We start from the raw sequence: 72,089 nt of genomic DNA on the forward strand, positions 1-72,089 counted from the left end.
GGGAGAATTACTTCAGAGGAAGTGTCACACAGGGCAGAGTTGAGGCAGATGAAAGCGAACAGCAGGGATGAAGATCACAGTAAATACCTGCTTCTATAAGTCTTACTCATTTCACGCACACACACACACACACACATACACACCAACAAGGTAGCATGTATGTCTTCAAAGAGCAAAACCTACCCTGTCATGCTTGCATTCACACACACACATACATAAATTCAATATATCGCAATACAAAACTGCGACAATATGCATCATGGGGCAGAAAAATGAATCGTGATATTAGCTCCATTTTATTCTGCTGTAGTAATGAGACAGCTTGACCATCACAATTTCATGAGTTCTCCTTCGAAATTTTATAATTTGCACTTTGTAATGACATTTTTATATTGTTGTTTACGTTCTAGCAAGCCAATGTCACCGCTAGAAAGATTTGTGGTTCAGAAATAAACAGAATTCTGCACAGTCAGACTTTGTTGTCATTGAAGCCATCCCTAGGTAACATGCATACACACACACATATGCAAGGACAAGCACACACACACAAACAGAATGCATGTACGGATGCTGACACATCTGAGGGCAAACACACACACACACACACACACACACACACACACACAGCCTGACAGTCTCCACCCACAGTTGCTCCGTGATTGGCCTACTTACAGGCAAGGGCAGCCCACTGGCAGATTTGAATACAGGGAAAGAGGGAGGGAGGGAGAGAGGAGGGGATGGACAGAAACGAGGAGGGGAGGAGAGACAGAGAGGGGGGCGGTGCACTCGTTCCTCCCTGTGCATGCTCTCTCTCTCTCTCTCTCTCTCTCTCTCTCTCTCTCTCTGTCTCTCTCTCTCTCTGAGGATGGAAAGGCTCACACAGGCAGAGGAGGAAGCATGTCATGAGAGGTGATGACACAGCCGGAGAGACCTATTCCCATTCACGCCAGACTCTCCCAAGTTTGCCGCTTACACCCGCTGCCTCCTCCGCTGCCGAGAGAGAGCCAAAGATAGCTCCGGCTTTCAGTCCTCCCTCCGTCCCCCACCTCTGTTTCTCTCTTTTTTCACTCTGTTTGTGGATGATGGGATTTTAATCATGTGGAAGGTAAGAGAGAGAGAGAAAAGGAGGAGAGGGGAGCTTGTTTTTGTTGTTGCTCAGCTAGTCTTATGCATACTGTATAAGGGTTCTGGTCTCTGTGTTTCTCTTAGTTTACTTAGTCTGGGAGTCTCTGGGGGATTCTCGCATGCTTTCACCCTGCCGCTTTACTTAGACATTATTCTCAGTGGGGATGAAGAGTGGAAGCGCTGAGTGCTAGCATTACTGGAATGATAATGATAGAGCAGTGGCTTAAGGGACTGAGCCAATGACTGTTGTGGAGCCATCTGTATCAAGGTCTAGCGTGGCTTCTGCAAGGCCAACTTCTGCACAAACAGTTGCTAAATTTACAGTATAATGGGAAGTCTCTTCGAACCATATTTTGGATATGAATGTCCCTGAATTGGGTGAATGTGTTATTCTCATGCTTTAAGTGCTGAGCAACTTCAGCTGTAAAGAGTTGGGTGTTAAATGCTTGATTGGAGTCTGGTCAGCTTCAGTAAATACAGAATTTCAAAGAGTAAAGTTGGATGACTTTGTGTTGAATTTAAACTCTGAACTGGATGTGTTTTTATGAAATTTGTATCACATACTGAGGCAGTATTGGAGAACAGAGGTATTGGATATAGAAAAACAACATGATAAGTTGTGTGTGTGTGGGGGGGTTATGTCTTGTTTAAGAGTCTGGTTCAAGTGACCCAATTTCAAGGAGCCAATGTGTTTTTGGTGATGCTTGAAGACCAACAGACATAAAGATGGGACGCAGCGCCTTGAGGGATGCTTAAAATACGTGTGTGTACTTGAGTGCTCCAAGTGTGTGTGTGTGTGTGTGTGTGTTTACGTGAGTGTGTGTGTGTGTGAGTGAGTTGAGAAGTCCCCATTGTTCGGCCTTTCTCACTGAAGTGTACAGGAAGTTTGACCCTGTTAATTTCACAGCTTGAGGGGAAATGATATTTCGCTGATATTAAATGATATTTAGATGACATTTAGCTGCATGGCACCTTCTCAAATCCGGAAAAGGAGATGATATTATTTACAGTGCAGTGTCTCTGACTTTGTCTGTAGAGTGTGTGTGCATGTGAATGCTACATACCTCTATAGGAACCTACATCATGTGTTACATATTCACGTGGGTGTGGCAGAGTGCATAGGCATAGAGTGTGTGTGTTGGCGTGTACGCTTTGCATTTCACGCTCTTTTTCTTGTGTGTGATAGTGTGTATTTGTGTGTGTGTGCCTACCAGAGCTCAGGTCATTCCATTTCGCAGCATCTCCTGTGCACTGAGGCATGTTTATATGTCTGCGTAGGTGTGTGTGTGTGTGTGTGTGTGTGTGTGTCCCCTGCGTGCTGAAGCGTGTGTGTAACAGCTGGCTGCCACAGGCTCGGTGCTACTACTGATACTTCTCACCTGTTATGGGTCAAAAGGATCAAGGAAACCCATATCCAGCGTTTGATCTGCAAGACCTTGGGAAACTGAAGGAAAGGAGGCTGCTGTAATTGTTGTGCACTGGAGTTTATAGCACTAGTTTAAGGAGTAATGAGCAGGAATGTTTCCAAAGCAAGGTGTGTAATAGGGTTAATCATGTAATGTGGATTAGCAGCAATTACTCCCTGATAGCACATGTGGCTCCTACGACAGCACAATGCATAACAGTGACCATAAGATACTGCCTTTTTTAGTGGTTTAGTCCTAAAATAAGAGACATCTTTGTACTTGCAGCACTAAAAAGTTAGTTGGTATTTTTATTTAATATGGGGAAAGTACCTGATTAAACCAGCAGTGAGTGTGGGAAACACATAAGATTTAAATTGTCTGTGATTTGGTTTTAAGAAAAGAAAAATACCCTCATTTATCAAACCATGATGAATTTTAATGTGAAGAAGTTAGTGGTCATATTGCTATTCCACATAAGTGATTTGACCGAGAGCGAGTGTGGGAACTACAAAGGAGGAATTATCTGCGGTTCGGTTTGCGGCGACAAATATAGCAACAATAGTATTGTTGCTGTTTCTTTTCCTGTTTCCCCCGACACGTCTCAGTCGCATTGTCAGCATGGGCGGGTTTTGAGAAAAGCATCTTAGCTCTGAGATCCTCTCTTTTTTTCCCAACCTGAAGATTGACTGTGGGAACTGTGTAGACAAATATAGCAGCAGTAGTATTGTCGTTCCTTTTCCTGTCCTCGACACGCGGTGAGGACACATTGTGTTTTCTGTCAGTTTGTTTAAAGGATACGGCTCTTTGTCTGATTGAGCTAACTCATTCATGTTATTCCATGATTTCTTAAAAGGATTTTAGCGGTTGTGTCACTAGTTTTCTGTGAACCAGATTAGATTAAAACCATGGAAACCAATGGAAATAACGTCCATCTAGACAACCTGAACAGCTGCCTGTATATCATATATAGTGCTGCAGTGCCTTTGCAGACCCAACCCTGATGTGTTAGGCAGTGAAACAGGAATACATTTTGTGCAACTTGTGCTGCTGCTTTAATCACCTAGGAATAAATTATGTTGTCAAAGTATTTCTCACTTTGTTGCCTGTTGCTGCCAGCGTTGCCCATCTACATTACCCAAAAAAATAGCCTGGTATCTCACCGGCGCGTAGTTTACATAATCAAGTGGGAGGTAACTCATGAGACTCTTATCTCCGCCTAATTGGTTAATTTGATCTTCAAAGCGTCAACAGTCGCCCACTTCAGAGGCTCGAGGGCCAATCTGCTAATTGCTATCTAAACATCCTTCAAAAGGATGAAGAAAGATTGGAAGACTTTTTTTTTTCTTTTTTTACCATCCTCCCTTTTTTCCACCCCAGTTCAGTTAATTTTTTTCACCCCAGTGCGTTCTTTAATCACCAAGCGAATAAGACGAGAGCGCAACGTTGCCATGGAGACTTCAGAAATCGTGACAATGAGCACAATCTGTTCAGTGAGATTTTTTGGCAGCTTGCACAGTCCTGTGGAGAGGATAAGTGGTCGCTCAAACTTTTTCACAGTTGTCCTGTGAGCCTCTACCGTTGGCTACTATACAAATCTCAAATGAGTAAAGTGAGATATATTAACATTTGAACTACACATATATTAATCATAGAAGTCCATTTCTGTGCTGCATGCTTGCTCCTCTACTACTGCATGGTCATTAAGAGACAGAGGCATTGAAATACACAGATTTTGTTCTCCTTGTTCTCCAAACCATTCAGGAGAGAATTCCCTTCAGCAGTACTAATACATACAGGATGTACAAATGCATTCTGGGGAGCATCAACAATGGCTCCCATTGTATGACTTGGAGTCCACGTAATTGATGTTTATACCGGATATTACGCTTTTGAGTACAGAATGGCTAAACAGTTGCATTCACATCAGGTGCTCTTGGTATTTTGGCATTTTGCTGCATCATGTTTCAAGTTATACCGTAGAAACCGGTCTTTCTTGATCTGCAGCATGCTGGCCTGTCTGTTGTACTGCTTATCCTTGACCAAAATCCCTGATCAGGTACTTCTTGATCCCTTTTGTCTTGTATAGTTTAATGGAGAGAGCACAGCACTAATGCAGCCTTGGTTAGGCGTTCGATTCCCACTAGGGTCACCCAGGCAAGAAATGTACGTACTTGTGGTTCTGTGAGGCATTGCACATAAAAGCGTCCACCCAATGACATGACATATGTTATTTATTAGAATCTGGGAAGCAAACTCCCTCACTCCTTCTGTGAAACCTTGATAAAACGTGTCCCTTTCCAGCTTTGCCTTCAGGAGGATAACAGTCCATTCTTCCTTGCGACTATTGCCCTACGAAGATCTTTTCACAGGTGCCAGACAGGACTCAATTTTCTCCCGATAGCATTTTATTTTCAATTCCTCGGCCACTTCTGGAGCAGTCTGAAGATATCTCATGGTCATTTGATATGCTTCAAGAGGCTTTGGCTAATCCACCCCAGAGAGCCAGATGTTAAAAAGTCAGATCGCATCGTTTTGGCATATCTCACCACTTGAGAGCGTTCTCGAAAGTTCAGTACCGTCAAGTTTTGTGACATTTTCCTCCCTGACTCAATATAAACACAGATCACTTCGAGTCTTCCTGTTATCACTTCACGAACGCTCTGTAATGTCAATGTCCATACTCAAAATCATGTGTAATTATAAACACATTCCGAGGCGGGCCATATGTTAGGTGTTATGACATGCGATGGGCTCCGAAAAGCGGGTCTAGGAAAGGTCATTTTAGGCATGTTAAGGTTAAGCTGAGGTCACGTGTGTAACGGAGCGGAGGTTTTACTCGCATGTGCAATCAGATGACTCCAAGCTAACCCCTCGATCACAGTTAATTTCAAGTGAGAGCTTTGCAGATGCGTTGCAGTGCGATGCAGATGATGTAGGTGTTGGATTTATCCCACTGTTCATGCATGCATAAACTAAACCGAGCGCTGTCCTGTCTCGTTTTTGCTCGCTCTCTGAGGGGGGCGCTTCCATGATGAAACCGTTCATTAGCCAATCAAAGTTGCGACGCTAAATTTACGTTGTAGTACTATAGCGAATAACCGCGCTTGATCACTCTCCATCTCGTAATGTTTCAGCCACTGGATTCTACACGCATGTTTTGCAGCGACATGAACGCATCGCGGAGTAATTGTGATCACGGCATGAGGCTGAGATGACTTTGTAGTGTCAAAAATAGACGCTATGGAAACCTTGCACACACACACACGCACGCATACACACTATCTGACTCATATGAGACCTTCAGCACTCGGTTAACTCCCCCGTCCCAAATAACATTCCTAGGACCCCAGGTAACACTCCGTCTCCCCCTCTTTTTCTCTCTGCTCCCCTCCTTTACTCCCCCGTCTCTCTGCTGACTGTATGTGCAGACCACAGCTGAGCTCAGTAACAATGCAACTCCCCTTCCTCCTCCTCTATTTTCCTACCCTGTCAATCTAACATGAGGTGGAGACCTGAGTAGGCATGTGAACGACAAAATAGTAGTGGGACGGGTTTTGCCAGAAAAGCAGCATAGCAGCTTTGAAGTAAATCCTGTATATCTTTCAGCGACTGACACTATAACTGTCACTCGGAACTGTTGCAATGCAGTAAATCTAACCAAATGTGGTGCTGCATGCAAGTTAAAACTTAATATTTGACCCACGTCTGGTCAGGTCTGTGTGTGTGTGTGTGTGTTGGTGGCTGGGTGGGTAGATCAAGCACCCTGATTAAATATGTCCTTGACAACAGCAGCTTTGCCTTGTTTTTGTCCCCTATAATCTCCGGCCCAAAACATCACATCTAATTTCACATGCGGCGCGACCCAATCTGGGTCACACAAGCAAGGCAGAGATCCCAGACAGACCCCTCAGATCAGCAAGATTGGCCGCCACACACACACACACACACACACACCAACATAGTCACTACACACTATCAGCCCCTGAATCCCACCCGTTTTCATAATCACTAATAGCCCTGGCATCCCAGACTATAACCAGCCAATCGTGTTAGGTGTGACTGACCGCTTCTGAACATGAAAGGCCGTGATTGGTCACAGCCAGTGTGGCAGGAAGCGGATTAGGGATAAACATGGCAGGGTGTCTGGATTTAGACAAAGATGTTATGTGTGTGCGTGCGTGTGTGTGTGTGTGCAGGAGACTCAATGTCGCAACGGTTACTGTTGTTAAGTTGTTAATGATCCAGGGAATGCGGTCTGCGGTTGGGCTTGTTGGGGGTGATTATGGGAAATGTGCACACAACAAGGGAGGGGGGGGGGGAGTTGAGAAGGAGAGAGGAGGAGAGGAGATGAAAGGAGGAGGGGGGGTGAGGAGAGTGGACAAGAGGGGATGTAAGGAGGGATGAAGAGAGAAGGGATGAGAGAGATATGAAATCTAATTCTCCTTCCACTTTAACATTTTCTACTTAAGCTCTCAGCTCTTTATCACAGTCTAAAAGTGGTGTTTGGAGCTCATTAGGTTCCTTACCAAAGTATACTTTTGCTTCTGCCCTAATTGGACCCAGCTACATTATTGAGTGGAGTTACCTTCACCTGTAGGCCCATAGGCTGCAGGCTGCAGTAGAAGCCAATATGAAGTTCCTCCAGCACTAGCACTGCGAGATTTTTCACATTCATCTTACAACAAAACCCAAGAAAGAGATTTTGCCTGGGAACACCATAAAATATGATCTTTCCTTGTGTGTCGTTTTATTGGTTATTGCTGCAAGCTCCAAATCCTTTGCTATCACCAATCACGCAACAGGACTTTCTTCATGGCCGCATCTGTGCAGCATATGAAAAATAATAAAACATTTTCTTTTTCAGAAGAAATTGGCCCTCACCACGAGGCGAAAAGCTTGGTCCTTGTGACGAAAAGACAACTTTGTCTCTGCAACTCCCGGAGGTCAAGGGTTAATCTCTCATAGTAGCATCCACTGCTGTTTGAAAGCAGATTATGCTTTTTCTGAATCGCAAATCCCATAAGCGGTCGGGGGATCTTTTAAAATTCTTAGACAGATAGAAGTAAACAAAAGTGTCAAAAAGCTTTAGCTGTCATCAGATGTAGACAAACAGAAAGGGGGAAAAAAAACTCACATGGAGGCAGAGTTTGTGCTCCATAATTCACCAAAAAATGTGAATTATTAATTTCGTTTTTCACAAAAAAAAATGTGAATTATTGAGTATTTTGTCTTTCTCTGTGTGTGCCCTTTCTGTGGAGGACAAGTTGAGGACATTTTTTGGGCATATGTGTCTCAGGTTTACACATGTGATAGCAGATGTGTTAACTTGGAACATATTCATATATTGGCATCAATTGGCTCTTTGAAAACTTACATTTCAGTGATACAATGCAAAAGCATGTATTATATTATGTGGCAAGCCATTAGAAAAATGATGTGGTCACCTTTTGTTATTAGGTCTAGAATGAATGTCAGAAAATGGAATTCATGTTTCATAATCATTTTAATCAGGCCGGGTTCTTGGTGCAAAAATGTGACAACGTGGGACGACAGGCGGATCATTATGTTTACGCTCAGATTCAGATGTTTGTTGTCCTCTTTCGCTCGCCTCCGATATCTCGCCGTGTATATCTGCTATTTTCTGCCCCGTGCGAGTCGAGGGGCGAATTGGAACGGCGCAATCACACAGTGACACACACAGTGTATGCTGATTATGTTAGCTAGGTCAATGGGTATGACCTACTTCTCGGTCGTGCTCCGCCGACTGCCACAGTCACTCACATCAACCCACCGGATGGACCGTCCACCCCCCCCCCCACTACCCCCCCCTCTCCATTTTGTTAAAGCAGCTTTCGGCTGGTTGCTGTATTTATTTAGATTTCGGAGTGATTTCGATTTCCCCTCTCTTCTTCTGGCAGAGCGGGAGGGTCGTTATGTGAGGTCTGGTTTTGCTGCGTTTGATCCGGCAGTGGAATCGCTCCCCCGGTGCCGCGGAGAAGAATAACTTTTTTGAATTGATTGAAATATTCATTCCGATGAAAAGTTAAACAGAAATAAAAAGACAGCGTCCCCGCGGCTTCGTTTTAAGAGCACGAAACAGTGTGTTTAACTCGAAAGCCGCTCTTCTTCTTTTGTTAAAAGCATCAATGGCTGTATCACTGCGGTTTGAGGGAGGCCAGCAATTATTTTATTAACTGTACATCAGCATTATGAGCGATGCATTATGTATAATCGCAGGAACCGCTCACATTCTTTTCCCCATTTCGGAAACCCCCCCCACACACACACAGAGTTTCTCTCTCTGTTTTTTTCCGACATTCTCCTCTTGTTGAATCAGTTTTTAGAAAATGGATAGAAAGAGTTCCTATGAAAAATTTAACAGATTAAACTACGAGCGGAAAAGAAAAGCCACAACCTCCTTGGACCCGAGTTCATGAATGATTTAGAAGTAGAACACAGACTAAATGGGGGGGGAGTCAGCCCAAATAGAAACAAAAAGAGAAAGAAAAAAAAGTTTAAAGAGATTTGGTTTTAGAACAGCTTAATTAGTTCTCATACATATTTGTTTTGTCAGCAAGGCACTACTGGATATGCTTCCAAACATTAAAAGTGAGGCTCATTTCTACTGCATAAAAGATGTTCATTTGGAAAAAAGAGAAGGATATATGGAGGGTTTTGTTTCAAAATTAGATATTGACCATATTGAGAGAGAGAGAGAGATGATATTGAGAGAGAGAGAGTATTGAGAGAGAGGATATTGAGAGAGAATATTGAGAGAGGATATTTAGAGAGAGAGAGGATATTGAGAGAGAATATTGAAAGAGATAATATTGAGAGAGAGAGAGAATAAACAGACAGACAGATAGATAGACAGATAGACAGATGATAGATAGATAGATAGATAGATAGATAGATAATGATGCTTTCTAATGGATAGTGCCTTAGGTATATAATGTCCCTGGTTTACAAAATGATAACTCTTTAATAACTTGGAGCTTCTATATATTGATTAACTTGATACACCCCACCCAAGAAATAAAAAAAATAAAAATGGTTGAATCAGATCAGGGTCAGACAGAGAGATGAAGGCAGTCAGGAACAGAAGCAGAGACAGAATAAGACGCTCACATGTCACAACAGTGCTGCAGGTCTTGCTGTGGACGCAGCTGAGAGTCTGGCCTGAACCCGCTCCTTCCTTCCGAGGGGCCGAGCACGTCTGAGCACAGCGGATCCTCTGAGGCCGAGCAGTTAGACCTGTCACCGCCGATCGCTTCAACCTGTCATTTCCCACACAAACAGACACGGTGACGGGACACGAATGCATGACCGCACCACACACAAACACACACACACACACACACACACACACACAGAGACCTAAGCATATAATACCTGTAGCTCAAATCTGTTTTTATTGAATATGGAAAGAGTCACAGTCATTTCAGCCACGCAGACCATTATAATCCAGTTAAGGTTACAGAACAACAGTTTTTAACAATCACAATTTTTGTCAAAGTATGCTTAATTTTATCAGAAAGGAAAATGGGAGCAATGCTGTAGAAGAGAATCATAGAGTTATTTGCTGTTTTACATAAGATAGAATTTGTTTTAGAATATCGCTCCTTTTCCTTTTCCTTTATATACCCACATATAACCCATATGCATTTGTTCAGAAAGGTCAGCTGCAATGCAATATATATCATTGTCTGTATGTTATACCAGCTACCCTCCGGTTGCCAGTTCACACTTAGAGTACGGCAATGTGTCAGAGATCAAACCTGCATCCTTGTTTTACCTCCAAGCCAAACTGCCCTATATGTGTTAGATCACAATGAAAACTTCAGGAGCCATGTTATTTTTGAAGGCAGTATTAATAATGCACTATAAAAGATGGTTACACTTTTAGTTTCAGTTACACTCTTCACTGAGAGGAGAGGGAAAGAATTAGGCCATTCCCAGGAATCAACATTATAACACTGACTTCTCTTGGTGGTCTGTATTCAAAAACCTCTGTACATTTCCCTAGTATATTTAGGATATATTTAAGAGTATATTTTAGCAGAAACATCCACTCGTTGCTCACATGCAAAAGATGCAGGAAACTGGGGAGAAGAAGGAGAAGGAGAAGGGGAGAGAGTGGAGGCTTCTTCCACTAAGCATCCGGCTTTAACTTGATTTCCGTGGCGCATCGCCCCCCACTGAAGACCAGCGGTACTGACGTTAGAGTAGTGCCGACACAGCAGACAAAGCTCCAACAGCCAGTGGCAGCTCCAGCAGTCATGAGGCACAAAATGACAGAGGAAAAAAAGAAACAACATTCGCCTGGATTTGACCAAATTCCCCCTCCAGTCTGAGCTCCCTTTTCTCCCCCCTCTCTTCCCATTTCTGTTCTCTCTCTCTCCATCCCTCTCTTCTCGCTCTCCTTCCCCAGCCTCCGTTCTCTCTGCTCTCCGTCTCCTGCTTCCTCACCTCGCTGCGTGGTTCAACAGTGTCACCTATGGTGAGCAGAGAGGCATTTCACTCTTGCCTCGCCTGCCGCCTTGCATTTGTGTGATGGCGTGGGCTTATGTGTACGCACAAATGTGTGTTTGTGTGCGTGTGTTCGTGTTTGTCAGGATGCTGTAGATTTATTTCCATGCACCCCCTCCTCCTCCTCCCTTGTCGCCTACAGGTTTCCCCCTGTCAAGCACTAACACCCTGTCAGAGCTCCATCAATTTCTTGGTATTGTCAGGAACTTTCTTTTTTTCCTGATGCATTTTCTAAGCTTCTGTGAAATACTGTCTACTGGCTACTTGGTTGACAGCTAAGTGTGTGCGCATGTGTGTCTGTGAGTGGGTGTGTCAGGGTCAGTGTGTGTGTGTGTGTGTGTGTGTGTGTGTGTGCAAAGTTTATGCTCACACTGTAAAATAAGAAGCTTGCTGTTTGTGTGTATGCTGTCCTCTGGGACTATCAGGCAAGCAAAGAAGGACTGGAGATGATCCATTCCATGTGGCTGAGAAAGAAAGAATAAGAAAGAAAGAGTACACCACGTTTTTGAGAGATTGGCCCGTTAGTCAATTTACCAGTTAAGTGATGAGAATACATATGAAAATCATCCATTGTTCCCAGTAGATCGTTTTCTCTGGTGCTCAATGCTAACTCTTTAGCAGACACTATTTTTGAGTGATAGTAGGCCACTAGCATTATCCAAAGTAAGAAGGCTCACCTTTTAGTAATAACAAAGTTATTGGCTTTTATTAAATGGCCTGCAGATTCATACATTTTTAAAATGAAATAGCTGTAATAGCTATAATATAATAATAAAGCTGATATAGCTTTAGAGCTGCTACAAGTTCACATTATTTCACTTTTGTGAATAATGCTAGTTACCTGCTATCACTCAACATAGTGAATGCTAAAGTGTTAGCATGGAGCACCGGAGCAAATTATCTACTAGGGACACATGGATGACTTTGGTGTCTATGTTCTCATCACTTCACAGGTAATAACCAACGGGCCATTCTCCCAAAATCTTTGTGTGTTCCTTTACAGGTCCTTTGGGCACCTAACCCAATATCTGACGAGAGGATTGGCACCAAAATCATCTCTGTCTCCAGTAGATAGTTCTGTCACTTTAGCATAAATTATGTAATCATAGGCGATTAGCATTATCCAAAGTATTAAGATTAAGATTAAGATTAGGATTAAGATTAAGTATTAAGATAACCTTATTGTAATCCAAAATTGGTATTGTTATTGTATTCTATGGTCTGTCGATTCATAACTTCTGAAAACAAAATCTCATTCGTCATCATTACTGAAGTCCATAACGAATCAACAGCGCAACAAACTTTGGCTAACTTGCTAACTTCCTGTACAAAACAAGTTACGCTCAAAGTCTCGGGGGAAGAGAAATCTTCTGCCATTGCAAATGTATTTCTTTTTGTCAAAGTTTATGTCTGTTTTACTAATCCCCTGAACAAGTCATTAAAATGAACTAACAATCCAGCCTTAGAGCTGCTACAACTTCTCATTTTCTCACTTTTAGGTAATGCTAAATGCCTATGATCACTCATGCTGTATGCTAAAGTGTTAGCATGCGCACCAGACAGAGCTATATAGACACAGAGATGATTTTGATGCCAATTCTCTCATCACATATTGGGTAAGGTGACCAATGGGTCCAATTCTCAAAACGTTGGTGTAGCCCTTTAATCAATCAGCTGCTAACCACCACTCTAGTGATATCAGAAGTTTTGCTATTTACTGGGCCATCAGCAAACTTCAGTCTCTGCTACACCACCAATGGGCCTCCCTCAGGTGCCTTGTTCTCCACAGACATGTTGTCAGCTAAGACTGAAGACTGGAGTTTGTGTGTTTGTGTGTGTGTATGCATGTATATATGATGTTCATGTATGTCTGTATGGGAGTGTGTGTGTTTGTGTTTGTGGATAAAATCCTTTGCTGTATTCAGCGGACTGTTACTAGAAGGATTTCGGTTGTAGTAGATTATTGAGCCTGACACCAAATAGGTATAGACAATGTATGTTTCTATGTTTGTGTGTGTGTGTGTGTATGATAGGGCTGAACAATTAATCAAAATTGTATCAAAACCGCAATATGGCCTACTGCAATTTTCAAATCGCAGGAGGCGCAATATTTGTTAAAGGCGAAATGTGTGTCAAAATACCATTTTCAATTAAATATTGTCGTGCTGCAGCGATGTCCTGGCCTACACATCATATTCTACAGACTTAAGAAAACATCTCTGTTTGGTACAGATCCCCGCAAAAATCACACCATAATCATTTTAATACGTTTTTCAATGAAAAAGAATAATGATGTAAAAATTATCATTCCCTCTAATATCGCAAATCATATCGCAATTGTAATATCAGTCAAAATAATCGCAATTAGATATTTTTTCAAAATCGTTCAGCCCTAGTGTTTGAACACTCCCCCCTAATCCAAATGCACACATATTTCATCTCATTCGAACTGTGTGATCTCGCACACTTCCACCCTCCCCACTCAATTTCTCTCTTTCCCTCTAGCTATTGCTCTCTCTCTCTCTTCCTCTCCTCCTTCCTCTTAAGCACTCTCTCTCTCTCTCTACTTCCCTATTTGTTACTCAGAAATTAAGAGATCAAGAGCGCGTGACTCACATTAGTTGTCCTCTAATAGCACATGCTGTGATGATGCAGCTTCTGACTCATCGCTCACATCCTGCACAGAAACTTGAAATGTGCATTTCAGACACTCACATCGTCCACAAAGAGCACAGAAACATAGAAGTTCAGCAACACTCACGCCAAATGTGTGATTTCTCCTCGTTCGGTAGGCTACATTAATACAGTGTGTCTCGCCATGTCAACTTCCATTCCCTGCTCTTCCGGCTCATCTGCACTGCAAATGAATGTTATCTGGCCTCAAATGTCACGCATGACAAAAGTGCTCGGAGCGCAAAGAGCGCGAGCGAGGATAACAGTTGTCTGCAGCACTTTTCCAGAGGGCAAAGGGAAAAAACGCACACGGTCGGATGGAGGACGATAGAGGAAAAGATGAAACAGAGAGGAAAAAGAGAGAGAGTGAGAAAGAAACAGAAAGGGGAGGACTAGGCGGTGTAAGTCAGAGAATTTTTGTAGCATCCGGTTAGACACAAAGCTCAGTAAACAGTGACATCTGCTGAAAATACCACACTCTGGATTCTGCCTTTCCTATAGTAGTCCTATAGTAGATTTAGCATTAGAATTAGTGTTTATATTAGTATTAATTTGCATTTCCACCACAATTAAGATGCTATTCTGTAGATTGTTTAAGTTTGAGGCATCTAAAATAGCTTTTATTCCAGTGTTTTCTAACCACACAAAGGCAGAAAAAACACAAATAGGAGTTATGTTTTTATCTTCAATATCTTGTCTTTGTTGTATTTTCTTCAATACATTATTTTCATTGCAATTACACACTGCATTATCTTCAATACATTGCATTTATTGTAATTATTTGTTGTATTATCTTCAGTACGTCCCGCATTGTATTTGTTCTATTCTTATCTGCATGCTTTTCTTTGCTGCTGCAGTGATCTGATTTCTTCAGCCTGCAATGATCCAGTTTCCCCGCGGGGATCATTTAAGTTTCATCTAATCTAAAAAAAGAGTTTCCGTGGCAAGAGTTTTTTTTTTTTTTATACTTTTGAAACCCACATTAGCTGCCACAAACTGACAGTTGTTTTATCAACAGCCCTGCGGCTAAATTCAGAAATGAAAGGAAAAAACGAACTTCCATGCAAAGTATAATTTTTTAACTTTGAGTCAGAGGCTCCGCTTTTATTTATTATTGTTTTGCGATGTTGATCTTTAGTCATGGACAGACCGATTAGAATTGATTTGGGTTGGAAAGAAAATTATGATAGATAGAAATTTGACTGGAATTGATGCAATCAAGATCCCAACCAGTCTTCCATCTTCATTTCTACATCTCCATACACCATTATGTCTTACTTAAAGAAAAAGCAGTGAGTGAAGCAGACAGTCACCCTGCAGCATCAATTTGATCCGACTTTTGTGTGTCTCACTTGCACCACTGGTGTGAGAGCCAGGATACTTTTTCGCTGAGTCTTGTCGCAAGGTATTGACTATTGGGTGTAGCTTTGGGTAGACACAAGTCATCTGTGTGTGTGTGTGTGTGAGGCATGAAGTATTTCTGTCCATTGCTGAATCAATGCTGGTGTGATTGTGTGAAGAGCTTCTACCTTTCTGAAAAGCACTTATCCTCTGACACAAAAGTTTGAATAAATTCACATTAGATTACTTAACAGTTTTGTAGAGTTTGCCTTTTTTAAAATCTGCTTTTTAGAACATTCCCTGCAAAAAAACATCCATTTTAACAGGCCGTTTAATCTGCTATCTACTATTAGCTGCTGAGAACTTCCGCAAGCAACTCTGGCCAGTTGATTAAAGCAGAAGTTTCACAGGCAGAATGTTGTCTGTTGTCAGTTTTAAAGATCTACATTTCTGACTTTAACTGGACGTTTGAAGTATTCTGCTTGTCAGGTTCTTTTCAGTTATCAATTTTCCCTCATTTTCAGTTTTCACACGGACATACAAAATCCAGCACTTCACACTCTGTCATTCTTTTAGTTCGCTGTGTATTTCTCCATAGTCTGCTCTATCGAGATATAAACCCTCCCGAGTAAGCAGTGAGAAGTAAGCCGTTTCACTCCATTTAATCGCAAATCCCTGTGGTTTCTTTCTCCTTTTCTCCCTCTCACTTTCTCTCCGTTCCTCTCTCCCTTTCTGTCTGTCTGTCTGACTGTCTCCGGCCTGTAGACGGCTGAGTGGCTCTCCTGGATTTCGCTGACGCCGCGCCTGGTCCCGCCTGGCCTCCTCTGAGCAGGATGGACACTCTGGAGTCGGAGCTGACCTGCCCAATCTGCCTGGAGCTCTTCGAAGACCCGCTGCTGCTCCCTTGCGCTCACAGCCTCTGCTTCGGCTGCGCCCACCGCATCCTCGTCTCCCACTGCGCCACCAACGAGTCCGTTCAGAGCATCGGTGCCTTCCAGTGCCCCACCTGTAGATATGTCATTTCCCTGAGCCCTCAGCGCGGACTAGACGGACTCAAGAGAAACGTGACCCTGCAGAACATTATCGACCGAGTACAGCGCGCCTCGTCTTCGGCCGGGCTACCGCTACCGCTGCCGCTGCCCGCGCCCCACAGCGGGCCCAACTCTCCCGGCGAGGAAGGGAGCAACCGCCTGGCGCTGGTCCCCGTCAGTGCCGCCATGTCTAGCCCGGGAACGCCTCCGGAGCCGGTCCAGTGCCAGTTCTGCGAGCAGGACCCGCCGCAGGACGCCGTCAAGACGTGCGTGACGTGCGAGGTGTCGTACTGCGAGGAGTGCCTCCGCGCCACGCACCCCAACAAGAAGCCGTTCACCGGCCACCGGCTCATCGAGCCCATGCCCGACTCCCACCTGCGGGGGCTCCAGTGCCTGGAGCACGAGGAGGAGAAGGTGAACATGTACTGCGTCACCGACGATCAGCTCATCTGCTCGCTGTGCAAACTGGTCGGCAGGCACAGAGACCACCAGGTGGCAGCGTTGAGCGACCGCTACGAAAAACTCAGGGTAAGAGGAGAGGTTGCATTTTTAATTTTGAGAATGCGTTGTTGTTGTGCCATTGTTGAGATCTGCTTTTATGTGAGTAATATGGGTATTATGGAGTGATTTGGGCTTTGTTGAACGTTGTGAATATTGTGTGCATTTCATATAAATGAGTTAAAAACTCTCCTGCTGCTATTTTGAGAGAAGGGTCTTGATTAATTCCAATAATGTTAGATATACCAAGCTTAAGGTTTGGCTCAGTTCTTTATCTTACACATATAGTGGTATAAAAGACTGATTTTATGGGGCGCCCCAGTGGATCAACTGGTAGAGCGCGTACCATTAAGGCTAAATCCTGTCTTTCTGTCTCTCTCTACTGCAACAGTCCAATAAAGCAGAAATGCCCAAAAAATAATTCCAACGTGCAGCATGAAATTTTCTATTATCCATATTGAGGTATCTAACTCGATTATCAAGTGAGATTTTATCACCTCATGCTGATTCATTATCTCTGCCGAATAATTAAGCAATTAGCATAATCACCACACCATCCTAGTGTGCCAGGAGGGTATTCAGAGGCGTGCACACTGTGTGAATATGGAAAGTGTCATTAGTGACGGGGCATGGCGTCTTCGATGAGGTTGCAGGTTAACGAGCGCCAATTGCCTGCTGGGCGTAGGTGTGGTTAATTGAGCACGGCTGTTAGAATGTACTAGTAATGCCCATAGGGGTGGTTCATCTGTGTGTGTGTGTGTGTCTCACATGTCACACTTGTGAGAGAGCATTTGGCTGAAAACAGGTTAAGATTCAGCCCCAATTAATCGATCCAACAAAACACTTTACGAGGCCATGGTGATTATCCCGCACATTAGTTAGACATTAGAGGTTTTCTTGCAGAACAATGAGCTACAAAATTTGCTAAACTTTACTAAAGATTCATTTACCCAGGGAAATTTTGCGAAGCGAGTGGCTTTTGCAGCAATACCCTGCTGCACACTCATTCGAATAGTGTTTATTCAGCCTCACTAAACGTCCTCGAGTGAAATGGCACGGCCCGACTCCTGTGAGGAAACTGTTCTTTCCTTTAACCGGAATTATGAAACACACACTCAAGTCTGAAGCAGTTTCTAATGTGTCCTCAGAGAGGCAGCTCGCCTGAAGTGATATAATGAAAAGCGTAAGAAACAGAAATCGCCAGAAGTTGAGATGGTTCCAAGAAGAAAAGGCATGGCAAACTGATGCCTGTCCCTCACTTGAGACTAGAGTTACTCAGTATGGAAATAGCAGTTCTGTAATGAAACAGTTCTCTTTGAAATGAGAAAGGCTTAAATAGTTCCTAGTTTCATGCTCCAGGGTATGTGGTATAGCAGAGGGACTCTCTCCTCTTTCCTCCAAATTGCACTTACATGTACAAAATATTAGGGACACTTTCATGAAATCCACTGATGAGGTGAATCCTGGTAAAACCCATTATACCTTATTAATTTCCCTCATTTAATCTATACCAATCACAAAGGAGGAGATGTAGATAAAGAGAAGCAGGCGAGTTAGAGAATGATTTTTTAAGCTTTGAGACAATAGAGGTGTGGATTGTACAAACGGGACTGTACATTTGTTTATTTTACTGGGGTCACTTTAACACTATAAATATGGAATGAGCTTTGTCCACTTATTATAATGCAGAGAAATTTAGAATCACAAACCAAAAAAACGATTATATATTGCAAAATATGACGAGGAGCTAAAATGTGAAAGGCAAAGTAATCAGATTTGCATCCAAAATCATGCTCTTTGCAAGCTAAATAGAAAATTTTAATTTGAAAAAGAGCAATTAAATTTGACATATTGATTGCTTCAGTCTCTCTCAGTAATTAAATGGCCTGCATCTAATGTAAGTGAAGACACGTGACCATGAGCACACTATAAGAGGGACACTTTAACTAGGTCAGATGGGACCCACTGCTACCCTCTAAGTCACAAGCCTAAAATCCTAAATTAGACATGGACATTAAAGATGAGACTATACAACAATCAGATATATTAAAAGGCCTCTTAGTAGTCAAGGCTCCTTCAGGGTCTGAGCTTGTAGCGCTGGTCCGAGACAACTAGGGAGAGTGCTGGACCACGGGAGCGCCCGACAGCGTACCGGGCACCACCACATACAACTGAGGAGCATCCATAAACCTGTTCCTGGAACATTCCCCCCCCCCCCCATACACACACACACTAATTACCTTCCCTGCTGGCAGCCAAGTCTTGTGGCTTGTAGCGAACACCGAGCACCACTCGCCACAAAAAACAACCGCCCCGCTCAATGCTCGGCTCTGACCTCAGTTCCCAGAGTCTCTGACAGCATCTGCACTTCAGAGCGGGTGAAGTTAATTAGTCCTTCATTGACACACATAAAGCTACCAGGGCAAAGCAGTCCTCTCCTCACTCACCTTTAACTACAATCAAGTGTTATTGTATATGATATGAGATTATAAAAGCTTACTTTTCTGGAAAATTCATCATCACCTCCAAAGATCACAATGCTGAGTTAGTTTGGCAACATCAGTAGTAGAGTGAAATAATAATCCTCATTATTACAGTTAGATATCTGATGTATTAAATGAAGTAGACCACCTGATGAGCTGGCAAGTATCCCAGCACTATCTACTTACTGCACAGCCTTCTTTACTCTTTGCCATTTCATGCAATGTCCCATGGCTTTGAGTGCTCCTTTAACAATTCCGTACCCCACATGGGGCATCGGTGACTTCATTCTCTCACTGCCTCAACCAGTTCATCATCTGTGATATCAGATCAGCATTTTTCTGACTGACATGCACTTATTACAGACATTACTTGTGGAAATGCCATGTTAAGCAGCATGATGGGCCAGGACAACTCTGGAGGGTATACAACTACTTTCAATTTTACGTCGTTCCACAGTACCATCCCATTTAGTATGGAAAATATCTGGTAGTGCAGGTGAGTCACTGAGTCACTGGCTGTGAGAGATGTTCAGTCACGACATCAATCAGATACTCCAGACAATCGACTGAACCCCTTGGGAATACTAACATAGGTAGAGGCGGCTTGGGCAAACTGCAGCAGACAGCAGACAGGAGGTACTCATAGTCAACAGGCAACCTGTAGAGGACAGAAGTAACTCTTTCCCTGATCCTCTACAACAGCTGGTTTCTCGGAAATGAAAAGAATCAATCTAACTAAAGAAAATGCATGCCAACATATTCTGCACAGCTTTGATTTATGATCGTTCATTCATGTCTTGAATGTATTTCTTGTGGTAATAAAGAATGTGGAATATATGGATTGTGTAAACTCCTTAACTGACAGAATCTACAGCCAATCTTTTATAGCCATCACTCTGTGGCGTCTCATGTGGGTTCGGGTTGATCCAAGGCTGTTATGTTTATCCTAAAACACGGACACGAAACTTGTTTGAACCAAACTACCTGTCAAACAAACCAAAACCAGATTGATTGATGGCTTGTAAATGAACATCAAGACCAAGTCGTTCTGCAAATATGCTTGCTCTAAGTCTATCTTGCACTGTTAACCTTATTACTTTACATTACATTATGTCATTTAGCAGATGCTTTTCTCCAAAGCGACTTACAATAAGTACATTTTGTCAACAGTAGTGAAACCAAATGTGCACCTTATGACTAACGTTATGATAAAGAATGGGAAATTTACCCTCCAGGCACCACATGTGAGATCTATTGGGATTCTAGACTACTTGGGTCTGTTTGTTTAGTTGTGTACTAGCTACCTAAGGCTTATGCTGAAGAATCTGACCTAAAGCTGATTCAGGTTAAGTTCACAATATAAAAAAGTGGCATGAGAACCATTACTATTCAGACTGAAATGCATGTTCATGAGGGAGCTAAATTTCACATCATGGACACTGCTTTCAATGTTAACCTAGCTAATGTTAGCTCCAGCAATCCTTGGCAGATGTAAAAAGGCACATGCCAAGCCACATGTTGATGTTCACATCTACAACTAGTTGGTTATCTGAAATATTGCTCAAGAGAATTGTAACTAAATAAATACCTGCTGATCAGTAGCATTAAGAGCAGCAGACCCACACCACTCCAAAGCCCCGCCCCTAATACTTTTGTCCAAGAAATGCAAACTCAAAATTCAGAAACGCAAAGCCAAATCCCAGGAATGCAGTCGCACTTCAGCACCATCTGCTGTTCAAACCAAAAATGATGACACGCGGAATTAAATTGCAATCTGAGAGAGATTCAAGCAATGAAAACATCTCAACATTTATTGCACTTTCTCAAATTAAAATTTTCAATTTAGTTTGCAAACAGTAATTTTAAATGCAAGTCTGATTTCTTTGCCTTTCACATTTTAGCATTTTGTCATATTTTGCAATGTCCATTGTTTTTGATGGCAGTAATTGGTTTTTGGTTTGTGATAATAAGTGGACAAAATTCCTTCCATATTTATTGACACACAATACATGGGCCCCTCTATTATTATGGGCCCACTGCAGGTTGCAACTTGCGGACAATTATTTTTTAAACTGTTTCATCTTCCAAACACAACATGGTAGGTTCGGTGTCTTTTGTCAGCAGAATTGATGCGTGTATCCGTGCAGTTTGATCTTCCATGTTTCAGCAATTACAAGCACAGAATAATTAGCAGGAAAAGTACAGGTCAGTGCATCCTCTAATCATCATGGTTCTCTCTCTCTCCATTTCTCTCTCTCTGTCACAGGTCAGGAAGGACTCAAGTGCAGAATTACAGGCAGGAGACTGGGGTAGAGTTAGAACAGCAACTTTACTTGGAGGATTAGGCAGCTTGTTATACAGTCCGTTCCAAAGATCAAATCCAAAGGTCAGTCCAAACAGGCAAAGGTACAGAATCATGAGGCAAAGAACTAAACCGAACTTGTAGGCAGAGATCATAATGGGCAAGAACAGAACTAAACAGGCGGGATACGTATCTGGTAAAACACAAATGACGATCTGGCAGAGAACTGGTGTACAAAGACAGGTATATATATATATCGTTGGGAAAATGTAGAAACACACAGGTCAGTGCACCCAGCAATTATCATACAGGCTAATTATCCACTGTAACACTAAAACTAAACCGATTCTGCTTGTTCTCACACGCTCACATGGCGCAACATATTGCCCCAATAAGCAAACAGAAGACCATAAATGTACTCTGCCTCCGAGATGCATTATAATGAGCCTGATGTGTCATACTGGGAATTCATGCTTGTTTACCTCTCCACCGGGTGTTCCCATCAGGGACACGGGGTTGTTTATACCTATATGACAATACACATGTGCGGTACATGTGTATTTCCATCCCCCGAGAAATATGTAGAAATCATTTTGACATAAAAGGTTGCATGAGAGGTTACAAATGCGAAGCACAGCAGCAAGAGGCATGCGAGTTAACCCTTGTTCAACCCATTAAGATGACTTGAGCTTGAATTTGCCTGGGGGAGTATTTGTAGTTAAAAGGGTTGTACTGATGCTTAGCACGGCTTGTACTGTTGAATGCTGAACATCTGAATGAAGCAGCTGGGGAACTTCAGTGTTGCTGTTTGGAGAGGGGGGGAACGCTGCGTTGCCCTGCTCAGATTTTGCTTATTTCTTGAGAGCTTTAATGCATTCATGTCCAATACAGAAGATTACTATTACCATATGAAGAGTCCAAAACGCTATACGCATTTCGGAGGAATATGCATGATATGCATTTTGGAGAAAAATCATTGATGGAAGTTCAAGATCATTCCGCATCTATAAAACACAGAGGATCTAGTCTGTTAAAAAGTATTGGACTTAAGTTACCTACTCTCCTTTGAAATGACCGTAATTTGTTGTCAGGGATCAATGAAATTAATCTTTTGTGTACTCCACATACTGTAAGTAGATCAACATAGTGTAGGCATTTGACATAAGCTACTGTACTTGGTGAGGACGTTGGGAGCAGATGGAGAAACAAAGCGGGTATACATCTGACTCATAAGCCTTTGAGCGTGCATGCACCTACACACTCATACACACACATGCAAAAGTACACACTCACATACACAACAAGCATGCATGTCTGCACACGCATGCAAGCACAAGCCTACATACAGTAGACACGCACAAACACACCCACATACTGCATCACACCTCTACATGTACACAAATACACAGAAACACACACACACACACACACACACACACACACACACACACACACACACACACACCTCCTTTCTCACATACACACACACAGATTATTAACCTTTGCCTTTCCTGGCAAACGAGGCCAAGTTAGAGGGGATTTGACCTGCTGTCAAGCCCTCCAAACCCTCACGCTAGCCAGCTGGCACATGCCGTGACTATGATACGCACCGCAGGTTAAGACCCCGTTGGCCCCGAGCTGACCCCCAAACACTAAGAGCATTTGGCCAGAGCAGCAGTATTAAAGGGGAGGGCATCCTCTGATCGCAAAGTGCATTTAAAGCTGCAATATATGCCATGTTTTGACAATAAGATAACAATACATAAATATGATATACATTATCAGGGTCTGTCTGTCGGTGCATGCCTAAATCCCCCCATTTGCCTGAAATTGTTTTGATGATCAGGCTGTTTTGGGGGCGTTTGCGCAGTGGTGAGCTGAGTTGTGCCTATTAAGGTGAGGCTAGTGGCCACAGTGCAGGGAAGCCACATGCCACAAGACACACACTTCAAATAAATACAGTAATCTTGACAGAAACAGTAATCTCATAATCTCATATGTACGGTAAGATAATTGTTGTGTTAAAATGTTAATGGTACATGTTAGCCTTCAGACAAAGAACATTAGCCTATAGGTCAGTTTTAAGTTCCTGAAAGTACATCATTGTAAAGAAACACGATATACATTTTTAAGGTAAAGAGATTTGAAAACCTCACTCATCTGAAAACTTAAAACCTATGATTCCTCAACTGAATGATTAATTTAGAGAAAATTGTAACACTTTAGATTAGGCAACACATATTAACTATTAGCTATGGGTTTTCCCTCAATAGTTTAATAATTTCCCTCAATAATATGTGATACTAGCACGTTATAAGCCTCATACTGAGCAAAGCAGACTAAAAGCCCAATTCATGTGCAACAACTACCTTATTGACTGCTATAAGCACTAATAAGGAGGCTATTGAGGGAAAACCCATAGTTAATGGGGTATACTTGTAGAATACAATAGTGCAGAATAAAGTGCTAATAAGTGGTTCGTAATGACTAATAATGAACCAATACACTACTAATATGCATGTTAACAAGCAACTTATTAACAGTTAATAGCCTATGTGTTCCTTAATCTAAAGTCTAACTTGTCTTACAGTGTAACAGTGTAACTGTATCCAACACAAACTAGACAGCTCAGAACAGCTATGCTGAATTGCGTTGAGCCTTTGAAAACATTTGAAGTTCTTGTGGTTAATGGTTAGTCTTCTGACATCTTAACTCGTGACAGAAACAGGGCACGAGATAAAATGAGGTCACGATCTAAGCTAATTACCCCAGGAAACAGCTCAACCGCCATGCAATATTTATACCAAACAACATGTTTGATTTTTAATTCATAAAAAAAGAGAACTTTTGGGAAACTATTTCTGAGAGAGAGAGCGGAGGTAGAAGCACATAAGTGTGAGTTGGGGAAAGATAATCCATATAGGGGTAAAACTTGCTTTTGAATGTAGTTTGAAATACTTAAAACACTTGAGGTACACATGTTTTTCTTCCACTCCGATATGATTCTATTCAAGAGTCTGACAAGTTGAAACTTTTTGACCAGATTTTCCGGCCCATTTCATGCATATCACTTTTTGCCCTGATCTGCTGGAATTTGAGATATCCCCCATTCTGCGCAGGAAAAAGAATATCAGATGATTGGAATAGTTTCCTTTTTTTTTTTTTCCTTTCCGTCCAGTGGCAGCGGCGGTGTGTCTGATAAGAGCCGAGGAGGTTATTGTGGGAACACCCATCCTTTTTTCGGAGATAAAATTACCCCCGTCACGGGAAATTGACAGAGAGGGCGGGTTGGAAATAGCTTTTAAGGTCTTTCGGGTCTGAGTCTGGGGAGAAAAAACCCCCCAAAAAACCTTGAGGATAAAACATGGCTGCTGCGGGGCGTGTGACAACTTTAGTTTCGAATCCATTTGTTGTTTTTTGTGTAGTCAGCCGCATCTCTTTGCTTTAATCATGTGGATTGAGGTCTGTGACTGCCGGAGCACCGCACTGTGGATCGTTAAGCACCAACCAGCACAATAAAAACGCTAACGCACACAAAACATTACATTTGATGAACAGCCTGCCTGGAATAAGAGTTTCACAGGATGAGAACAATCTTTATCGCTTCTTTGTCCTCCACCTCTCTCATTCTTTCTCTCTCTCTCTCTCACACACACTTATGTACTTACTTCCTTGCTTATGATACTCCATCCCATCCAATAGTGACTTCCGTGGTGACTTAACTCTCCGATACCACGTGTTTTATTGCAGGTGTTTGACATAGATGTGCGTCTTTTCGGGTGTTTTTGCTCTTCTTTTCCTCTTTCAGCATCTGGTCTTGACCTATTTGACATGAGGCTTGAGCAAAATTTCAAAAGCATGTGTTTTTAAGCGTTCACTGGTCTAGGAAAGGGTTCATCGGACTCGAAAGTGTGTGTCGAACTTTGATGTTAATGCCGGCCGTGCAGCATTCTAGCTTGATTGGAGATGCGGATGAAAAATGTAGTGCACAGTGCAAAAACTGCGTGATTCTGTTGCACTCGCCATCTTTTGTCTCGGTTTAAGTCTTTTCTTGCTTTGGGCCCTCTGAGTCAAGGCTCACTGTGTCAGCTACACACACACACACACACACACACACACACTTTCCAATTTCCCCTGTTGCAGTGTTCCTCCCTTGCAGTGTTTCTTTTTTTCTCCTGTGCTTTTCTTATGAGTCAGGGCTTCGGCAACAGACATCTCTCTCTCACTATCTCAAACAACACACACACACACACACACACACACACACACACACACTCAAACCCATCAGTCACATTATTTCCATCTGATGGAGGAGGCTTTGTGGCAGGGAAACTGAATGTAGAGCAAACAAACCGGTGCCCTGTCTCAAATACGGAGCAGCCATATACAGCGATGACTATGTGGGAGGCAGAGACAGATACATGCGTGAAGATGGATGGATAGAAAACGCAGCAGCAAACAAATAATGAATCCGAGGGTGACAGCTCTTTCTGTGGCTTTCGCACTGTCACCGCCTCTCATCTGTCTGCTTACTTTTTCTTATTTTCATTTCGGTCTCTCTCTCTCTCTCTTCAACTGTCCGCCTTTGCTCTCTCTGTACCTGTCTCGCTGTCTCCGTCCTCTCATCTCTCTCTCTCACACACACACACGTATACAAGCATTGGGGAAAAGAATGGCGTGGCAGCAGAGCCTGGTTTCCAGGGAACGCAACCCTGCTCAGTCAGAAAAAATCTTGAAAAGATGTAGCTGCTCTGAAGTTTTAGGTTGAGTTGCTCACCTGTCTGCATCTGTGTGTGTGTGTGTGTGTGCATATCAAAAGATGGTACAGTGTCGAATATACACTACCAGTCAAAAGTTAGGACACACCACATTTTTTTTTATTTTTACTGTTTTCCACATTTTAGAATAATAGTAAAGACATCAAAACTGTGAAATAACACAGATGGAATTATGCAGTGACCAAAAAAGTGTTAAACAAATCAAAACTATCTTATATTTTAGATTCTTTAAAGTAGCCGCCCTTTGCCTTGATGGAAAGGCTTTGGAAAGAAATTCATACATAGGATCAACTTCACTATTTATATTTGTCTAAGAAACAAATTCCAAGCATTTAAGCAGAAGCCTTTAGATCAAAATGGCTTTAAGAGAATGAAAAACATAGAACATTCAATCAGGTGTGTCCAAACCTTTGACTGGTGGTGTATTAGTCATACAACTTTTTTTAGGCTGAGATTACAGAGACATTAGGTTAAAACACGCAAAATTTGCCTTGGTTTCACAGATTCTCACTGAATGATATAAGAAGCTCTGTGAAACTTCAGATCTTAGTGTGCTACAGCTTTCTATTGATTAAGTGCAGCTGCTGTGGAAGGAAACAGCTTCCTTTTGAAGAAACTCTCCACAACTGCCTCCCGACACTGTCAGCTGACCACACTGCAGGAAAAGTCCACTTATTTTTAGAAGTGTATTTACATTTCAAGCGACCTTGCTGCACCGCCTCTCTCCCCGCAATCTAGTCTCTGGGGAATTCGTTCCACTGTATGGTTTATAGTCATTTGGCGATACATTAGGACCGGCAGGCGTTAGCGTTCCCCTAACTCTGATGAGGTGCGGTCACCCACCCCGCCTGTGAGAGAAATCATTTGTGTTGGTTTTGTTGGAGTTTTGGTGTTGTGGTTTAAATGCACTTAAAGAAAAAAATTATCTGTGGGAAACATTGACATTGAGTGTGATTCAAGAGGGATTCAAGCCATAGTTGAACCATAGTTCAGTTACTGTTGACTTATATAGCCATTTTATTCATTAAACATCACTTCATATATGTGTCTTTACACTAAATGTACAAAATGTTAGGTACATCTTCCTGATATTGAGTTGCAGCCCCTTTTGCACAATCAACATCTCAATTGTCTCAAAGCTTAAGAATCCTTCTCTAACTTGTCTGCTTCTCTTCATCTACATCTCCTCCTTTGTGATTGGTATTGATTTAATAAGAGAAATCAATCAGGGATAATGGCTTTTACCTGGATTCACGTCAGCAGTGTACTTCATAAGAGTAAATGTCTCTGATATTTTGTACGTTCACTGTGTCATAAAGTTTATATCAACTTAAAAAGGTGGATGAAGGTGTTTAGCCTACACTATATCCATGCATAAAGAGCAATATAAATCAATACAGTACAAGAATATTTCAAATTATGTTTTGTTATTATCTATCAAGGGAATATTGTGTTTTAAATATGTCAAGAGAATGATGCAACTTTTGCAACATTTTTTAACAGAGGTAACTCAGAGAAACATAATTGCAAAATGATTTTGCCAATAATTCTGAGTCAATATACCAAAGGCTGGTTTTGTTTTTTGTTTTTTTTTGTTTTTTTAAATGCTGAGCTCCTCTCTATCCACCGGCTTCCCGCACCTATCTAAAAAGTCATCACATCAGTGTGGCTTAACATCCTTGGTTCAGAACACACATTAACTTATTAACAAAAACCTATGGGCAGACCGGTCGATAACCACAGCAGAGAGACAGATAGACTGACAGAGAGAGAGAGAGACAGGCAGGCAGATGACAGACAGGCAGACAGGATGATAGACAGATGACAGACAGGCAGGCAGAAAATCAGAAAGACATAAAGACAAGGGCCTTCCAGTTTAATTCCTATGACCTTAATACCAGTGGGCAATATGGACACTGTACATGTGACTCAAACCCTTCCAAATCCTGTCAGTCTCTTGGAAACACAAAAAAAAATCTGACCATACACACACACACACACACACACAGTGGAGAACATAGACTGACAGCAGGTTTCAGTTTTTTAAATCCTTCTGCTGTTGATTCTAGCTGTATGTCACTTCTGTCTGTACTTGTCATGTTACAGAGTACTTCATGCACTAAAGTGTGTGTGTGTGTGTAGATGTGAATGTACGCATTTGAACATGTGTGCATGTACGTACGTGATAGGTGTGTGTGTGCATGTGCATGAATACATGGTTGTGAAGATGTTTTTCTCTTTGGTATTGACTGCATATGTGTGTGTGTGCATGTGTGAGTGAGAGTGTGTGTGTGTGTGTGTGTTTTTGTGTGTTCAGGCTGAGCGAGCTGCACGTGACGCGGCTGCTGACTTATTGTTGTAGCTTTTCCTCCTCATCATCCTTGAAGATGTTTAGTTTATTTTTATCTCTGCTGATAATAATAAGCGACAACGTCATCTCCCTCTCCCCAAAGACCTTTACGCTGCTTTTGCTTTTGTGTGTCATCGCCGTATTAAGGCCATCCATTAAGCCCCCACTACCACACACACACACACACACACACACAACTACGTCTCCAATCCCACCATCTCTATTCTCTCTTGTCTGTTGTTTATTCAGTATTCCCTCTGGGCAGCTCCTTTTAATCCTCAACATAACATCAAAACTGGGCTTTGTTCACACTGTCGCTCAAAAGTGACTGAAGAAGAAGAAGTTAAAGAATTTAGCATAAATTCAACATTTCCAACTAGACTTTCATTTGAGGCCCAGCGCTCAGACTTTAGAGCATTTAACATTTTCCCAAGCCTATAAATATATCAAAACTGTGCTTTTCAAGTGAAGAACACTGTCTCCACTTGAAAAGCGCAGTTTTGACGAGTATCGTTGACGTTAGCTGTGGCCTCGCTGCCGCTTTGCACCTGCACAGCGGTTTTCGAGATCGTGCAGGAAATTCCTACATTTCGCCGAGGCTGAGCTTTTAAAAAAAAAAAAATCCTCCGGAAAAACAGCTGCGAGCGGGACAGTGAAGACGCAGCCTCCGAGTGGCTTAGCGCGCTCGGTTTGGCAATTACATGAAGGTCTCGCAAGCAAAAGAGACAGCTTGTACCCGGGCAAGATAAAAAGAGGGGGGAAAAAAGGGAAAAGGGGGGGGGGGGGGGAAGCAAGGGAGGAGCGGCGCTGACGTACTGTCACCTGTTTGTCGGTTCGTTAGCCAAGAGCGGCGCGTGCTCTCATAGGGGGGTGGGGGGCGAGGGGGCGAGGAGGGGGGGGCTTTTGATGCCTAATTTGCCGCTCGGCCGGGTTTGCGCATGGCTTGCTGCTCAGCGGAGTGGCTCTCCCAGTCACATCGTCTCCGAGTGTAGGCTCCCCGCGGTCGCAGGCTCGGACGGGGCAGGATGAGGAGGCAGTACAGGGACGAGGGGCATCACAAGCGTCCGGAGGTACGTGGACACTAAACTTCAAAAAAAGAAACAATCCGACTGTGAAGAAAGAGAGGAAAAACATCTGGGATCAGACGTTTTTGCTCGTTTTGTCTGCGTTTGGTGTCGTATTCCAGAATATAGTTGTTTGCCACTTATCTTCGAAGTTTGTTTTTCGACGCGGCGCCCGAGGCGGTCTCATAACTTCTTCGGCTCCTGTAAGCCGAGAAAGCTGGAGGGGGGTGGGGGGCGGGTTGGGGGGAGAGATCTGTTGAACTTGTGTTTTTTTTTCTTTTTTTTTACGTCTCATCCTCTTTTGATTTACGGCTCTGCCCTCAACTTCTGTTGCTTTTGCATTCCCGTCCCGACCGGGCTCATTTCTCTCCTGTCTCTCTCTCTCTGTGTTTGCTGCAGCAAGCCCTGGACGCCAACCTGGGTAACTTGATCAAAAGGAACAACGAGCTGGAGTCGCTGATGGGGAAGCTGATCCAGACGTGTCAGCATGTAGAGGTGAGTCCCAACCGGTGACCCGCACTGTCTCTGACCCGCCTCTAGGTCCATCCAGATCGCATGTTTTATTCTATCTGCTTTGGAAAAATACATAATGCTACCTGATATTTATTCAAATAGATTACTTTGAATTGTTCATATTTCATACTTTCAAAGATCTGAATTTTGCATGTGGCTATTGACATCCACTATTGAGTTTAATTTATTATTTTCTGTTCAACACACATTTATTTATTTTTTTAAGGAAAAAAACAAACAAGAAATCGATGAATTGTTCTATCATCAGCAGCCTTAGAGTTCCCAGTGATTGTGCCAGTGACCCACTCTCTTCTATGTGATGTGCATCACGTCTCAAAATGGACACCAAAATCCTTTAGCTTAGCATGTAGCTAAGGTTAGCAGCTAAGCTAATATTTAAAAGAATTGGCTACAATATTTTTTTTTTCTTTTTGTTTTACATTTAAGATGTGAATATTAAGTTGTGAAAGTTAAACTGCAAAGCTGTACCATGTAATGTCAATACTTATACAATTGCTGTAAATTTAGAATACATGACTCAACTTATTGGTAATAATTTATTTAATAATAATTCATTTCTGTGTTGCTTTCACTTGTGATTTTTCAAAACGCAACACTTTATTCTGTCCCAACTTTAGGCATTCTATTATTTAAACATTATGCTTGCATAATGAATAAGTCTTATTTTTCAAAATTTCAACAATTGGATCAACTACAGAACAGATTAATTTGCACTGAAATTGGCATGAGCAATGGAAATTAGATTTTCTTTTTTACATCTGTATACACATGGCATAGCAACCATTGCTTGGCTTTTACAATTACTAAACATCTGGTTTTTCCTAATCAGTTTATACCGCTTTAGTTTGCCATTACTGGGATAATAACAATGTGTCTGTTTCTGTGTGTATTTAGATGTTCTAGTGAAGGCAATTCTGTACTAAGCCTGCCTGTTCCTGTTATGCCGCCCCACTAAGAAGCTTTAAATAAAGCAACGCCACAGGGTTAAAAGGCAGTGACATCTCAGTTTAGAAATGATGGAGAACAGTCTCTCTGCCTGGCAAGGGAAGGCCTTCACCCACTGAAAGCAAAGAGGATTGAGATTTATTAAGGAGATTTCGAATTTGGTTGCTGACTAAAATGACGTGTGCACATTTGTACGTGTGTGTGCATGCATGTGTGTGTGTGTGGCCTCGTAGCAAGCCATCACGCAAAGATGTTTTCTGTGGTGCAGGCCCAGTTTTGATGATGGAGAAATTTTAAACACCCGGAAAAAAAAAATATATATAAAAATCTCTCACTTTGATCCTTTTGGTCGTTATACAAGGGCCAAAAAAAGTACTTCAGAAATAAATAAATGATGCACAAGGGCAGGGCAAAAAATACTTGACCTATTTTTTTCCTATAGTGCATTACGGTCATCGGCTGCACATACTGCACAGTTTTTACAACACACTCTAAACCCCTAAAATAACTTGAAGGGCGTACAGTAGCAATGTGTGTGTGTGTGTGTAAGCAATCATATTGCATAGGTGCAACATCTGCATGTGCAGTGTTTTAACTTGGTGAAATCGACCATGTTAAACTGCAAGCAAGCAAACGCGTAAGCTCATATGACTTCAGTAAATGAAGCCGTTTGTTGGATGCGTGTTAACTTTGTTGTGCAGATGCAGCTGCCTGTGAGAGGTGAATGTGACAGCGGTGAGAAGTGGAGGGTCACAGCACTTAGAGTACACAAGCAGCTTGGCGTGCTTCTGACTGAGCTTTCTGAATATTTTACACCGTACTAATCCATTCCCATCTCCCTCTTCTGGAGATGGCTGCTGAGATTTGCTGAGATTCTTTGGCATCTTAGAGACTCAAGATGTTCTGAAGGTTGGATAATGTGTATATGTGTGTGTTTTTGTGGCAAGCTCTTGGCCACAACACAAATGGAGACACATATACAATTTGAGGGGAAGAAAATTATCAAAGATTTATTAACAAACTAAGCTGTAACTGGGAAAAAAAAACAAAAACGTAATGAGACAATGGTGTGTTGGTCAGTAAATCAGTGGTGTTTGTGAGTGGTGAGTATGGTGAGGTAGATGTTGGATGGTGAGAAAATAAAAAAACAAAAGGCAAACGCCAGGAAAACAAATGAAGTGCTTAGGGAAGAGGAGCAAGGACTCTTCTCAGCAAGGCTTGTCAGGCTTTTAAAGGCTGGGAAAGGAAACCCAGACCAGGAGTCCTGGATCATGCTAGTGGCTCTCCAGCCCTGCACACCATGCAGGTACCTGCCTGGACACAAACCAGCAAAACACACACCTGGCAGATAACCAGAGGGCCGTCACAGTGTTTTGTTGCAGTGCATTACCTTTGTAAAACTTTAAGAACAAAGTGAAGTGATAAATTACTTTTTTTTTGCAAATGTACACCTACAATACATGGCCAAAAAAATACATTAGCGATCGGACGATGTATCGAAATTCAATATATCGCGATACTAATCGTGGGGCAAAAAAATGTATCGCAATATTAGCTCCATTTTATTTTATTCCGCTGTAGTAATCACAAATGAGACGCTTGACCATCACAATTTCAACTCTCCATCCAAATTATATTATTTGCATTTTGTAATGACATTTTTAAATTGTTTACATTCTAGCGAGCTGATGCCATTGCTAGGAAGATTTGTGTCTCAGAAATAAACATATTCCGCTCAGACTTTGTTGTCTATTAAATTGACAACATTGTATTGTGGTTGTATCGAACTGTGAACCCCATACCTCGTATCGAATATCGATATCATCCCATCCCTAAAAAATATTTGTTTATTTTGTCATATTTCTATATCAAATCCACATTACTTTTCATTTCTGGCAAACGGCATAATGTTCTTGGTTTCTGCATTGCGTACAGTATATAAAAATTCCAGCCACTAAGATTTGTGAACTGTGAACCCCTCCCATCATATAAATCCTGCAACTTTACCAGTTATCAAATTGACACTACTAGCAATGAAATCTTCCTCCTCTTCCGCCTCCACTACCTGCAATCTGAGAGTTTTGTCCAATGCCAGAGGTCATGGAGGTGTTGGAGGAGGCGACTGGTCTTCTACATCACCATGCAGGCTAGCATCCAGTTCTTCTGAGTCACTTTCTATGTTTGCTATTGTCCAACCCTGCCCACTTCACCATGTTATGTCACGCCCCAGCATTCACTTTCAACTGGAAATATGTCAAATTACAGATGCAAGACGCTCTCAAAATGCCATTTCGTGTGTTTAAAAGGTAACACACTTAATTTTGGCCCTCCTCTGCTCCCTTTCACATGCTGAAAGATATGGCACTGGTGTCCTGGTTACTTCATGGACTGAGGTACAGACAGTACCTTGTGCTAATGACATTGTGGGTTTGAATCTACAATAGCTGTCATAAAATGATTACAAATGAAAGAAAGATACAGCACTATTTCTAACTAGAAATGAACACAAATTAGTACTGCTTGGTGCTTCAGCAAGTCATGCAGAGGTGGCCCTGGGAAGTTGGCTTGTTTATTAATAGCAGTAGAAAAAAATCCAATCCACTCAAAGAAAAAAGCACTATACCGTTTTTTGCTGTTGGCAGTGGGAGAGTGGGAGAGTCGGAGAGGGTTCAGGAGTTTTATTAGCAGAAACTAGAGCAAGGACAGTAACTCCCACATCTGTGATCTGACATCAGGCTGTACAAACAGGCGGAGTGGTGCGCATTTGCAAATGTCACTGAATATTTTAAGCCTGTTAAGTCGAAGTTCCCTTCCTCTGCGGAAAGTTTAGTTGATGTGCCCTTCCAAAAGTTTGGATATCCTAAAGGGTTGAGCCGTGTGTGTGTGTGCGTGCATGTGTGTGTGTGTCAGGGAGGGTCAAATGAATCACTTAATGTTCCTGCCAGACTGCGAACTGCCATTCTAATCACATGCTCCAGAGGGCTCTGCCTACAGCCATTAGATGCTCCACATCTTGACACGACACATGACATGTCATGGTCACAATCTGTATGTGTGTGTGTGTGTGTGCATCAGAGGCTAGTGAATTAAAAATGTCAACCATTTTTTCATAGATTAGTAACTCTTTTGTGGCACAAAATGTTCTGCTTTCAATTTTGAAGAAAATGTACCGATTGAATTGTTTGAAGTTGGAAGTTAATTGACCACAGCTCTTGTGTGTGTGAAGGCGTGTGTGTGTGTGTGTGTGTATCCATGCATGCTTGTGTGGGAGGTTGTTCCAGAGAGATGAGCAATATCTGAAGACACCACTTTCATTTGCATCGAGTTCTTGAAAGACTAACATTCATGAAATGTCACAGAAAGCAATTCAGTTTTGGGAGTTTTGGGCGGAGACTGAACGACATCCTCTGCCAGGACAAACCCAAATCCCTATTGCCATCAGATGAAGTGGACGGGTTCCATTTAGTGATGTGAACAATGAACACAGCATTGATTTTTCAGTGAATAGAGACTAGTGACTGGTGAAAGAGGAATTGAATAAGTCATTAGGAGATCTCTGAACAATGTCATGTCAATCGAGGATTGCAAGGGGCCAGCGCACATTCAATCATTACTTGAAACTGGACAGGTTGGAGTTGGGACCAGAACCATGGTGAATTTGAATTCTTATCAGCTGCTGGAAATCAGCCCTGAGCCACCGGCATATTAAGCAGCACAACAAAAAAACACAAAATCTACTGATGGAGATTCAAAGAGCTGACTCCCAAAAGATAGCTGAACTTTCTGAACTTCAATGTTGCCTTTTTCGTCTGGATTCAGAGAGGCGTCTAACTGAGAATCCCATATCTTAGATCTGGGTTTGAAAGAGGTTTTTAGTTCCATCAGGCTTTGAAAACTAGATGAAGGGCCACATAGATCACTGCCTAAGACAGCGTTTGTCAAATAAAATGCAGAGCACAGTAGGGTAAAAGTGGCGTTTTCTCAGCAGTTTGTAAGACCTGTTAAGGCATGACAAATCGAAACGCGAGCATGGTCTCCCAGAAATTTTGTGAAACAAGCACGATGTCTTAAAATGCAAATAAGGTGCACTGTGAGTGAGAGAAATCTGTTTTCCTACCACCAAAAGGATTACATCAAGGAGACAAAACTAAAAACAGGCAGCAGTTTGACATTGAAAAGTATAGTGGATGGTTGTATATGTTTGCCTTTAACTCCGACGACCCGGGTTCAATTCCCAACTCATTCCAAGGAGTTTGCTTATGTGAGTGAAGTTAAAGTTTTCTTACCAAAACCTTACCCTTACCCAAAGTTGTTTTAGTTGCCTAAATTTAACCGTTAGCTAACCATTTCACATGACGAACAGGTGAAAATAGTGTGTCCAATTTGTGCTATTGTCACATAATCCAATTTGTGCAGTTATTACATACAGTAATCCAATTTGTGGTGTTGTCACATAATCCAATTTGTGGTGAAGGAACATAATTTGTGTCCACAACACGTATTCTGCTTTTCAGAGTTCATGCTCATTTCACAAAACTTTATGCGACTGTGTTTCTAAATGCAAACCTTGAACTAAATGACTGTTGCTGTGTAGCGCATTCATTACGACTTGACAACCGAGTATAATAATTACGCTACAAAATAGCATAGAGTTAAGATAAATAAGAGTAAACAACGGAAACTTGATTCAATTTTACATTCCAAGCCACCCCAGAGCTTTAACACCGAGGCTGAAGAAACCAATTAACAGTGCTGAGAAGACAGATGCGCTAGCCATGCAACAGCTACTCTCCACAGCAGAGCTAAGAAGTTATTTCCAGGGCCAGCTCAACATGTTTCATATAAGCACTGTGAAGTAACCCAGGTGGCAAATTGTTTCTGTTGGCAACAAGATGCTAGAAAAATCACATAAATGTTGTTTGGGGGGGAGCATTGAGCAAGAGGGATACTGAAGAACCCTTTCCAACCTTGTTTGGCTCTGTAGTGGAAAGGCAAATGACTCCCCATCATATCATTATTAAAACACCCGTCAACACGTGTGTGTGTGTGTGTGTGAGAGAGTGTATGAGAGAGTGTGTGCGATCTCTCGTTGGCTTGGCAACACTCACAGCAGTCCTCCCTTTCATGGCTCCCTCTGCTATCGCTTTGCCTCAGCAAGAAAACACTTTACAAGGTGCTGAAAGGACCACAAGGAAATGAACACAATGAGAGATTACACATTATGTTGGAACCTGCAGTCTTAAAATTGGACTTGAACATACTTTTATGGCCTGTTTGAATTGTACAGGTTCCAACTGCAAAGTGACTTAAATACCTCACAGAATGGAGTGGAATGCCATTTTTCTTGGCCACTAAACTTGGTTGTAGCATCAGTGGCACACCTTCCAAGTAATTTAAGTCATTTTTCTTATGCTTAGTTTCCCTTAAGTGCTTCATGCCAAGCAGACCTTTGAACAATTGCAGCGATTATAACAAATCCTAAAATATTTAACACAGATATAGAGTCAGGTCAGCATTTGGCTGCATTTTCTCAGAGTTTGGGACTTAAAGAGACTCACATAGGCAGGCATACAGTTGTAAGCCTGGTCACATGTCCTTTGCACATATAATATAGGGAAACAGGCTTTGACCTTGTTCCCATGGTGGCCATTTTGAATTTGCTCTACACTCGGGGTGGGAAACCTGGAAGATTGGCATATAAAAGCAAAAAGCAAGTAAAGCTAGTTACTTCAACACATAGGCCTAAGTGAGGACTACCAATCTCGGTAACAACAACTACGACTGCTTGAATTTAGCAGGGAAGATAACTAGCTTAAGTTAGCTACTAGCGACCAATGCTAGATTCTTGTAGCTAGCTATAGGCCAAATATATTACGTTAAAATGTAAACCTACATCCCTCCGGATTCTTGAGATCCATTCATATTTTAACATGGTTTTCAGTGGGGAATCTGTGTAATGATAAGTAATTGTTTGATTCCTGACATTTGTGTGATGTGCATCTTGTTACACAACAGCAGGATATTGCTGGGCTGTACTTGCTCTGTAGAAATTCCCAGCCAACTGATGTAAGTTCAAAATGGCTGCCGTGGGAGTAAGGTCTATTGCTTGTGTAGAGTTGATCAACAGATCACTGAGTGTCATGTTTTCTCACTTAGTGCTGATGGGCTTCTTGGCTTGTTTTGTTTGTCTTTCACCAAATGCTCTTCTATATCTTGAGTTGGCAGGAGGCAAAATAGACCCCAAAAAAAGCCTCATCTTCCTCAGGTGAATGCCTCCAGACAGGAGGGCTGGCTGACGGATGAAAATGACCTCCTGCCACGCTGACACGATCTGGATCCAATATACATATCTCCCATTATACAGCCATCCATCAGGCCCTTTGTTCATCTAATGCTTTTGGTTCTCAGGTGAATGCGTCCCGCCAGGAGGGCAAGCTGATGGAGGAGTGTGATGTTCTCATTGACATTATTCAGCAGAGGAGGCAGATCATTGGCACCAAGATCAAGGAGGGAAAGGTAAGGTGAACACATGGAGGGGTAAGAGGGGTGATATAGATGTCCATTTATTATCCTCTGTTGTTTTTTTTATATTTCTCCTGCACTTCATACCCTCCTACTTTTTCTTACCCCCGAATGCTGCAAATTCAAGTGTATGCATTTTTAGTACTTGCAAATGGTGAATTAACACTCAATTTGTGGCCCATTTTAAAAGCTCCCATGGCCCCGCTTGTCGTTCCCTTCTTTCACACAACAAACAGCACTACAAACAGCATAGGTCTAATGCACTTTCTTTATTGCTCCATAACACTAATTTAGTCATGCTTTTGTAGCTACTAGTTCATAACATTCCTTAATTATTGAAAATACTTTATTTTCTTCCATCAGTGAACAACTCAAACAGGTATTTTGGTGATAATGGGGCACATATTGTTTGAAAATCTAAGATATACCACTCTCATAATGTCATACTCATGAAAACAAAACAACAAAAATGACTATCACTATAATCAATATACTCAATATATTGTACAAATGGGATACAACTCAATATTTACAAGATCATCCTAAAGTACACCATATTCCAGTCTGTAATTACTGTATATTAAAGTTATTCACATTCAGAGAGATATCAAAACACTATTTTAAACCCATCAAGATAGTCGTGTTGATTGATTGGTAATACCATCTTATTTCCATCACTATAAAAACACGCATGCATTGAAAACACTCCAAGCTGCCATCACACCGCGCTTCGAGTCAAGCGCAGTACTTCACAAAAGCCAGTTGCCCTGATCCTTATTTAACATACTGTGAACAGACGGCGGACTGTTAAACTGGCTAAAAAGCAAACCCTTCAACGCATCACGAACAGACGGGGGAAACAGTCTGACTGCCCAAAGTACATCCCAGAGCATATGGGAGGGCAAATTCACTTGGACTCTAAACCCTGATGGTATTTTTTAAAATCTGTCTCTAATGAGACTTGGAACTCACAGGGGGATTTTTCAGGACAATATATACATATATATATATTTTTTTTTTTTCGTTCTGTAGTGTATTCGCTTTGGAGACAGCCAACAGAGAAGTAAGAGAGATAGAAAATATGTAGATGAATACAGAGATTTTGTTTTTGTTGACTAGATGGTGTCATCAGGATTTTCAGCTAAAGAAACCACGTCCCTGTCTTCAGTCGCACCTTTCTTTCTTACTCTCTGTTCTCAATCCCATTAAGTCTAGAGGTCAAAGCCCTTGTTCAAGCATATGAAGCCCAGCTAATGTGTCTGATTTCACATGAGTAAGATGTTCTTCTTTTGAGGCTGAATTTGTTCATGGTAAATTTCAATGGATTTGAATTGAGATTAGGGCGTTAGGCGTTCTGTATGGTCAAAGCTGCTGATGAAATGTCCCTTCAACCTCAATCCAGCCACCGACCTCAATCCGTCTCTTTAAATCTCTGTAGATAGGGGAGAGGGAATGAAAGAGGGAAGAGGGGAGAAAAGGAAAGTGAAAAGCAAGCCTGGATTTGCTTGCAATAGGATGCATAGATAAGCCCAGACAATTCAGTAATAGCAATGACCTGGGTGGCATTTAATCTCTTTAATTCAAATGTCTTTCAAGCCATCGGTCTGCCTCTCTGTCACTCTTCCCCTCCTTCCTTTCCGCCTTTATTCTGGAGAAACTGATGCTGACAGTCCGTAGAAAAGTTAACTATGTTGTATTTTTGTATTTGGTTCGTTTAGGGTCACACTTCCCAATTACAAGCGAACCAGGGCTTGTCACATGGACTCACAACGCAAACAGCTTATTTATGAGACAGAGTTTTAGTAACCTGTCATCCCACAAGGTTAGAGATTTTGGCGGCAGGAGGAGTCAAAGCAAATCCAATTCCGGTCCCTGTAACTTTAGCTAAGCATGATGGACTTGTCTGCGCTCTTTGCTCTAATTTCCTTTCTCTGATGTCTAGAACAGTTCAGAACTCATGAAGAAACCGTTGAATATGAGCATCAGTCCAGACTGTGGTTTGCCCTCAGTTCATTTTCTTACGCTGGGCTTTCCAAGTCTGAGGAACTGACTATGAAATCTCAACAGCCATCTCCTTATACCCATAAAACCTTATATTTTGGGGTTTTTCCCTGTAGCTGGCTTGGATTATGTTCTCACTCCGGACCATAAACGATCTTTATGGTCAGTTCCCTTGACAGAGGAGCAAGACCTGCATTTTCATGCGGTCTCAGCACAATTCTTTGGTCCGCACCCAAGTTTGAATGGCATTGTTCTCACCTGCCCAAACGAACCGAACTAAAAGAGTAAACGCTCCAGTGTTAGAATAAGCTGCTCCACACACGCTTGGTGTGAACTCGCCCTTATCCCCTCCTTTCAGTCTCAAACTCTATGTCCTTTCTCCTCCATTCTTTCCAGACACAGAGGCTCAGGAAGCTCGCCCAGCAGATCTCCAACTGCAAGCAGTGCATCGAGCGGTCCTCGGCCCTCATCACGCAGGCCGACCAGACGCTGAAAGAGTCGGACCACGCTCGCTTCCTGCAGACCGCCAAGAGCATCACAGAGAGGTCAGAGAGCGCGCACGCAGATGCCGGCTAGACCGTCCAAATTATTCAAGCTGGCAAACCGCGGTAGTCTGACTTCACAGCATGGTCTAGCATTGTGCGAGAGGTCAGAGAGCGCAAACACAGATGTTCAGGAATTGTTGGAATTTGACTTTCCTAACAGCAAGGACAAGCAGGGAAGGATTTCATCGACGATTCAGACTAATCGTATTCCGCTCCATGCTTAAGCTTTATGACTAATTGATTTGGAAATTATTTGAGTGCAAAAAAAATCATGACCCTTTATTCCTTGATTCAAGCAAAAGCAGTTGCCCCAATCAGAGTCTAATCAGAGTCTTTCAAGTGAATGAGACTGGGAAGCTTCTTAGATGTAGCTGACTGCCCAGACTCACTAATGAGGAGGTTGATTTTATTCAGATTTAGCACCCAGTTTATTTTATTAAGAAATAGTAAGGCAGTTTGTTGATATTGCATGTCTGTGTGACCCCATATGAGCTGGTGAAATGATGAAATTCCTATTTTTACGCCTTGCAGTGAAGGAGCACTAGCTTGTTAGGTTTATATAAGATCTTGAACCAATTTCAGTTTCAGCTGTTATTCATTCAAGCTCAGAGGTGATAACATAATCTTATGATATTGATATGCATATTATCAATATGTATATTGAGTGCTTTTAACATACAGTTTGTAGCTATAATAAAGCCTCCAAAATTTCCCTTTTTTGCCTTTCTACTGGTCAATCATTCATTGGAAAAATAAAATGACAGAATTCCTTTCAACTGAAACCAAATTATATGTCAACTGTGCAGCTACTGATTGTTCTTTTAATCTCAACACTTAACATGCAGGAATAGAGTATGAAACTCTGAAAATGAACACTTTGCATGTTGATTGGTAATGGCTCTAGGGTTTCCATGGCGACTGCATCAACCCAAGTGCTGATCCCAGAGATACACCTGACCGACACCTTCGACACCTTCGCCCTGGACTTCACCAGGGAGAAGAAGCTGCTGGAGAACCTGGATTACCTCACCGGTGAGCCTCCACGTTCTAATCAAGGTCTTTTCTATTCGGAGGGACGTTTATTTAACTGTTGGTCGCAGCCCAAAATAGGTGTTTCGACCCGATTCTGGCGGAAACCCCAAGTGACACGAGTACTAGGACATTTTAATGTCTTTGATGCCGGGGACACACTGAATTTGCTCAATTTGGGGGCAGGGTTGTAAAATGCTGAGTCATGTTTTGAGGAATTAAATTAGCAGATGACATCGTTACCTGGTCATTATGATTCTATTACAGTTTGAAATTCAGATTTTACTTATGATTATTTTGAAAAAGTTAAAAATACTGTGCACGAGTGGTAGCAGATGATCGAAAAAGAATGGGCACCCACACACTGTCTTCACTTGCTAATAAATTATATTTATTAAAAAGCAGCGTTTCGGTCTATGTGACCTTCATCAGGCAACCGGTGAAGTTGTATGATTATTTTGAAATCTCTATTGTCTTGTTTTCAAGCAACGCGGTTGAAGGAAAGCCTCAACTTATTAACTCCAAAATTAATTTCCGACATTAATTTCCGATGTCCCATTTGCAAGGAGCCATCAAAATGCCACCGTGTGAATTATGAGTGCATCGGGGACAAAAAACAAGGCATCATGTAGAGTGGATTTGAAGGTCTGTGAAAATGGCTGTCTCTTGTTTACTCCCTGTGATACAAGAGGGCTTCGCTGGAGGGCCTTCTCACTAAGTGAATCACTCTGAATCACTCCACTGTGTGCAGCCACTCATGAGAGAAGGCTAGAGAGGGAGAGGGAGAGACAGTGACGGACAGATAAAGAGAGAGGAAGTGGCTTTACAATCAATTTAAAGTGTGGCTTTGCATCTTACCTTACCATTCTCCTTCTATGATCTTTTACCGGAGAGGTTTCATGGTTTGAATACATAAAGGAGCACTTTTTTTTTATATATATCCAGCACATAGCAGAGGAGCCTGAGCATGCCATTAGCAGACGATTGGCAAACAAATTGGTTTGAGTCTTACAAACCATCTCACTTTGCATACTATTAGAGACATACACTGGCTTTTTGGCAAATAAGCTCTTTAATCAACATACCATTGTAGCAGTGATACACCAATAGTACTTCATTAAGTAGATTAGCCAATACAAATACCAATCCAAGCACTACTAATTCATGCCGCCTCTTATTGGCCCACAATAAAACAATTATAGGGACAAATGCATCCATTTTATTTATTTATTAATTGACCATTGTATAACAATCTTCACTAAAATAAAAAATAATAATGATAAATAATAATTAGAAAATAGGCTACATAACAGGCTAGAAGATAGAGCTTCTTTTTTTTTTTTACACTGGTCAAACACAGCTTGACAGATTGACAGACTCTGAAAAACAGCTTCTTCAGAATAGCTTAACAGATAAAAACAATTATTCAGAATAGTTTCACAGAAATAGTGCGGTAGGTTAGGCCTGCAAAGCCACGGCTCCTCTTCTAAACAATAGGTGCAATGCCTATGAACTTCACAAGTAGCAGCATTTCCACATGTCAGCAGACATTTTTCCTCTCATTGGAAAAGTTTTAAATTGTGCCAGGTTTCCAGACAGCATCTGAGTGCTTAGGGGCATGGATTGGCATTGAAACAAATGCTACAGATAATGTTGATGTACCTCTACCTTGTAGGACGAGTATATCAGTATTTCAAGCAAGTTTCTACCAGCAACTACATTAAAGCACTAACATGCAGTGTAGCAACACAGTGGAACAACTAGATTATCTGCCAACCTAAAAGAATTCTATTTTTGTGGATTTCAAAGGGAGTTTGAGTGTTGCATGTTCTGATCCAGAACACTGACAGTCTGCACCATTCATTCTCAACCATTTTTCTGACATATTTATATTATATTCCCTCATTCCTTCATCTGACCTGCTGTCTGTGTCCGCTCCCTTCAGCTCCCAGCGCTCCGGGCATAAGGGAGGAGCTGTGCACGGCTTCCTACGACACCATCACTGTCCACTGGACGTCCGACGATGAATTCACGGTGGTGTCCTACGAGCTCCAGTATGCCATCTTCACCGGACAGGCCAACATTGCCAGTGAGTATCTGCGGCTGAGCGCCAACACCGGAATCAGAGAGGCAAATTAACGGATTTTCAAGTTTCTGGAGAGAGCAGAATGCAGCGAAGTACTGTCACTTCAAGCACACGCGTGCAATCGTGCATATTCGGGACACGCGCGCATGCCTTGGTGCACACGTAATCTACACAATTACACAAGCACAAGTGCACACAGTCAGCAATTTATTTGGTTGAAAAGTTACTTTGCTTGACGCCATCCGGTTGCATTATTAACAGCTCGATGAAAATCACAAAGCCCCGAAACTCTGTGGAGGATACCAATGAATAAATGCAGTTTCTAAGTCAGTGGCTAAATTGCTTTTGTTTCCTTAAACAAGCAGCTAGGGTTTTTAAAGGAATTAAATTCAAACAAATCATTATAACTGAGTATACTATATACCGAACTGAAGGTCAAAGCATAAATCTTTCCTGGGAAGGAGTACAATGTAATTTGTATGTAACATGCGCTCCCAACAAACAGGATACATCTATAAACACTGCAGCAAAAATCGAAATCTGCATTACCTTGACTAGCAAGGTAGAATACAATTCAATTGTACTCTAATAGCCTTTGTAGAAGTCCCACATCCAGGCAAGTTTCATGGAGTAAGCAACATTCAGCTTCACATTCGTCCAGTCACAGACTTCAGAGCTGTTCAGTACAATCATGCTTTTCTACTGTTGGCCATAGAGCAGCTTGCCTAGAGCCATTGAGGGTAAAGTGCTTAGTTCAAGGACACTTTGACTGTAGTAATTTCTTGAGATAGTGGAAAGCATTTCTCGTTCACTTTTCCCAACCCAGATTTTCAAAGCAGACCTTCCCGACCTTGCTGTCACAATTCTCTAACCTTTATGCTGCTATCACCCAGATGTTTAGTTTATTGCACATATTAAGAAGAAGAAAAAAACCCATTATGAAACATAACAATGAAGGGAGTTGGAATATAATACATAGAGCTTGGGAGTTGAAAATAACTAAACACAGAAAAGATAATTTTTAGATTAAGATTATAGACTTAGATTATTGTGAAGCAATCAAAACCAATAACATAGTGCAGACCACTACATAAAGGGACAAAAGAAAAAAAGTTACTGAAAAACCACATACAAAACAAAAAACATAGGTGCTAAAGTGGTGAATATTTAAAGAAATCTGAGTATTTATTTAAAAGAAAAGAGAAAAGTGTAAGTATAACTGAATAGGTGCATGTGTTGTGTGTCTTCTGAGCAAAAATTGAAAATAGTGCAGTGGAAATTCCTTGATGTGCGTTCAAAGCCAAAGATGGGGCATCTGCCATGGCCGCACACAGCTCTAATGTGAATCAGCGACCCAGACACACACCTAGTGACAAACAGACACAGGCGCGTCTTGTAAAACGACATGGACATGTACACACACACACACTCGCATACACACAAGTCCCTGAAAACCATGAGCACACCTCAGTGAGCAACAACTACAGGGAAGAAAATGGGGTCAGGGCATCTGAAGACGAGCTCTCCCGCTCCCTTTCAATCAAACTGCCTTTTCCCCCGTCTTTCATCTTTTCTTTTTTGAAGTCTTTTTTTAGATTCAAGCAGATATACCGCACGGCAAAATCCTTTCTCCTTCTTCCTTCAGTCATCTCCTTCCTTCCTTCCTTCCTTCCTTCGTTCCTTCTACAATCCTTAGATATTCTTTGATTCCTTCCTTCCCACCTACCTGAGGTTAAACCCTTTTCTATTTTCTCCTCATTGCTTTACAGTTTGGAGCATGTTCATCACGGGCGGCTGTTAAACGAATGTGACACTTTATTTTCGTCTTTCCTTCACGTCCCTGTCTCCTCCTCTTCCCGAAAAGATGCGGTGATTTCCCTCTCCTCCCGTTTTCACATCCAATAACCATGTCAGAGGTGCTGCTGTCGGCGTCTGTGTCACACGCCTGAGAAATCCCCCCTGGAACACTTCTTATGAATCACTATATGCAGAAAAGGGGATTAGTCTTCTGCGGCATGCGTTTTCCCTGCAGGGACCCGCTGCGTATCAGAACGCCGTCTTGTTGAAACATCTTTAATGTTATATAACAGAATAAAAACACATAAACAAGACACTTGACTCACATACATACATACATGAATGTTGAGTGCAGTGTACTGAGCTGGATTTCCTACAGTCAAGGTGGTAGTGGCTGACTCACCTAAATACCCAAACACGTTTCTGTTTAACATACAAGTGTAAATAACCTTGATTAAATATGCATTGCATTTAAAAAGTCACATTCGTATTAGCTTGCTTGTAGGCTAACACAGTATACCAGTAAATACAGGGAGGCAGGCAGTACAACAGTAATTTAGTTTGCAATAGCTTGAAGGAAATCATTTGAGGTATTATTTTCTAATGGAGCTAAATACCAATGTTTTAGACAGGTTTTGCTGATATTATGGCTTTCACATTAACTTAAGTAGTAACAATTTAACAGTTACAGTTGTACAGTTGGAACTAACCCAAAATAATATGCTCCTCTTTGGCTGCAATACCGCTTTTGGCCAGCAGGTGTCACAATTGAACGCTGTGTTCATCATTGCTTTGGTCTGAATGAAAATAAATGCATAAAGTTTTGAATTCCCGGACAAAAAAATAGCAAACAAATAACGCACACACTTAAAGTTTTCTATCTGCTGTTTCTGTTTAATATGCAAGCGTAAATAACCTTGATTAAATTTGCATAGCATTTAATAAGAATGCAAAAAGTTTTGAATTCCCAGAAGAGTTTTGAATATTTTTTTTGGTGAAACCCTGGCAAAAATGCAACGTTATGACTGACATGTCCTTATGTGACATTGTGACATTGTAAGACAGAATGTAGGGTCATTATGGATACACCACCGTTGTCTTTGAGATTGTTCTTTGTGGAGGTGTGTATTTTCACCGCTGGGTGGCCAGCAAAGAGCAGCGGCATAATGGTAAATTCCTGAGTCCCATGGCAAAGGAAGCCATGGAAGGGCTGAGCGGATGGGAGGAAAACATGCGTGCACACACACACACACACACACACACACACACACACACACACACACTTTGTGTGTGCATTCTGCATAATGGCCTCAACAGGAGATGCTAGAGTGGAAGGCATTCAGCCTGAGGAGGCCATGTGGCACAGCAGTACTAAAGTGCCACAGAACAGAATACACACACACATACATACATACACACACACACACGGCAGAGAGAGCCTAGTGCAGCTATGCAGCCAACGAGGTGTGAATGATTTCCTCTTGTGCCTTTTCACGCCCACTCACCAACCCTGTGAAGCTACCTCCTGTTCGCGTTGCCACAGGCTTCTAACACAACCGATCATTTAGTGCACTGTCCTCTCAAATGACTCTACTCCTGTCCTCTCTAGGAAACTGTGAGGAGGAAATTTCGTATTGCTATTTTTTTCCTTCAGAATGTGTTTTTCATGTATTGAAAATGGTACTCCCCCCAGACTTTGATTTTTAAATGAGTATTCATCCTTTGGGAGCAGCATGCAGTGTATGAAGTTAAGCGCTATGATGTATATTCTTCAGGAAACTTAACGCAAATGGACAACTTGATTGACTATACAATGTTTTCTACTGTAACGCTCAATCTCAATCAATCTCCCCTCTCCGTCATCCCTTCCTCTCGTCTTCCTCTCTCTCTCTCTCTTCTTCTCTCCCTCCCTTTCCCTCTCCTCCCAGGTCTGTGCAACTCGTTGGACAGTTGGATGATTGTGCCCAACATCAAGCAGAACCACTATACGGTGCATGGTCTGCAGAGTGGCACCAAGTACATCTTTGTTGTCAAGGCCATTAACCAAGCGGGGAGCAGAAGCAGTGAACCAGGGACTCTGAAGACCAACAGTAAGACGACTGGAAATGAACACTCCATGCTGTCTGCATCGAGGCACATTCACGCACAGGAGTGTCAAAACACATTTTGACACGGGCCAAAAATAATCCTCTTGGACTTTGGTTGTTTTGAAATGTAACAAATCAGAATTAGCTTCCTAGGTTTTATATAATCAAGATCATTGTTGAGTTTCCCTTTAATAACCGCAAAAAAAATCTCTTAGACATTATTTATGTGCATAAAATTAGGTCAAATACAGAATATTTTGCAATCAAGAATCAGTGAATGAATGAAATCTGCTTATCTTATCAGAGCTTGTCTCTTGTCAGAGAAAACATGTTATATGTCTTGTTACGCTTGGGAAGGAAATTGAATCAATCTGTAAATATGAAAGTTAATTAACTGAAAATGAATGCATTATTCTTTAATGAATGCTGTCTCTTTTCTTGTATATCTCAATACACACTCCATTAGCACGTCACTCTCTCTTGCGCAGCTCCAAATCATTTTTCCCACGCCTCATTTTCTCCTTCTCCCCCCCACCAGGCCAACCCTTCAAGCTGGACCCCAAGTCGGCCCACAGGAAGCTGAAGATCTCCCACGATAACCTGACGGTGGAGCGGGACGAGACCACGTCCAAGAAAGGCCACAGCCAGGAGCGTTTCACCAGCCAGAGCAGCTACGGCGTGGTGGGAAACGTCTTCATCGACAGCGGCCGTCACTACTGGGAGGCTTTGATCGGAGGCAGCACATGGTGAGCTTTATTGACCAGCGCAGAGAACAGTAGAGCGTAGCACTGCAAGAAATGGCCATCCTAACAAGTTATTTAGTGTAGTATTGAATCTAAAAAATCGTCTTCTTCTTTAAAACAGTGATTTTTCTTTCTGTTGTTTGAAGAACATTGTTGAAGCAGGTGAAACTGCATTAGAAACAAGTGGCAATATCTTGAAACAAGGAAGTTCACGCAACTAGTATCAGGATAATGTCACTTGATTCAAGTAAATTCTAGAAAATTTGCAGTGGAAACTCGAACCTTTGGCAGAGTTTTTCACTTGTTTTAAGGAGGGAAAGTGAAGTGATTTGACTAAGACTTGTTAAGATGGATAATTTTGCAGTAACTAGAATATAGTAGAAAAACGAGCAGTATGTACATCAGCAAAACAAGGAGTTCTTGACTGGTTCTTGACATAGCAAGAAGTTCTATTCCGTCAAAATTGAGGGACTCTAGGGTGACTAGACTTTAGGGAGTTTATGGGGGAATCTAAAGAGATGAATTCTGACAAAAGTTGAAATGCAAAGGTTTGTGTATTTTACTGGTGGAAGCTGTCCACATGTGATAACAGAATCTTCCCCTTCCCCTTCCCAGGTATGCTGTGGGCATCGCCTACAAGTCAGCCCCCAAGCACGAGTGGATCGGCAAGAACTCCGCCTCCTGGGTGCTCTGCCGCTGCAACAACTCCTGGGTGGTCCGCCACAACAGCAAGGAGCTGGCCATCGAGCCCTCGCCCCACCTGCGGCGCGTGGGCGTCCTGCTGGACTACGACGCCGGGTACCTGACCTTCTACGACGCCGTGGGCTCGCAGCACCTCCACACGTTCCACGTCTCCTTCGTCCAGCCCGTGTGTCCCGTGTTCAACGTGTGGAACAAGTGTCTGACGGTTCTCACCGGTCTGCCCATCCCCGACCACCTGGAGGGACTGGAGCCCCACAGCTAAAAACTACATCTGGAATGAATCGGCCTAAACTGGTCCCGATCACACAGTGCTAAAGCTGCACTAGGCAAGATTCTTATGTAAAAATACACCCGTCTTACCAGCTTAAATCATGAAGTGGGGCTGCAATAGAGAGGACCGTCCCATCCTCTCGAATTGAGACCCTGTAGATTCGCTCTGTTTGTCCAAATTAAACTCTGGTGTCGGGTATGAAAACTTCTCCGCCCACAATAAGTGACAAATCGAAACTTAAGAGCGAAATACAAACTGTCTCCTAAACAGCAGCAAGTGAGCGCTCTATCTAGAGAAAGCTGGACTCACCAACATTACATCTTTTATCCCTGTCGTCCCTTTGGTATCCTTTGGTATAAAATGATCACAGACCGGCTGGGTTGGCAAACATAAGCGTACTTTGTGCAGTTTACTGACCTCACATTACATAATTCTGGGGTTAGGGTTAGTCCACAAAATTCAAACAGTTCCCTCTCGCTGCCATTTGGGGCCGCCTACGTGCAAAGTAGCCTAGCGCAGCTTTAAAGCCCAAAGACTAAGAATCAATGCCTGGAGCGTGATTTCATGTAGCTTCTCAAAGTTGGAGTGTTTTTAGGTGAGTGACCAGGTCCAGTCGAATATATTTTTTATCCTGGTTACAAAAAGCAGTCCAGGTGATTGACTGAAATCCCAAGTTGATCCAGACTAGACCAGGACAAATTGGACACTGTTGAGCCGAACCTCCCCACTCCAAGGCACTTGGGGCCATGATAGACATACTTGTACCAAGGCCACTAGGAAACAAGCCACAAATCAATTCTTTATTTTCTTTCTACAACCACCTTATCAGATCTAGCACTTTGAAAAACCCTGGAAGAACACACACACACACACACACACACACACAACCAATCACAGTTGTAAAGGTCGGAATAATAGATGTATATTTTGTAAATTCATAGCAATTATCCTCAACTTTCCCTCATGCATCAAAAAGGAACCAAAGTAGCCATTGCTGTCTATTCAGATGTCTTTACATGAGTTTTTTTTTAAGTTAAAAGATGCTGAATTATTTTAAAAAAGTGACAGAGGAAATAGCATTAAAAATAGCATTAACTACAGAAGTTCCTATAAATGTAGATGACTTCCTTGTTTTTGCACATTGTTCATACTTTATTTATGTTTTTTTAGGTAACGCCAGGGAAAACCTAATTAATTTTGGTGCAATTAACATGAGTTAATATTTGGGAAAGTATTGTGTTCTGTTTGAATTATCGTGTTCATTTCCTTTTTTGTCAGTCAGACAAGTTCTCCCGTTATGATTTTATGCGATACATAATGTGAGTTGTGTTACAGTTGTAACCCTAGGTTACTATAGGAACTAAGGGGTGAAGTGCACATGTAAGCATTTTTAAATCATTTTTTCTCACTTTTCTATGAGACAAACATTTGGTTTGGACATGTTTGCGTTGGTATGTCAATACCCCTGAACCGTGTATTTTTTTTTTTTAACAGTGTCTTTGAATATTACCATTTCAAAATGACTCACATCTTTATTCTTCTTTTCCGCATGGGCGTCTTTCTCTTTTTCAGTTTTTACATGCAACTTACTTAGGTCAAAAGCTCAACTACGCTTTATACAAGTCAATGAAAACACACCTCCTTCACTTTTTTATGACAACACAGCTATGTACAGGATTTGCCCTGGGACTTGTCGCACAATGATGATGTCATTAGGGTGCACCTCATTCTTCACCTCAGCCATCATTACACAAAGGTCAAGACCCTGAAACTGAATCCTCCCAAAAGGGATATTATTGGACATTTCTACATGTAATAACATTTAACATGTTACAACGACAGAAACGGCACTCAACAGTGTAAATAGAATGGTTTTGTTGTATTTCTCATTTTTTTTGGTTGTTTTTTGTTTCAATACCAGGTACACTTAAATATATTTGTCTTCCATGAGTTGTTTCGGATAAACAATCTATTCTTAAATTTTATGTTTCATTGGCAATAAATTGAACTGTATGTTTCATTGTATCTAATGCAACTATATGCTACATAATTTAATGTTTCCATTTGAACTTTATGACCATGGTGTTATATGTTCTGTCTCTGTGGACACTTTTAAGGAAAAGAGGATATGAGTGCTTGCATCACCGTGCAATTTTTCTGTAGCAGTTTGTCTGCGATAAGCATATGAGAAGGTCAAAAAATAAAGAGGTGATCTACTCTTTTTGTTCACCCATTTTTCTTTACTGATCTTCCTTTTCATGTAAAGGTGTGCTTTTTCATCCCTTGAAGCAATTTAGCGGTATGAGAATGTCAAGAGCCGTTTTCGTAAAGCAAGTCGGGTTGAAATGTCAAGAGCCATTTCTTTCTGGGTGAGGTAGAAACCAAGATCACTTTCTGGGAAATTCAAGATGTCTCAACATCCATAAGTTTAGACAGGCGGGAGTCCCAATTGGGAAAATTTGTTTGTGTGTGGTTGTAGTGCTCTTAATTAAAAGGAAGGCACTTAACCCCCAAATGCACCAGTCGCTATAAACACATATATGTTCTTAGTCAACTGATTCCATTTTAAAGTTTATATCTAGTGGTTTTGGTGCAAGATGTGGACACCAGGAGCCAAATTCAGGGCGGTCAGTCACTTCTCAGACACAAACACTTAACAGCGCTCTCACCTCACGTATTGAGTGATGCTCGCTTGCACGCTGTTACAATTTCACAAATGTGTGTGAGCTTTGCAACTGCAGTGGCAAATATGTGTGACATATCGCAGCAAATAGTTACAGCTGGAGCTAGCAAGTGAGAGCGCAAGTTTTGCGTAAGAGGTGTGGAATAAAGTTTGGGCAGTGCTAACGAAATGGCGCTCTCATCGTATGTTGAGTGATGCTAATTGCTTGCTTGGTGTTACAGTCTTGCTAATGTGTGTAAGCTTTATACCTGCATCTGTGAGAGAATATCATTTTTTGCTGCCGAATATTATAGGTAGCTACAACTACGTTGAGCTAGCAAAGAAGTGTTGTGCAACAGGTGTGGAATTTAAGTTTGGGCAATGCTAAGCTAACAGGCTACTATGTTATGATACTGAAAGACAGCTAACCTAGAGTGTAGCAATATAGTAGAGTGAATCTATTCTATTCTTCACGAAAATACATTGTCAATGATGTGGTTATCCTCATTATTCCAGGACTGTAGTAACTGCAGCTACTGCAACAGTTGATGCTGCACTAGCTAGGCGCTGTGGGACTGGACAACATCCGTGCTTGTTCTTCCACGTTAGTTCTTCCCTCCATTGAATCATCAAGGCAAATGCTAATGTCGAACCCTAAGTTTAGACCTCAAGTTGTTGAGTTCACTCGAGCTTATCCGGAGAATTTCCCGTGGAAAAGGAAGTTGTTGAGTTTATCATGAGAACTTCCCGTGGACATCAGGGACTCTTCCTGATTTACCAGGAGCCAATTGTTTTTAGATGACAGGGTTCAGCGGGGTCCCACCGATGAACACACAGTATTAACTGAACCTCTGTTTGTAGTTCACAGGGTTCAGCGATGTGAACGGGCAAAATTAGTTTACCCAGTGCTACACACAGCAAACAAGCAAAGAACAGAACACAAACACAACTCACTGGTTGCCTTCCTCAAACATGGACGTGTGTGTGTGTATGTGTATGTGTGTGTTATAATTCTGCCTATAATACAGAAGATATGTGGAATGTAGCATGTGTAAGCTTTTCTCTGTTATCGCCAAATGCACGGTAACAGCCATCAGTTATCCTTTACTTTCTATAGCTGCTCAGTGAGAGATACACTTTAATTGGTTTCTCTCCCCAGTGCTTTTGCCAGTTAAGAGATTTATTAAATTGTGCCTAGGAATTCAGCCTGAGAAACATTCAGCACAACACAATGAAAGCACAAACCAGATCATTTGGGTTACTGTTTGTATAGTGCCATGATTTAATTAGCATTTGAATGTGCGGTCGCTACTAATTTCACAGTATTGTATCCATGAGAAAATCATACCGATGGCATGTTACATGTACAGCACAGGAGATGTATTGGACATTCTAAAGAGACATAATATGAGGCCATCTCTGATAATATTCTCTGAAAGAAGCAAACCAAGGATAATTCCCTCTTGGTTCTGATATCTGCGTATTTTCTATTCATACCATGGCTATATTATGGTGGTGTGTCCGTTGGGTCCCTACATGACAAGAAGCCATGTTTTAATCAGCATAGCCCCCAAAAGTCTAAATACTCAAAGGACTAAATTCATTAATTCACTGTGGTCATTCTGTAGTGTTAGGTATGCCTTGAGATTTGCTCAAATCATTGTCAAACAATTCAATTCACTTTATCAAAAATACAATTCTCAGATTCTGACCTTTACGTCCAAGTTAATGCAATTAAAGCCAAGTTCAGCAGTTAAATGTGCTTACTGACCCTCTTTGTGTTTCCATACAAGACTTTGCGTGGCATTTTCAAGCAATCGATAACTTAATGCGTCTTGGGAGTTTTGCTGTTTGGCTGAAATGCACCACAAAGGTTGAAAACCGCCTTTTATATTAACCTTTACCTAGGGAAGGCTTTGCTGAGCGTGCATGCTGCTTTTCTGCACCGCCCCGCTTCACACAGAGTTACACACCTTATATTCACACCTGGGACCTGGTGTGGAGGGCAACGCACAATTTTCCACTGCTGGCCGCTGTGCAACTCCACAGCAGCAACTGGAGGTTAAGTGCCTTTTGTCCCTCAAGGGCACCTTGACTGTACTTGGGGAGGGAGGAGAGACTGTTACTCATTCGATTTCACCACCCAGACTTTCCCCGCTGCTCTAGGGATTTGAACCACTGACCTTCCTTCACAAGCCCACTTTTCTATCTTTTAGGCTAGCGATGTCCCACTTTTTTACTTAGCATCAGACCAAAGTTGGTGGAGTGTTTCAATTTTCTCCCATTCTTTGTACTATACCACTGAAAATACTTGTATGGGCAGTCTTGCTGCTCTGAATTCCCCAGAGGGATTTTTTTTTTTTTTTTTTAGCCAAGCCACAGCACAGCGAGAAAGACACGACAAGACACAGCCTCTGTTCCCATGGGGGATATTCTGGGCTATTCTGTGTGTATGTGTGTGTGTGTGTGTGTGTGTGTGTGTGAGTGGGGGTGTGTGTGTGTGTGTGAGATCGGGCAGTGCTTTTATCACCACCCTGTCATATTCAGACTTAACCCCTGCCTATGCACTTGTCATTTGTGTGTGCATGTGTGTGTGTGTGTGTGTGTGTCTGTTGTGTGGTATGTGAACTGTCTCTGGCCTAACACATCAGCAGCATTCATGACTGAAGGCACATAGCAGTGGCTAATGGCAGGTTGCCATTGAAGGCACATATGCATTGGCAACATTTTCAGACAAATGCAGAAAGGCAACAATAATAATAGCAATTCATTGGAATAAGCAAATGGGACAGAAGCAAGTAAGATACTGGACAAGCTATAAGGAACAAAAAGTACAATGTCAAAATGCTGCCAAATCTGCTTTGCCTCAAAATGTTACTCATGTGCCTCGAAAGCATCAGATGTGTGTGTACATGCAATTCAGATAGCTGAGTGAAAGCCATTACACAGTCAAACCATCTATTAGGTAAAAACAAAAAAGTAGTTGAGTGAGAAAGGAGATTCTTCAACGATTACACTTGGATAAATTATAAGAAGTTGTGTATGATTTAGCTGATAGTTGCTTATGAGCTCTGTATCTATGGGTGGCTGCTGTGCAAGAGCCTTAGTTTACATGCCGTCTTCAGGTATGAAAGTTAATTCTCTAAATGTCCAGCAGATGTCACTGTAGTGATTCAGAAAATATGCACACAAGTCTACACAGAAATGTTATTTGATTATGGATAGCAATTGGTGACAGAACAACCTACTGAATCACTCTAAGTAGAACCTGGTGTGTGTGTGTGTGTGTTTTTGAGAGGAAGGAGACTAATCTGATCAATTAGCAGTATTCCATGGCACTGAAACAATCCATATAAAATTCATGTACACCAATATTGTCCAGGCTGCTAGTCTAACCTTAGAGAGCAAAAGTTGGCCACATCCATTTATCACATATGCTATCCCACCTCCTCACATCTAATCATTTGAACTTTATTACACTGTAATGAGAAAATCCATGAATGAAATGTGAGCACAATTTCAGGTTCATAACTGAGTGCTAGAAGGAAATAAAACTCATTTGGATGTACAATCTCCAACAAGTATCTCATCCTCAATTTGGTCTCTTGCTTTGGGTGACAGTTCTTCACAAGTCAATTGCAGTACTCAAGACCATAGGAATAACATAGGTGTGTCTGTTTTAAGGTACACTTTCCCTTTGTCGTCAGAGCAGAGAAAAATGTGCTAAAAATAAGTCAGAAGGTGCGATTGCAGCCATGATGTTCCGTTGCAATCCAGAGTGTTTTGAAAAGATCAATGCGCAATCAGGAGCTTGTATGATTTTTTTCTATTCCTAAAGGGGATTCGGTTGGTGGAGTGTGTGTTTCTTTGTGTGCCTGGGTGAATGTCCATGTGTGTGTTTGATCGCAACCAGCACTTACTTCTTTATTATACCTACATAAATACTCTAGGGATGCAGGAGTAGTTATTACTCTACATCTGTTGTCTGGGCACTGTGGCCTTGACCTTGCACTCTTTACTACTGTTTGTAATGTTGCTAAGAATTTGCTTACCGTTAGGTCTAGCAAGGAGGAACTTCATCATTTCACCCAATCAGCAACAACCAAGCAGTAAGTTTAACTGAGTGGCAAATAATTTGAATTCATGCAGTTGCAGTTGCGCACTTGGCTCAGCCGTACATGCCACATGGAAGATCATAAAAAAGGTTCATAGCTGCACTATTCAGAAAATTGGGGTGCTCCAGTCAGAACCGTATCAATCTCTTTATTATTGATTCTGTGTTGCGGACTGTATAAAAATAGCTTCCCAGGCTGTACTTAAAATAGTCTGGCTAGGAGCAGACTGACTGATTTCCCTAGAGATCGGAGATGTCCAGGCGTCAAGGTGGCCTGGTGGTTAGAGAGACTGTCCTTCAACCAGAAAATCCGGCTTCATGCCCTTTGTCAGCAAGCGTCTGCTCTGCCGAAGCATCCTTGAGCAAGGCACTGAATCCCTACCAGCTCCAGTGGTGCTGTGCTGTAGCTGAGCCTGTGCTCTGACCTCCCTGCGGAGGGGGGCATAAGAAAAGACAATTTCCCTAAGGGGATCACCTGAATATCATATTATTATTACACATCACATTCTCACTAGCCACTATTTGAAAAATGTCTTACCTACTCTGACAAAATGATTGCTTGCATGAAAGTAAAAATTAGCATTATTATAGGGATATTATTGAAGTTATTAGCTATTCTAGCCAGCAGTTGTCAGGTGGAGTGTCTGTAGGGAGGCGGAGAGAGGTGAGGGGCAGCCTGAGGGGCCTCTCCATGGACTTGGATCGTCTCCCTGTCAGTAGTCGGAAGGCAATATGGTCTTCCACTAGCTGTATGGCTGTGGCCAGAGATGGAGCACTGAAGGCACTCAACCTCAATCTCTCTTGGGATGCTGCTGACAAACTGCTCCACCTTCTAGTCTACCTTCTCGATGACTCCCTGTGCCGCGGAGGTCACCGACCGCAACTACTGCCAGCCGGAGTCCAAGAACTCTTGCCTGAAGGCGAATGGTTGACTGACATCCTCGCATGCTGGGTCCTGGCACTGTGACTGATGGCCTCCTGGTGTGAGGGCCACATGGTCGACTCTGGCCTTCTTCACCTGGCTATAGTCCATCTGGGAGGATACTGGAAGGCTATGGGCTGCCAGCTGGGCCCTCTGTGAGGGGGGTGGGCTAGTTGGGTCCATTTGGCCTTCTGGCCAAAACCTCCAAGAAGGCCTCAAGGTCATTGCAGGGCTTCATCCTCAAGATGTGGAGGTTTGAAAGGCGAGCAGCGGTCGGGAAGGGTCACTGGCCAGAGCAGAGATCTTGGTGGCCTGCAGCAACATGGCTCAAACTTCGGCCTGTTGCAAGCGGCCAAAACCACGGATGAATTTTGAAGCCAATAAGGAAGCGGCGGCAGGCAGCAATTCCTATACCATCCGCTAGAGACCGGCTCCAAAAAGACTCCAAACCTGGCCCAACTCAATGCAAGTCAATGGGACCACAATCCAAATTCTCACTCAAAATATAAAGTCAATACATTTTTTCAACAAGAGGTTATGGTCTCAGTAGCTAATTTCACTTCTTGTAATGTGTGTCCTGCTGATTTTCAAAATAATTGTGTCATTAACGTGATATGGTCGCCTGTCAAGTGATCGACAGGTCGCCAATTATGGGCCAAGAGTAGGCAGCGCTGCGGCTCTGCGGACGACCTTGCTTTGCAGTTGGGTTGGCTCCAAAAAATGTCGGCTCCAAAAAATGCCGGCTCCAAAAAATGTCAACATGGCGGTGATTGCAAACCCAATCTTTAGGCTTCAAAATGGCCCTTCAGAGGCCGATGGGTGACGTCACACTCACTATGTCCATCTTTTTTTACAGTCTATGGTCTGGTGCTGTGACACGTGCATACTGCCGAGCTGTTGGTTCCATCGCCGCCTCTCAAGGTTCGTCCTGGGTTTCAGCACCTCTGTAGCAATTCTTCAGGATTATGTATTTTGATGATGGGGAGCGTTCAACCACAGCACTCCTTTATCGATAAGCGCAATTCACCTGACACACATTAACACAGTCCTTCTGCCCCTTTCAGATATACAGTTCATACGCCTTAATAGTAACGTCGGCTCCTTGAGCAACAACTCTTTGACTTACTGCTCAGCCTCTCCCACACAGACTCTGGGCTCATCCCCAGGCTTCACCACCTACTGAAAGGAGAGCAGACAGATATAGGGACGCTAATGTGAATCAGGTCCCGCTTAGTGTCTTATCAGGCCGCCCCTCACCTCCCCCCCCCCCCCCCCCTTGACTAACGCTCAACCTTACCCCCGCTTGCCAAAGCTATCTTGAGTCTTTTGATAGCATTTTGGAATGAAACCCCTCATTTCTACTTTATTGCATTTGATCTTAATCAGAAACTTGTTATGCTCCAGGCTTGCATTCTAATCTGTTGCTCCAGACAGGCACCAAAGGCTTTTGTGATGAACAATTTGCTCTATTGATCAGAAGAGGCCTGGGGCACAATTAAGGCCAAAGGAAGGAACGATCACTTTGCTAATGGTGGGGTATTTGGAAAGTTCAGATAGAAAGAAAAAAGATTAAACTGGAGAAAAAGTTTCATTCTCAGTTCTGTTCATTTCTCATTAAAAACTGAAATAGAAGTATACTCAATCTGCGACCCTGCTTTTGATTATGATTCACAAGAAATCATACCTTCTGGATACTGAATCTTTAACTGGTCTTTGTTTATGTCTGGCTCTGACTGTGTCTGTGTGCTTGCTTCTGTCTCTGTGTCAAATACATATATATATATATATATATATATATATGTATATATTGTCTGTGTGTGTCGCATGTGTGTCTTTGTCTATCTGTCTGTGTGCCTGTTTCTCTCTGTCTATCTGTCTGTTTCTCTGACTATCTGTCTGTTTCTCTTGCTTCCTTTTTTCCTCGATCCTTTGCTATCTCCCCTCTCTCTTCCTGACAATCTGTCCTCCTCAGCACTTCTCTCTTTTCTGGGGTTTCTCTTCTTCAAACTCACTCGCTCACTGCCTTTCTCTCTCACCTTCTCAATCACTCACTCAATCCCTCTTTGATAGTCTAGCAATTCCATCCAGACAGCCAGTCAAGAATCCAATTAGTTTGCACCTCTCAATCATAAAATCTTCAGTCAGGTTGAAACAAACTTGGACAGACACACTTTTACCGCCTCACTGCCTAATTAAGTGACGATAATTTATTGCACTCCAAATGGGCAAGGGCTTTTGTGCTCTCAAGTAATTGGAAAAAAAATATAAGGGAGACGAGAGAGGAGAGCAACCAAGCGACTAGAAACGATAAAGGCATGAATTAAAAGGTAGCAAGCACGGGCAGAGCGTTAGCTAGGTGTTTGAGCCATTTCTGCTCATTTCTCCCTTGACTAAGTCCAAAGTAAGAGTCGGACCTTTTCTGAACGAATCCCACTGGGGCGGCGTGCAGCACAGGTCATCTGAGGACTCGGGGCATGTTTCATCTCTCATTTTAGAATTCAGGGGAGCGTTGCTTATATCAGCAACACATCGCCTTTCATTTTTATAAGGAAACTACTAGAGAGGGTCTCTGACCCAGCAAGGTGGAAGAACAAACAAAGCTGTACATCTGTGTGTGTGTGAGTGTGTGTGTGTGTGTGTGTGTGTGTGTGTGTGTGTGTGTGTGTGTGTGTGTGCGTGCGCGTGTATTCTGGTACTTCTATACTTGTGAGGACCAGTTGTTGTTTTAGACCTTTGGAGACATTTTTGAGAAGTGAGTACATTTTGCCTAGTCCTCACTTTGGAGGGCTAAGGGTTAAACTTAACATTATTTTAGGGTTTGGGATTAGGGTTAAAAGAAAATTCCACTTACACTGTTATATATCATCAATCTGTGATGTTCAAGTGTCATAATTTACCTATTTGTTGCACACATTTTCCGTCAACCTGCCTCGTCTACCTCTAAGGTCATTTAGTGATATCTTATAATTCCCAGAATACCTTTTTGACGACCCCCAGAGAACTCACCTGGACATTCCTGTGTAGGTAGAGAGAGCATTAATGATAGCGATGGTCTATTGAGGCTCCTGTTGGTGGAGAAATCGGTATTGCTTCCTCTATGATGGATTTCTCCCTGTATGATTGTTGAACATGGGAGCAAAATGGAGAGTCTGACACCAAAACCTGTTGTTTACCGCTGATGTAATGTTTATCACTGGAAATGTTTCTCCTATCAAACTCCATGGCAGTCTGGAAATATCTCAACATGATGTCTCATCATCTACGGTTGGCCACTTATCCGAGAAAATACACTACCAGACAACAATATGGACCCAAGAATGCAAGGTAAAAGTGTTTTAGGGTGGATTTTTCCTTTAAAATTATAAGTAGGACTAATTTAGTTTAGGGATTGGATTTGTGTGTAGGTTTAACATTAGGATTAGGTTTGTGTATAAGTAAGAGTCAAGGTTAGTTTAGGGGAGTTGGGTTTAGGGTTAACATTAGAATTAGGATTAGTGTTAAATTAGAGTAAGGGTTAAGTTTAAAGTTAGTTTAGAATTAGGATTTGGGTTTAGGGTTAAGATTAGGTTTAGGTTATGGATTAGGGCTAACGTTTGTGTAATGGTGAGAGTTAAGTTTAGGATTAGGGGTTAGGGAATTGATGTAGTCAACGGAAGGTCCTCATAAGGGTAGAAGTATAAAGTTGTGTGTGTGTGTGTGATGGAGAGAAGGTGGGGGCGAGAGAGAGAGAGAGAGAGAGAGAGCGAGAGAACATGAGGGAAAGAGAAGAGAAGAACACATGAATTTGTGCGTGGAAGAAGACGAGGAAGGAGAGTATGTGTGAAATTAAGTGTATTTGTGTGTGAAGGAAAGAGAAAGGGTGAGAGAGAGAAAGAGAGAGAGAGAGAGAGAGAGAGAGAGAGAGAGATGTGCATTTGTATGTGGACGAAGCAAATGTGTGTGTGTGCGTGTGCGCACGCGCTCGTGCATGCGTTTGTTCTTGCCTGAGTGCGTTTGCACAGAGGAGAGCGGATATGACAGGCCTGTCTGTTGTCTCCCCAGAATAATTGCTTATGGATTACCTGAGGCGAGTCCCACTGGAGATACTTAGAAATGACACTCCCAGGTGACTCCTTGAATCATGTTCATATCCGGTCTGAGCGAGAGTTTGATTTTGTTTTGCCTGGTGTGTGTGTGTGTGTATGTGTGTGTGTGTGTGTCCTTGTAAGTGTGTGTATGTGTCTGTGCTTGTGTGCGTTTGCTGATTCAGGGGATACGTTGTCTCTTTCATCTGACTCGCACAAAGGTAAAATCCAAAATACGTCACAGCTGTTTATTACACACACACACACACACACATTTACAGTCTATGCACAGACACACACTAAACACACCAGTCCCCCAGAATTCATCATCTATGACTCAGTGCAATTCCATGTGATCAGAGTTAACAAACTTATTAAGGACCCCAGAGCTTTGGGCACGTAATGCACTCTCTTTAATAAAAACCCATTAAGCCGGTAGAAACCTGTGACGGGTTTACACAGAGAGGGAGAAAATTTCACTGGAGCTACGAATATTTTGGATACGCCATAACTCCGCCAACTAAAGAGCATTTATCGCGCATGCCGTTACTTTTATTATTTGCTATCGTTTTTGTTATTCTCCTTGACACTGTCTGTGAGAGGAGAAATGGCCAAACTATAAAAATAAAGGTTACTGCAGCTCTCTTGGTAGCAGATAAGCATATTTTCTCAAGTACAACACAGGAGGATTTCAGACAGTGACAGTTACCACTATCAACAATTGCTCCCCAGAAGGGTTTTCAATATCTCCATGTGTCGTGTACGGGGCGCAGAGGTCACGATGTTAATTCAAATAAAGCATTTATGCAAGGATGACTCAGAAAAAAAGAAATAATCCAACTTGGAAAGAAAAGTGGAGAATATAAGTCTTTTTCCTGGAACGTCTATTGATTTGATAGTGAAATATGTCCTCTAGCAAGGCACTTCCTGATAATTGACAGGACTAAAATAAATGCCCCTCCTCTGCAAGGTGAGATAGGGAAGTGAATGACAATGTGTAGTTCACACACTGTATCAGCCATCCTCCCTCATATACTTGCATATACTTTCAAAGAGAAATCCTGTTTGTTTGTTTTTTAGATTCTTGGCTCATTTTCAGAGCTACAAATTAGGAAGGAATTCAGCTACTCTTGGAGGCTGAGAAATGTTGTAACAATACTCCTCTAATAATGCTTACATCCATTCAAGTTGACAGTAAATGCCTTGTCTCGCTTGTTCCCCATCCATGAGTGTCCTGACAATCCATTTTTGGTAGTACGTTACTGTCCGAGCTGCTTCTCGGTTGGATCTGTGCGTGAAACTTTAGCTCCGCTAACGTTCTGTTAACTCCTATATCTGGATTGAAGACGCCCTGCATTTACACTCCTTTGGTAGTGTGGTCAAATGTGTCTCTGACCACCTCCGTAGGTGGTTTGGATGATCGGATCTTCAATGCGTCTCGATGTGTTTTTGCGCTATCCGATCACAATCCGATCACGCAGGACACTTTAATGCCGGTTGTAAAGGGGGCCAAAGAGACAATGACTCTTAAATACCTTTCCAAAATGTTCACCTCAGTCAAAATGGCAACATTAGTCAAATTAGGCCAATCAGAAAACAGTTGTAAGTGTCTAGGAACCAAGAATGATTGGGTCCACTCCATTAGGGTGTGCTGGTGCGCCGTTCATTACGTAGCATCAAGGGCGGAGAAAATGGCTTAAATGGAGTGCGATCTGTCAGCTGCTGACAACAGACTTGTCACTGTCAGCACACTGGATCGCTAAGTGAACAAACGACAATGGACGATGGAGTCAAACCCCGATTCTAGCTGCCCTAATTGACTCAGAAACGTCCCTTGGATTGGAACAAACACATTTCCATAATTGCCAGCCGACATTCATCAACTCACTGATAGATGAGGAGATAACTGCACAGCTATGAATTCCCATGCAAGCTGTATTTTATCCTGCTGTGAGTGTTGATTCAACATCTACCTATGCTGCCAGCTATCAAAGCTAGAACCAGGTAATCATTGGTATGAATAACGCGGACAGTGCCCACTTCATACTGATGGATTATGGCTTTGGATTGAGGAGGCTGCTTCTGAGCAGGATATTTGATGGATTCTCAAACACATTGGGATCCTGTGAGCAGTGAAAGGTAAGGTGACTTTCAATTCCATACCTCACCACACACAGTATGTACCGAACAATGGCCTGGGTGGGCCCGGAGTAGAGGAGGGATGACAGGGATAAGCTCAAAACTCAGCAGCCCTTATATTTTCCCCAATACAGACTCGCAGTGTGGTGTCTCCTGTTGATGCTCTGCTCCCTGCCCACAGCACTGGCTTCGCTTAGGCTACATAGTGATATAGTGGAATGAGGCCTGAAATTCATCTGTCTGAGCTGTAAATACAAGGACCCACAGCAGATTCGTAACTGTAATTGTTATCTTTGGTTTCAAGAAAGTTTCATAAAGCATATTTTCCATCTGTAAGCCAAACTTGACCACATGTGTAGAAACCCAAAATTTAGATCTGGAATTTATATTTAAATGAAAAAAATAAATAAATAAAAATGCTAGAAATGGAGCCCATTTCAGAGTTTGATTTTTGTTGTTGTTGATTTAGTATTGAATTGTATCACTATAGTAGTGACAGTGAAACCTATGATAACAACAGTCATTCTTACACATTGTCTCATTGGGATCATTTCTAGTTGATTAAAATATAGTAAAGTTAATCTATTCCTTATTAGGGAATCCCTGGAACCTCCTCAAGGACCCCTTAGGGTCCCTGGACCCCACTTTGAGAACCATTGTCTTAGATTTACAAGCTTCTGAGTGTACAGCAGATCCAGGATTACAGGACCAAACACATCAGAACAGAAAAGAACGACTGATCCACAACCAGCACTCCTGCCCTCAAATCATCTCTATCTTGCAGAAACCTCACATATCCAACAGATCTACTTTTCAGGAAAATTAAAAAGAAAAACATATTTTGATTTTGTCCTATTGACTTTGACATTTTACAAAGCAGTATAGGCTATTAATGGTGGCCCTTGGTCTCAGAGACTTCAAAATTAGACTTGTTGGGGATTGTGTCAACTGTCAGTTACAGGAAGAGAAAGGTAAACATTAGGTATGGCAGGATTTTTCAAAACAAAGACAATATGGGTCAGGCGGTGGAGCTGTGTGGGCGCAGTTCATCCAGTCGGCCAGCAGAGAGCGGCGCACACACTGTAATGAAGCTTCTCCAGACTGCGGCTTTGGGGAAAAGCTGTAAGCCACTCTCTAAACCTCTGCAACACTTTAGAGGAGCTGGAGCCGTGTGTGTATGTGTGTGTGTGTGTCTGTCTGCGCGTACGAGTGTACGTGCGCGCCCGTGCGTGTGTGTATGTGTCACAGTACTAAGCTTCAACCCTCTCCAACACATCCAGAGCTGGAAGCTGCTGCATGACATTCACAAACAATGGCCACGCAAGACAATGCAAACAAGATGCCTGGGATCATTTCCCTGTCCCTGTGTGCAACAGCTTGCAAAGCTTCTGCTGCTTCCACCCACCCTTTTCAGCTCCAACATAAGACATCGCCCAAGGTGTGGATTTATGAAACTGCGCGCGTGCATTTCCATCTTTACGCAAATCATCCCACATTCAGAGTACCTTTTATATCTGAACTGGTAATCAGACGCATGTTAACGCCGGAGCTTGTGAGAGGAATCGTGGTTTTTTGGAGGGCTGAACACCCGCAATTACTCCAGGGCAATTTGAAGCTGACTGCATTTTGCAGCGCAGCATAAACATCCTGAGGGTGTTGTTTGAGTCAAACATCCATTTGGCTTAGTAATTTTATGGGTCAACTGCACACCAGAGGAAGGGCGTAAATACTCTGGCAACACCTTGAATAGTAATGGTCCCAGGGCATTCCTCTTAACAGTTTGTGTCCATGTATGTATGTGTGGGTGTGTGTTTATGTGTCTGCAGACAAACCATCCATAAACTTCTGAGATATTGCTATGCGGGGCTAAAGGTGTGATGGCAACGTGCGCTGGAGCTTCAATTCAATGAGTCATAGTGTATTTAGAGGCAAAAGAGCGCAGTGGATGGTTATGTGGAGTGATAGTATAATTTTGGGGAGGAATTGCAGCTCAAAGCAGGGTGGGCAGTGGTAAACTCAAGGTTAGAAGTCTACAGACCGGCTCAGGTCCGCAGGGCTGTGAGGGAATTTGGGCTGACAGTGAAACAGTTGACTTGACTTTCAATCATTTGCTTTCTCCCGTAATTAGACGGTACAAAGCTCAGTACAAGACTGTGATCGCAGTTGCTATTATCCAGACATCAGCTAAGACATCCATCTTAACGAGTCATTTAGTCTCATATTCAGCCTTCAAATCTTGTTTTTCTTGAACCAAGAGAAAACTTCTGCTAATGAGGTGAGATAGCTCCACTTGTTTCCAATGCAGCTTTCAGGAATTTTCCCGAAATGAATGTCACTGTCTTGAAACTAGTCAGAATAAGGCAGATCACTGCCCTACTATCAAGAAAATGACACTTGATTCTACAAAATTCTTGAAACATGTTGATTACATTGGAAACAAGTGAAATTATCAAACCCTTTTGGCAGTTTTCTTCACTCATTTTAAGAAAATTTGTATTTTTGGACTGTTAAGATGGAGATTTTTTGCACTGTTATCTTTCTGTTGCAGTTGTCTTTGTTTATTCTTGCATTAGTTTTACTTAAAAAAAGAAAAAGAAATGCTAAAGTCTGATAGCAGTGAGTCACTTCTAGGTGTGCATGTCTGCCCATCCTTGAGATCTTACCATGGGGGCGAAAGTGAAAGTAATACAGACTGAAGGCACATTCCAATCCAGAGAGTCAATGTGTTTTGAGGCAGAAGCGATGCCCTTATATGCCATGCTCTGTATAGTAATGGAATTATTGCCCGAATGGATTGAAGCTCAGGGCGTTCGGCTCGCAGCGCCGTGGAAATATATTTCAAGGTAGAGATTCGGTGTGCATTTTAGAGGCATTCGAGGCTAAGAAGTGCAGGGAATAGTCATCTGTGTAACGACGGTAATATTATTATAGGGGAACGAGGTTACATTGTAGTGGGGCCCACTGGAGGAGAATTTCAAGCTGGAGAATTAGTGTGGATTTTGAAGTGCAGTCGTACAAAGTTGGACTCAATTAACATTCATTTCAGGCAATTCAGGGAGATGCTTTACTTTAAAAGCCCCAAAATTGGAGTCATTTGCCATCAAAGGTCCTTGTTTGCAATCTATAAAGAAGTTGGAAAAAATGCTCCAATACACATAATTAGTATTATTATGTGGATTGTAGGTTCAATCCACATTTCTAATTGAAGTGAGAGCATATTTAGCCCAACCGTGGTGCAGGGAGTGGTTGCCTGCAGTGATGGGCAAAGACAAAAACAGGTTACTATTTATTTATTTATTTATGTCTCTGCTTCACAATACGTGTGTGTGTGTGTGTGTGTGTGTGTGTGTGTGTGTGAGCGTGTGTGTGTGTGAGAGAGAGAGATATAAAGTGTCAGTGTGTACATGTGTGCATAAGCTCATGTGTAAATGCATGTGCAAATATAAATACAGTATATGTGCATGCATCTTTGCAGTTGTGCGTGTATGTGTGCATGTCTGTGTGTGTGTGTGTGTGTGTGTGTGTGTGAGCGCGTGCCGTGTGCGTGTCTCAGCGCTCTCGCCCGTCCTCTTTCAACATGTCTGGAGATCTGTCTCCTGCAGATTGCCAGAGGTCTGGGTGAGGCACTTCAAAGCGCGGTGAGAACGAGTCGGGCAGAGAGTGAAACAAGGGGAATCAGCTCCTCTCCTCCAATCAGCCCAGCGGATGGAAAAGCGCAGCTCAAGAGCCCGGCGATATTCCGCTGTACAGAGCCAGAAAAAAGGGGATTTCAACCCCTCATGGCCACCTCGCTCTTTGTAAAAGCTGCCAGAGTTAGCTACCTTTAGATTTCCAGTGGAAGCGGGAGGAACAGAAAATATGACAATTTAGAAAAAAAAACTCGCTTCCATGCCAAAACCGTGGCCTAACTTGGGGCTTACGCACCACCCCTCCTGTATTCATGTGTTTGAAGGGAGGCAGCTAGCCGCTGGTCTTGGTTGTTCTCCAAACAGACACTGCTGTGAGTTTGGAAGCCTTAGAACTTAAGTTTTGGAATCCACTTCTTGTTAGAGTGGTTGGTATAGATCATCCGTCCTGCTTTCTCTTCTATCCCCCCTGATAGTTTTCCTTTTTTTTTTTTCTGAAACAAGACTTAGAAAAAGGTTGAAGAGGGAAAAAATTCTCTTTTCTCCCAAAGGGATAGCGGGTATAAGGATGGAGTGAGGAAGTAAAGAATAGTAAAAGTTTCCGGTTGAAAAGGATTTATTATGCATTTTTACAGTCTTTTCTCTTGTCTAAACTTCACAAAAACATGATGTCAGATTAATAATGTTCATTACTACCGTGGAAGCAAATGGAAAAAAAAAAGATAAAACACAAACGCAGCAATTATCTGATGCCTGAGATGGGCAGTATAGTCAGAAAACTGTTTGTATAAACTGCTCGTCAGTTGCTGTCATTATGCTTTGTGTAGTATAAGTAATAGGCTTTCCTGTGTGTCATCCTGAGAGTACAAGTACCACTCTGCATCCTTTGATGTCATCATGGACCTAAAGATGAATACAAGCCTGGCTGATCCAAAATCCGAGGTCCAATTATTCTTCAGTTCAAAATGGAGCAGGTGGATAATCACCACTGCCCTACAAAAGCTAGCGTTCATTTCTCTCTAATGATCAAATCTATGTGGGAGCCATTAACCCGCTATTCCGACTGAAACTCCATCAAAGATCCTGTGACAGAGGCACCCGAATGTTATTTTTTCAATTACTGTGATTAGATGCTGTATGTTAAACACTGCAATGTCAAATGTGTGTGTGTATGTGTGTGTGTGGGGGTGTAAATTCACCTTCTTCTGTCTTATCTTGTTAAAACTTATAACTGATTTACAGGCATAACTTGGTGCAAGGATTTCAGTAATGATACACCCAGGCCATCCAGGTAGTTACATTGAAAGTTACTGGACCTCATTCACAAAGCTTTTCTTAAATCCGTCTTACTTTTGTTTTAATTAAAAAAAAGGCGCTAATGAAAAGCCAATGTGGGATTCATGAAACGCGCGCATCCCTCCATTTTGTGCATGCCCTCCGGTGTATCAAGAAGATGAATACCAATTGTTCTTAAATTGGACGCACGTGCCTGTTGATGTTGATTAGCATAGGTAGACGCCCAGGCAACCTCATAAAATGCGTACTAATAAGGGTCATGTGCAAATAGAAAGCACTGATGGAAACGTGGAGAAACCATGGCGAAGAGAAGAAGAAAACCCCGGAATAGAAGTGTTGCCAGCCATCAAGAAAAAAAAAATAAATTGCTGAGGCTGTCAATTCTGTGACATCAGAGACACTTGGATGAAAAAGCAATAATCATAATAATATAAAAAGCATATAACTCTGTCAGGCATCTAGTCACCAGAAGAGCTGAGACTGCTTTAATTCAAGCAGAATCTCCATCAGATGGTAAGCACAGACCTTAGGCTATGTTGCTGATGTTGATGTTTCTCAGTCATTAAAAGATATTAATTGAGCTGTAAATGCCAAAAATAGAAATTTGAATTTGTGGGACATATCCAGTTGAGGTGGCAGAGGTACCACCTTACAGGGTGACACTGCAGGCAATAGTTATCCTACACACCTGTGGATGGAAATGGTCACATATCGCAGATTTCACAAGACAAGACTTGGAAGACATGCAATCTTAGGCTACTGCTTTCAGGTCTAGGCCTTCAGTTTTTATTCCCATGCCTTGTCAAGTGTGTACAGGAGCTTTCCACCTGCAGTGTCCAGGCATATCCAACAGCCTTTCAGCACACCGAGCAATAATTACATGATTGCTTCAGAGAGAGCTGAGGGTTGGTCAAAGGTGTCATCGGCCCTGTGGTCAGGGCATGACTTCATCACCTGGAAACAAACTAGCTAGCCGTGAGGCCCTGGTTAATTTAACTTCCATTCAGTCAATGGAAAAGGTCAGCGATGCGTCTCCGGCGGCCGCCTGGTCAAGACACACGACCGCACCGCCGCTCTGCAGCACCGCCGAGTCGTGGCTCCCTCCTGGCCAGAGGAGACCACATTTAGCAGGTTTATGCAGGTATTGTTGTTATTTGCATAACAAATGAGGCATTCTAAATAGAAGCCACTTCAGCATAATGCCCTTCTTCATGTTTCCAAATGCACATAAATTACCAAAGAATAAATTCAGATATTATGAATGGCAATATGTTTGTGGAAATGTTTGTTTGTAACTTTATGATCAAATCTGATTGTACGCAGGTTTCGTGAATGACACCCATTACCTCTTAATATTTTTCAGCCTTCTGATAAATGAAAAATATGTAAATGTTGACATGGTTTACAACATGACAGGCTAACCAAAAATATAAAATAGGCTACATGTTTTTGCTTCTACACCAACGATATGAGTGTATACTCAGTGTATACTCACTCTTTGTTTACACATAGCCACATCTTTCCAAGTGTCTTCAATCATTGTGGAAAAAATATTTTTTGCATTGTAATGGGGAAAAAAAACCCCAAACAAACCCTGAACTGTCTCTCTATTGTGACGCCCCTCTATTTTGCCCCATTCACAGGATTAAGAAATAGGGGAAGGGAGGGGAGGTAAAGTTGAACAGGATCTGTTCCAATTGAGACTTTGCAGTGTTATTTTCAATCAGGCTCCCCTGATGCAGTGCCGGCCCTTCACATTAACCCTCCCTCCCCGTTCTCCCGACCCCTCCGTACCTCCAGCCCTCCATCCCTCATCCCACTCTCAACCCCGGCTTGCCTCCGAGGGATCAATTGTACAACAAATTCAATGAATTCTTTGGCAGCGCCTGTATTTCCTCCGAGAGCACCGGTTGCTCTCGAGCTTTGAGTGAAAAGGCGGTGGGGAAAGGGAAAGATGAGGGGAGAGAGAGAGAGAAAGAGCGAGAGGTAGAGATGGAGAGATGAGAGAAAGAGAGGGAGAAGAGCACCTTTGAGGCCACGGGATATTTAGCGCGGGGCTTTGACGAGGCTTGGCAAGGAGAGGTGCTGCGTCGCGGCGTCTAAATGAAAGGCGCCAGGCGGAAATGAAAGGGGGCAAAGGATAAGATCAGGAAATACAATAAGGAGCTGTCTTGTAAACACGCCTTGATGCCAAAAACAGATAATAAAAAGAACAGGCTGATGAAGCAGTGCTTTTATTTCGCCTGACAGTGGGGTGTGTCCAGGTCATTATCTTTTGGGATGGTTTTAGGAAGCGCTCCTGGCATCGCGCTGACACCGACGTTATTTGTTTGAGGAGCTAAATAGCACTCTATAGTGTGGCAATATTTCCTTCCGTCCTTCCTCCGCCTCCTCCTCCATCTCCTTTCAAAATCTTTTAAGGTAAAACTCGAAAGGAAAGTGCTTACAATACAGTCAGGGAGTGCTGGTGTACTTGTTATTCAACGGTGTGCTGAGTGGAAAAAAAAAGTCTTTCCATCCCTCCGAGCCATACACAAAATACCTAACTAATAATATTCATATTGCTTATGAATAGAATGTGTAAGTAAAGATTTAGCATTATTATTGATTTTATTCATACATTCTGTAAAAGGCCATCATAAAAGTTAATTAGCTTTAGTTGGCCTTATACATTATGTATCTTTTCCAATAGAACAAAAGAATAGATGGTGTTTCAAAATATGCATCCAAATGCCAAACAATGGGGTAATTTTGCATATGTGTGTGTGTATGAACTCTCTTCTTTTGAAATGATGATATGTGTGAACTTTTTTTTCCCCAGAGGGACTATCAAAATGGCAGGGCACAGTAAGTGGACCGAGCACATCATGTATACCAAAGGATTTTCTGGCACAATAATGAGTTGAGGATTCATTGTAACCCTCTAACACAAAGAAAAGAGTCCATAGATCAAGTGCACGACTTTAAAAGATTGTTCTAATTGCATCTGGTTAATATACGGCGTGCATCTATTTAAATACATTATATACAGACTTTGGAGTCTTTATTAAATCGGCGAGTTCAATGCGTTGCATCAACAAACAATGGCGAGGGAGAAGAAAGAGAGACTGAGACAAAGAGACAAATAAAAACAAAATGAAAGAGGCAAGCCAGCAAGACTCCCGAATTCCTCTCTCTCTCTATCTTATGCTGCCTGTTTATCTGCTTCACTTTAATTCATTAAAGCCTATAGCGACATGAGAGGCAACCGCCTTTGAACGGTTTGAGCATTGTACTGCTGACTGATGGGTTTTAGCTCTGTCTTTATGTAGATGGAGATGAGGGAGATGGCGATGTTTTGTGAAGATCTGAAGATGGTCAGCAGGACCCGCCGTAATTGACCACCCACACAGGTTTGAGTGACAACTCATTAGTGAACTTTTTTTTTTTTTTTTTCTCCCCTGCTTGCGTCTCTCCGTAATTATGAAAGTACACTGCATTCCGCCCACAGAAAATGTGTAGGCGCTCCAAGAGAAAAGATGGAGAGAACAAATAACAAAAGATGAGAAGGTTTCCACTTAAGACGGCGAGCGGACCGATCGCCGTCTTTGGATTGGGGTGATGAACAGCCACTTTCCAAACAACAAAAGACAATTTTTGAGTGTCTCTCTCCTCTCCAGTGCAATTGATCTTTTTGATCAGTGTCTTTTCTTAAATGATTTGGAAGACAATATATGATATCAGCATGAAAAAACTAAAAAAAGAAAGGGCTCAGTTTCGGAGGTCTCACGCATGAGGTGCTATTCCATTTAGAATAAGAGTGCTGCTCTGACGTTTAGATGGACTCTCAAGTCAAAGTGAAGCTAACAGTCACAGTGACCGCTGATCCTAGGTCCTATCCTAAAAGCTTCATGAGTACATCAGTGCTACAGCTGGACCCATTTTAAAAACCTGGCCTTGTCACTGCTGTATTACTTCTGCACTGTTGCACCACTTCTAAAAGGAACCGTTCAGGAGAGTCAGTACATGATACTCAGATTGTAGCTAAGAGGAACTTAGCTATGTTAGCTACTGTATGTCTGCTTTAGCCGTTCTATCGGTCACTTAGCGAAGTTAAAGCTAGAATTTAACCTGAGATGAATGGTTAAATATTGATAAGTTAAGTCAGCTATATAAATTAGTTTAGGTGGTATTTAGTTAACATGGCAGCTAACATGAGTCATAGCTAACGTTAGCTAACTTAACTAACACAAAAAAGTTCATGCTAGCTTGTTAAGTTAACACCATTAGAATGACTAAAGCAGACATGTTGATGCTAATGTGGATAGTTCCTCTTAGCTACAATTTGTGATAAAAATAAGTTAATTATCTACTTACTTGTGACAAAGCGTCTTCCACAAACAAAGTTATTTGATCGCTGCCAGTGTTTCCCAATTCCACATTAA

The 72,089-nt window shown here is 42.2% G+C and overlaps 1 protein-coding gene across 1 annotated transcript; it reads left to right on the forward strand.

The window, feature by feature from the left end:
- The first annotated feature begins 1,080 nt into the window (after positions 1-1,080).
- On the forward strand, positions 1,081-51,046 carry LOC139914393 (E3 ubiquitin-protein ligase Midline-1-like). Its single transcript, XM_071902708.2, has 10 exons — positions 1,081-1,105; positions 15,840-16,633; positions 29,980-30,075; positions 37,468-37,575; positions 39,979-40,127; positions 41,032-41,159; positions 43,102-43,245; positions 46,968-47,129; positions 47,665-47,872; positions 48,485-51,046. The coding sequence occupies exons 2-10, from the start codon at positions 15,908-15,910 to the stop codon at positions 48,831-48,833; spliced, it is 2,070 nt and encodes a 689-aa protein (XP_071758809.1). The 5' UTR covers positions 1,081-1,105; positions 15,840-15,907; the 3' UTR covers positions 48,834-51,046.
- Positions 51,047-72,089: the final 21,043 nt, after the last annotated feature.

This window comes from Centroberyx gerrardi, chromosome 21 (assembly GCF_048128805.1).
Source record: "Centroberyx gerrardi isolate f3 chromosome 21, fCenGer3.hap1.cur.20231027, whole genome shotgun sequence".
NCBI lineage: Eukaryota > Metazoa > Chordata > Actinopteri > Beryciformes > Berycidae > Centroberyx > Centroberyx gerrardi.

Excerpts from the sequence above, each read along its gene's own strand:
- LOC139914393 (XM_071902708.2), top strand. The coding sequence starts at position 15,908 with ATGGACACTCTGGAGTCGGAGCTGACCTGCCCAATCTGCCTGGAGCTC. Across the intron at positions 30,076-37,467 it reads AGACGTGTCAGCATGTAGAG|GTGAATGCGTCCCGCCAGGA; the intron begins GTGAGTCCCAAC and ends TTTGGTTCTCAG. Across the intron at positions 41,160-43,101 it reads GAACCTGGATTACCTCACCG|CTCCCAGCGCTCCGGGCATA; the intron begins GTGAGCCTCCAC and ends CGCTCCCTTCAG.